Raw genomic sequence first — 72089 nt, forward strand, 5'->3', positions numbered from 1 at the left:
CTAGTCAACTAGAGAGTATGACAAGGAAGTGACTCCCGGGCCTCACTCGTCCAAAACATTACGCAGAAGCTGCCAAGCATGCCCGCTTCCACTGAATGAAGAAACCGCATAGACATGCCAGATAGACACCTACTTCTTGTCGCTGCACTTCCCTAAAATATTGCATAGTTTTTCCAGCCAGTCACCCTATCAGCCGACCTGCTGCTCCTCCTGAAAATTGTGTAGTTTTCATGAGCAGTCTCCTAGCTGCCCAGCCTCCCGCACAACTTTGAAATTGCACAGGGATGTCCAGCAGGCCAGCCTCCTAGCTTTGCGCAATTTTTTCCAACAGCCTCCTATAGCTCGTTGCTAGCTCCCTGGAGAAATTGCGTAATTTTTGTCAGCAGCCTCCTGCAGCCCGCTACGAGCTCCCCAAAGAAATTGCACGGTTTTCAATACCAGTCTCCCCCTACTGCCTGCACTGTCTCCCTTAAAAAATTGAGCAGATCTGCCCTCCAGCTGAGCTAGATCCCACGAACAATCACTACCAATGTGGATTTCCCATCTCAGCCTTCCAGTGACCTCTGCACAATTTTAATGGATAGTGCCCAAAGCCCGCATCCTGGCCTGAAATGTGCTCCGCATAGTTTCAGAGCCTTGTCCTCTCTCCCGGTCACCTGCATCCGAAAGCGAAAGACAATGCATCATGGTAGACTAGGATATTTCTGGATTTGATGTCATCTTGTCATGAGTGATTGCAAATACAAGTACATGGATGAGACATGGCGCAACAATGAATGTGATGAACAAGGGGTGCATGCAAGGAGACTTGTTCATGAATGGATGAACACATGGAGCATGCCAAAGTAGAAGAGAAGGAGAGACATGCACGTGCAACATCAAGAAAACACGAAGACCATCGAAGACTCTACACGCCTTGCCATGCGGAGGTGAAGCTATGATACACCAAGAACACATCCATCACTTGGCAGCACTACATCTTGACATGTACACCAGCAACAACATGAATATACTAGCTTTGCCGTGTCGAGTAATGTCATGATTCATCTCGGAAACATCAATACTATGGGCCATACTGTTGTAATCAATGTAATGTAACGTGGAAGTCTAAGAGACCCACATGTAAATCATAAGAGTCATGTAAAGTTGAAGAGTCATGTAAGTCAAACAGTCATGAGGGAAGTTGAACGGTCACAAGGGCAAGTTTTACCCTTGGCTATAAATACCCCTCATTTGTACATGCAAAGGACTTTTCACCTTGGCTCCTCCCACATAGCCTTGAGAGTCTGTAGTCTTTTTTTTAGGAGTGAGTAGTGGTTCCAATGCCCCACTATTGGGGTTAGTGATGTATGGTGTACCAATGTGTCTTGGAATTTTTGCTTAATTCAAAAGCCTGATAACAAGCCAAAATGTTTGCACACATGTATTGTATTTGTTTGTAAGACTATTCTTTGGACACTTGTAATGCATGTTGCTTTAACATGTGTTAAAACGGTTGAACAATTTCAGTTGTTATAATACATATGCTTACGAAAATGTGTTGTATAAGTTTTTAATGTTGTCTCGGCCATGTGGGCTATCCCACCGGACACTCAACATAACCGTTCCCATAAACTTGTTATAACTACCATCGCACTTGTGTGGACTACTCCATTGGGTATTGTACATGTTATCCATTCACTATGTTTTTGTGATTTCTGCATCCGTGTGGACTACTCCGCCAGAAGTTGTGCATGTCCTGTTGTGTTGTGTGTCTTTGACAAAGTTTGGACTATTCCCTTTCGACTTGAGACTCACTTCCACCATCTCCCTCTGTGGTGAAAGAACCTTGACACAAGTAACACTAAGCATTCACCAGGCACGCAAACCTCGTTGCTTGAAGACAAAGAAGACTACTCTCATGTGCTGACAAGCAAGAGCTAAGGCAACTCTTTAAGACAATGGAGACCGTGCCATCATACTGGATGGGACTCCTACACCAAGCAATGTGAGGTCTAGTTGGGACTTCATACTAGGGAGATCCCCTGAACGTTGGCGGGTCCAACACCATCAACATATACCAAGAACATTGAGGATCGTCTACCCCTCCCAAATATTCCTTCCAACTTTAGAGAGGGCTCTCTCTTTCCTCAGTCACAAAAGACATGTTTCAATGAAGAGCAGTGGCTAGATCTTGGGCAAAAGATGAGTTTTTGATTAAATTTTGTGCTGGTAGGGTTTCGAAAGTACTATTGGGAAATGGGGTCAAACTTTGAGTGCTTATGATCAAACCAGTGACTAGTAAATCTGTTTAGGAAGCAAAGGCAAGAATAATAGTGCTTATTAGTGAAAAAGATGATTTTTAAGGTATCTAGGAAGAATAAGGCCAACATTCCATTATACTAAAGGCATCTAGCAAAGGATAAATATTTGATATATATTTAGTAGAATAGATGAAATGAGGATTATTATGAATAGAGCATTTATCTTGGAAATAATTTTGAACATATAATCATAACAAAATGAAATAATACTTAAAATGCATGCGTTGGAGCACCTTACAATGGATGATTTCCAAATAATACAATTCAAACATTTAGAAGATTTCAGAGATAATATAGTAAACAAAGAAATAATACACATTCACATAAGAAAAGGAAATACATCAAAGCACCATGTACTCGAATCTCTGGTAAAAGAAGATTTGTACTTCTGCAACTGGATTTGTATTAATATTCTCAGAAAAGCTATAGAAAATGCCAATAGCCTTCTCCCAAAATATATTGCTATCAACCACCAAAAAAAAATTCATGTCTTTACCTCATTAAATACAATAAGGAATTTGAAATTACCACTCTAAGGTGGTCGAATTTACTGAAAAAAAGTATAATAGGCTAGATATAATGTATTTGTAGAAAAACAGGAAGTTATCATAACTTAGAAACATTGTTGATTTAAAGATTACAAAAATTTAGCAACATCATGTACGGAATTATCAACTAAACTAACTTATCCATGCTTATACGACCATACAAAACACTTCTAAAATGTCCCAAAATAGAATTTTGTAAAAATAGCCATAGTTGATAATCTTGCGCAACGCTTTCTTTCACCTAGGCTTCAAACACCTCCCTTCGACTGTCTCCAACTTTCTTGGGACCTCAGACTACTTCAGAGCTTGAATTCCTCTTGAGATGAATGAGAAATGAGGATGGTTCTTGAAGAATTTTTGAATTTTATGCCACCACAAGCCCTCTCATGTCATCATGGTGAATTTTGAGCTGAGGAAGTGAGGTGACATGAGGATATCTTCAAATGATGAGAAGTACACCACTAACAGTCCCATAACAAACTTTAACTAACTGAACCTAACTGACATCACTTCATACTTGACTTGTCATGAATGAAACCCCATGAAATGACCCGTTAAACCCTTATAATGACTCATTTTCCCTCCACAAGAACAGTTTTGAAAAACTGACCCGCTCATGAACTTTAGACACTCACAAATTCGATTTTGGGCTTAAAGACCACCTTCATATATTTATAAGCATTTGATTAGTTTGACCTATTTACATAAGGGACTCTTTAGACTATGACACATAGTGACTCATAGGCTAAACTTGACCAATAGACCCCTAAGATGAATATTAAGAGGCAAATACACTTTGATTCTTAGACTATAGGACCAAAATAATTAGCACATCTGAGCTGCCGGTAGAGTGTCTAGGAGCAGGATTTCTGTATCGGTCCTGAGATGTGGTATAGGTCCTTTAAGGAGGACATATATTTTATCACTAGCCTATCTAGGAGAGGGGAGGATTTTCCCTAGTTCCCTTATGTCCCTCATGGGGTTGTAGCAGAGAGTCATCTTGTCTACTCTTAGATATATGTTGGGGCTCATGTAGTCCATCCATCATATTTTTAGGTGTGTGGTGGACAACTATGGATTGCTTATTTTCTTGCACATGAGTTTAGGTGCCTCTCATTATTAGTGACCAACATTACACACTATAATAGTGATGGGTAGTGTATTACTTTCCCTCTTTTGTATTATGTCGTTTCTTTGACTCAGGCGCCACGATGTATTAAATGGTATGCCATTTTTTGGAGGTAGTTTTGTAGGAATTTAGATAGATGTCATGCTATGATACATGGGAGGACGATATTCCCTTTTGCTTCAGAGATTTTTTGTTTAGTTTTTGAGAGGTTTCCAGAGACGAGGACTACATTTGACCGTCACCCTCCTAGGATGATGACTGAGGTGTGGATGTGCTTGTGGGGCCATATGATTCCCAAAAAGGGCCTACTGGAGTATCAGACTAGGATTTGCGCCCAAGAACTGGCGCTACTGGTAAGTGAGGATGACCATGCATTTATGTTTTTGTCATTTTTGTACGCGGGTATTGATTGGAGACAATGTCCCAACATCCTCTTCACATTGGATGAGCCTGCAGATGATAGAGGTAATATTAATGTTTTCTTTAAATTAATCTAATTTCATTTTATTGTCTTAATGAATTATAATAAAATTTATTCTAGCACACTCTTTAACTTGTTTTATTAAATTGTTTAATGAATTTTTTTAATTATTATTGTGTACTATATATTTTGTAGACATCGACACATTCCTTAGGTACATGCCTCCTCCCCCACCGGAGGGATAATATGAAGAGATGATTGAGGCCTAGGAGGGTGAGGCACATCCTCAAGGAGGCATGGGAATCCAGATCCATGTGGATGGTTTGATATTTAGGATGGACTACTACAACAATTATCTAGAGTTTTGGTTGAGGAGAGAGTCTGACCTATGAGGACTCGAGACATCAACGTAGATCCTAGGTTCATGGATCTCCTGAGGGACTGTCTCTACGAGATGATGACTCTTATGTGTCATATTGTCGGAGCTAGCAGGCTATTGGCAGTGAGGAGGTATGTAGGGCATGCAACGTTAGATATGTCAGATTAACCTTCACACAATTCTACCCCGTCATATCATAATGATGAGGGTGGATATCATGTTTCTGGTAGTACCACCCCATCATATCATTGTTAGGAGGTCAGTGATCCTTCTGGTAGTACACATCCTCATCATTCTCCATATGATCACATTCCAGAGCTAGAGGATGTGCCTCATGTTTCTCCTGAGGGAGGAGACTAGCCACCTCCTCCTCCACCACAAAGTTTCACAGTTGAGGCAGTACTTGACCATCCATCGTCTTTTATTGCAAACCAGGCTGCCACTACTACATCTATTGTATCAAATATTTTATAGTAGTTATTTGAATTGATGTATTTATTTGACTTATTATGAGGGTGGTGATCATGTTTCTGGTAGTACTACCCCATCAAATCATGGTTAAGTTGTCATTGATCCAATGTTTCTTTTTAATTTTTGAAGAAATAAGATCTATCCTAATAGATAATGTGTCATTTTATTTCAATAATATGTGATTCCATAAAAAAGGTGAAACGTTTTTAAATATATGCATTGGATCTAGTAAGTGGGAAATATTAAGATGCTCCCAATATGGAAGCTCATAAAAGACATATTTCCTTTTCATCCCAATGGGAAATTTCTCAACATAAGTGTCGAATAATTTTGGATCATCGAACATAGGGTCCCCATTTGAATCAAACATTTCTAGAAACTCCTTCTCCTTCTCTTTCTCATATGCTCTAAACCATTTAACTGGTGTCATTATTGCAGGCCTTTGGGTTCTCTCTAGTTTACCATTGAAAGCATATGTTTTTCTTTTGTAAGGATGTTCTTCTAGGGGAATGACCTAGAGCAATCATACACTAGATTCCATAGGTGGTAGGACCACCTAGCCTTCAGGGAAGGTCCAAAACATTTACATCCATGATACCCTTTTGTTACAAGATCTACGAAATTATTGTATACAGGTCGACACGTTAGCGACCATGAAGATCAGAACAATTGCATCAAATTAAATTAATATGCAAAACGTTATTTTTACGTATATAAACAAATCAATAAAAATGTAATTTACCAGAGAAACTAGGCCTGGATAATAATGTATGGTATAATCACATATGCCATACAACGTAAAAATCCTCTCTATTGTGATGGGACTTGATACATCGTACACATGTATCCTTCCCATAATTCCTTCAATTCATCTACCAATGGTTCTAAGTGGACATCCATATTCTTCACTTGTCATCTACCATGGAGTATGAGAGCAAACATAAGATGTGCATTCTTCATGGACAACCAAGGGGGCTTATTGTTATTGATCACTACTATACGCGAAACATAATAGTTGGTGTTTTGGAGGGAATATGGGTTGACACCATGCATTTCTATGCTAAGTCGTAGAATTTGTACTTCATCCTTGAATTTTCCAGGCCATGTATCCTTTATATGCTTCATGGCTGTTGAATCTGTTGGGATTAACATAACTCTTGATTCACTTTTGTGTGAGGCATGACATCCTTACAACATAGCTAATTCTTTGCAATGAAAGAGACTTTGAGTCCTTGGGATTATAGGCATGTGCCTCAATATCTTATGAGGAGGACCATGTGATTTACCTGTTTTTTATTTACGTTACATGTCATGCCCACATTTCAGACATATCCCTTTGTCTACATATTCTCCTCTATATAGAATACAATCGTTCTGACATTCATGATATGATATGTACTCAACACACAACATTTTCAACAATTTCTTTGCCTCTTTGCAGATACCCAACAATAAATTATCTCTCAGAAGAACCTTATCTTTGAATAACCTGTAGTTGGTGGAGAATATAATTATACAAGGTCAATATTTAATGTTTGTAAAATCAACCATTTTTAATGTTGATTGTGTACAATATTTCTCAAAATATAAGGGACTTGAATTACCTCAATATTATTGGGAAACATGCATTTGACATGCCAAACTTTGCTTTCAAGTTGTACAACAACATCGTTGTCCCCAACTGAGTAGATTTTTACTTGTTGTCAGGTCCAAAGAGAGGGGTGGTGGAAGCATATTTTAGGCTTTCGAATAAGGTATCAATGATATGAGCATCATTCCCTAGCTCATCGTTCTAAAATGAATCTAACAACATTTCCTCCATGGAAGTTGTATCCCGTAAGTAATCATACATACCAACCTCTATTTGGTTGCCTCCATTGCCAACTTGTGATGAAGAACTACTATTGTTGTAGTCATTCCTAATTGGTGAATCTAGACAGTGGGAATTGAATAGGTGGCTGATTCAACTATTCTTTATATGCTTCCTCTCTGAGTCTTGCTCTTAATGCAACCTTCTCTTGAGTTGAAGTTGTCGTGGGATGCATTAGAAGATAGTAGGTGGGTCGCTCATCATCAATAGAATCCTAATTTCAAAAAAAATTGAACATCATTAGTACAATATCAATGATATTAGTAAGCACATCAATGCAATTGGTTTGTTGAAATTACATTATACCAAACAATTATTATCATCGTTTATTCATGATTGCAGTTGGAAGATGCCATATTCCAATTAGCAGGGTTAAGATATTGTCAATTTCCATCTACCAACTGCTTGTGATATGTTGTTCATAATAAGGGCTTCCGACGTTTTTGAAACGAAGGAATATTTTCTGCATATGAACTTGATTTTGAATCAGGATCCTGCAAATTTGGCTACATTTTTATTCAAATTGACATGGATTGAAATAATAACCGCACTGGGGCATTGAAATAATACCTACACTAGTTTCTGGCATTCAAATAATAAAATATGATATCATATCAGTGCTCTTGTAGAAAACCGCACCGGTGCGTTTAAGTAAAAACAACACTAGTACGCGCCTATTCCCAAGATTTTCAAAATAAAAATGAATTCTACCATGGCATTTCTCTTATAAAAATTACATTTAAATGCAAACTGAATCGTTTCAGGGTTTTGAAAAAAAATTAAATCTATCATGTTAATGCGTTGAAAAAATTTAGTGCCCTAGTGCGGTGCTCTTTACTATCAAATGCACCGATGTTCAAATTAAGTGAAAAAAACGCGATTTTTTTTCTTTTCTTTTTAAATTGGAAAATGTGCGGCAATTGATTATTCGATTTTTCAAAATCTAATTCCATAGTCTTTTAATAGTAAAACTTATTCACTATTTCATTATTTTTCACAAAATTTCAAGTGAGTGATTTGCAAGAGAGACATACCAAGAACATTGTGCAGTAACAAAATATTTTGGAGCAGTAGAATTATTCAAAATATCAGAAGCTAAAAGGTATGGTGATTCACTCAAAACCCTGCATAGTAAAAAATTTAAATTTTATTGTTAATTTTACTAATACAATTTTTTACAATTTCTATTAGGGTTTAATTAAAAGAGAGATCATTTACAAGAGAGACATATTGGGGCACTATGGGGCAGCAAAATATTTTGGAACCGTAAAGGGATCAAAATTTGAAAGGTATGGTGATTCACTCAAAATCCCTGCATACCAAAAAAATTACGTTGTACTATTGATTTTACTCTTAAATTTTTTACAATTTCTATTAGATTTTTTCAAAATTCAAAAAAATAAATAAATTAAAAACCCTGTATAATAGAACATTTACTATTGATTTTACTAGTAAACTTTTTTACATTATTTGTTCCTATTTAGATTTAAAATAAAAAAATAATAAAAAAAATCAAATCAATACTTACCTTAAACCCTTGCTTCTTCTTGCTTGTGTGACAACAAAATTTCACATTAGGGTTTAAATCCGTCTGCCACTTCACAATTAGGGTTTTTTTATTTTAGGCATTTTAGGTTTAATGGATTTGTGTACTTACTATATATAGGGTGGTTGAGATGTAAAGTAGGGGGATCAATTATTGGTTTAGATCCAAATCCCATCGGCCTTATCCATTTTGTTTTTTAAATGACATATGTTTCGCAATGCGCTAATTTAATATAATGCACCGGTGTATTATAACCATGTATGCTTTGTCAGGTCTGTTTATCGGTGCTCCCAGTGTAATATAACACATCAATGTGCCTCTACCAAATAACACCATTAAGTCATTGAGGTGTTGTTATCGTTACAAATTGCACCATTATAATTTCAAATTATTTAAAAAAAAATTCGCTGACGGTGTTGAAAAATTAAATGCCTGGTGTGTTAATTAATGGCTTAAACGCACTAGTGCATTGATTCAAATAAATGCACTGGTTACCAGAGCTCTTTTTGGCTGAAAATTATTTGATTTATGTATAAAATATATTTAATGCCTTATGTATTGAATGGTACATGTTGTATATTGATAAGAAATGTTTGAAAAGTTGTCAAGAAACAAAAATATTGATCGACACAAAAATATCACATCAAAAAAAGAAGAGAAGGCAAGTTCTTTGTAAATTCTTTACAAAATTAATATGTTTGAACTATATGTAAGTTTAACTAATATGTATTGTTTTGTGTGTGCCACATAGAGCCACAAAATGAAGAAGTTAGTTAAGATTATTTCTAATCTAAGTGCAAAAGAGCGTAAAATCCTGATAGAAAAATTGCAGAAGGATGAATTATGTGAATAAAAAATACTATTCAATATGAGTTTTTTGTGTTTGTTTGAATTTTCATTATTATACTATTCAATATGAGTTTTTTGTGTTTGTTTGAATTTTCATTATTAATATACTTAAGAATATTAGATATCATGTTTCAAACAATCTATTAATTCATATACGTTTAATGTTGTACATGTAGCAACAACAAATGAAAAGATCAATGTAGTTCTAAGAAAAGAAAAATTATAGAACATGTAAATGACGATGAATTGGTCATTCGCTTATCTAGAGTGATGTTGGAGGTTAATGAAAGGATAGTTTCTTTTACAAAACTATGAGAGATATAGTGGAACAAACGTATAAACGTACTTTCCACTTACAATACAAAAATCAATCCTATGATTCCAAGAACCAAATTATATCTAAAATATAGGAAGCGTTTCCACAACAATGGTCAATGAGACATGTTAGACTTGCAATAGCAAAAACATACAACAACAAAAAAGAATAATTCAAAAGGTAATATTCATAATTAAAATGATTTTATGGAATTATATGTATATATTACTATAAACCATTAATTTATTAACATCAATTTTGTTATATTTAGTTTTCATATATCAATATAAAAATAGCTTATTACTTTTTTTTAGGAAGATTATGAAAATCTCAAAGGATCAATGAGTTGATATGTGAAACATTTCAGTAGGAATGCCCAAAAAACTGTACAAGGAGATGGTCAAAGAAATGGACATAATTGCATCATAAGAGGAGCCATCTCAGCAACAACGTGCTTCAAATGTATGTAATCATGATTGACTTGGTACATATAAAAAAATAAGCTAGCATTAAATATTATTTTTCAAGTATTTTTTTGTAAAAACAAAAAAAAAAAAAACAAAATGGAACTCATTCAACACATAAACCAGGACAACAAGGAAGAAAACGATTGATATCAAAGTTTGTGAGTAATTGTTAATATTTCCTTATAACAACTCAAGGTTTCATTTTTGTATATTTTAAGTTGTTTTATATCAACCATCCTTGAATGGCTTCAAATAGGTGCTAACATACAAAGAAGAGCGATCAGAGGAATTGATTGACATTGGGTTAAATATGGGTTGTGAGTATATGTTGGCATAGAAAAAATTAATTGTGGAATTTGTAAGTATCTATGTTGTTTTACTTCTTTGAGTTTATAATTAATAGAACAAAAAAATCCTTTATATAAAAATCTATGATTTATAATCGGGTTTAAAACATGCAGGAAACAAAGTATGGGACTTCGCCAGCAGAAGACTTGTTACAACAAGGCATGAGACTTGGTTTTGAAACCATGTGTACAATTTATGAATCACTTCTTTCTATGGTACATTTAACTTTCGATTTACATTGATGTATATTATTTATTTCAATTTTCAGTATTCTCACCAATGTAGATACACTCATTACACTTTATTTTTATGTTTGCAGATGAAACAAGATCAAGAATACAAAAACAATCAATTCAATCAACAAAACATTCGTTCAAATAACTCAAGTGATCGAAGTAGCTCAAGCACTGACAACAATTCCAACGAAGAATGATGATCTATTTGGATATCAATGCAACTTGTTGTATTTTTTGAAATAATTGTCTATGGAAATCAAACGTTTTGTTTAATGTAATGGACATAGTGACCCAATTGAAATATAAGGGGTTAGGAATAACAATCCCAATTTTTATGACAAAGAGCCTCTTATTGATATATAATAAAATATATTTTAATTCATTCTATTGTGTTATCCAATGTCGTTGTGAAATGTTACACCACTGATTAAATATATGGATGATTAAATACTATAATGAAGAGATGTGAAATTTGATAATATAACAAATTAATTTAAACATCATATACAAATACACTAATGAAATTTTAATTTATATGAATATTGTTATAAGATATATGTCGATTTTTCGATGAATAATGGATTTAAAAATTTACAAAAAAATCTCATACAAAAAACTAGCGCGTCCATAACATAAACACACATTGGTGCGTTACGTTATATAAAAACACTATTATGGCGTATTTTTGCATGACTGGTCCCTTTTTGGAAAACGACAAAAACAGAGCATTTAGTTCTTCAAGCACTCGTATTGTTTGCAATTAATGTCCTGATGCATTGTAATTCTTAAAGCACTAGTGCTTTCATAGACCTAACGACTCGGTGCTACAAATTATTATTTCCAACCCCAGCGCATTATTAAAATTAACAGCAGTGGTTTTTTTATATCCTTAGGGCATCGATTCATTTATTCAAATCATACACATTGGCACTGCGAGTTTAAATAAAAGCACTGGGTCTGCAATATTTTGTTCCTACCCCGGTGTCGTTCCTTAAAAGAACACCCTGGGGCATTTTTTGATATACGCACTGAGGCAGTATACATTACATGCATCCATGTTCTTTGCATTCAATGCTTGGGTGTTTTTGGTTATATATGCAACCCCTGTGCTTTTATATATGTAGCGCACTAGTGCAATTTGTTCCATGAAGTGCACCGCTAGAAAAACATTCGCTAGTACCTTTCAACTACCCATATTTTTTTAGTTGTGATGAAGTTTCGTTATAATCTCCACTAAAACATCCACTATTGCAAATGGAATTTTCTTTGAATTTTTTTTCTAATTTTATAACACTAAAAACCTTTGTTATAACCTCCGCTATAAGGAATTTTCTTGTAATGCAATAAACATCCCACTACGACATAACTCTGAAGATGATGTCTAGTCGAAAAATCTCATTGGGATTTTAACCCATATATCCTTATATTTGCATCTCCTGATAGGAAGGTTTTCCTTAATTGGGCCTATCTCCAAGAAATATACCAATATCTTGAGGCATGTACCTCTTACTTCTGGCTTTGTGTTGTAAAAAATCCAAGCATTTCTTGTTCTCCATATACCACACATGACATAGGAAGTCAAAGCTTTATTTTCCTTGTAATCTTGAAACCATTGTCGAAGACATTACCCTACAAAAGACTCTATCCCACTCAGTTATTATATTGAGCATCTAGAAAATCCATATCCAAACTGAAACTGAAAATGGACATTGAATAAAGAGGTGAACTACATCTTATGAAGACCCACAATAAAGTGCACATCTACCTGGCCCATGAATGCCTCTTTTGTACAAATTTTCCCATGCTATTATCCTATTGTGTACCACAAGCTAAATAAAACATTTCAATTTTTGTGGAATGTTCCATTTCCATGACTTCTGAAACCACAAATAACTCAGATCATCACTACTGCCTTGGGATATGCGAGAGTATACCTCATTAAATGAAATCTGACCTTTGGAAAAGATTATGTTCCATGACATTGAATCCACCTTCGATAACAATGTAATACCAGCTAAACATAGTTGGAGGATGTATCCATCCCACTCAACCGCTTGTGGACCCAAAATACCAACTTCCTTAACCTTCCTCCATGAACACATACTAGAATTATGGTCTCTTTCCACATATATATTTTTTAGAACGAATATGCCTCTATAATGGATATGATTAAGTGAAGGAAATGATAATGCATGGTTACTTGTCAACCCTTTGATTGCGTCTAGACATATCCATACTTCCATCCCCATGCCCACCTCCCATCATAGGTTGCAATAAATCCAATGCTTGATTTTCATCATACTTTTCAAGCAGAGAGAAACCTCCTTCTTCTTCAGAGCCCCGTTTCTCATCCAATCAATCAATTATTTATTCTTGAGGTATTTATCTTTGATGATTCGTTGCCATATACCAATACCTTTCAAGGACCTCCAAATTTTTTTTATTAACGAATCTTTATTGAACCTCTTTAGGTCAATGATACCCCAGCCACCAAAATCCACCTGATGTGATAGTTTCCAAAAGCGAACTAAGTGTATATTCCAAGAACAACAAGAACCTACCTATAGGAAATTAGCTAAAATGGAGTTGATTTTATTGATTGTCCCTTGAGGAATCTGTATATATGCATCCACTAGATAGAAATGAGTTGTGGCACTGATTTGATCATGACCAATATGCCCCCTAATGATAACCATATGTGTGACCAAATTCACAATTTCTTTTCAAATTTATTTACGATATATTCCCAATCCTTAATCTCATAACGAGATGGTTTAATGTGGAACCCAAAATATTTAAACCTATAACGGACTCTCCTTTATGCATGATTAAGCCCAATGCTTCCCCAAAAGTTGTCAGGATCTAGTGAAAAGACTTCCATTCCACCGTAGAGGCTTTTCGCATTAAAAGAACATTATCTACAAACATCAGGTGTGAGAGAATAATTATTTTAGATAGTTTGCACCTACAAATGATTCCTCTAGACCTTGCCTCCAAGATCCTCTTGCTTAAACCATCAATCACAATTAGGAAAATGAAAGGAGATACGACACATCCTTGCTAGAGCCCTATCAATTCCTTGAAGAATTTTGCTGGAAGACCATTAATAATGATTGCAAAGTTCATTTTATTTATGCAGGCCATGATCTAATCCACCATCAATACTTTGAACCCGATCTTGTACTGGATTAGCCTAATAATTACCCAATCCACACGATCATATGCTTTAGATCTATCTTCATAAGGCACGCTCGATCTGACAAGATTTAATTGAATGTACACATTCCTAAGTAATTGCAACAACGTCATGGATCTGTCTCTATTCTAAGAAGCCAAATTATTGATCAATCATATTCTTAGATAACACATATTTAATCCTATTGGTTATCAACTTGGAAACCAATTTATAAATTGTGTTACAAAGAGAAATAGGATGATAATCTTCAAAAGAGGATGAATGTATGACCTTAGGGATCCGATTAATAAAGGTATCATTTATTGAACCTGATATCATACATAGTCGAAAGATCCTCTAACATAATATCCTGAAAATGTGTGAAGAGATCCACAAACCAGCCATCAGGTCTTGGTCTCTTGTCCCTAGCAAAGGCTTTTAAAACTCTTAAGACCTATTCTTTATCTACGGTCTCCCCAAAAGATCCAAATACTCATCACTAACCATATTAGGAAAGAGATTTACAAATTCCAACTATCTTGCAAATTCTACCCCTTCTCTTGCTCTATATAATTGGCTGAAGAAAAAGACCCCTTCCCTTTGAATATCCTTTTGTAAATACATGGATTGTCCCTCACTATTTTGAACAGTCCATATAACATTATTCTCCTTTTTATATGTCACTTGTCTATGGAAAAATTTGGAGTTCTTGTCTCCCTTCGCCACCCATGAGACCCTACTCTTTACATGCCATTCCTCTTCCCGAGATTTCAAAATTTGATTATTCTTTGTTCTAGAGCAAGAAGATTTTGTTTTATGGACTCTGAGAAATATTCTGACTCCTCTTGGTAAGCTAGAGTCTTAATATGCATATCGATATTGATCAATTACCTCACCAAAGCCTTCTTCTTATCCCTAGTCCAACATTTGATCACTCTCTTCAATTATTTTAGCTTGTGAGACTAACTTTATACTAAGTATATCGACCATTGCAACAATTACTAGTTTTTGAGTTTAACATATAATAGATATCTGTAACATAGAACCAAATCTGTTAGCCAACTTAATTGTAAAGGCTTTGAGTTTAACCTTAGAAGTTATAGGCACCCACTTTTGTTCATTCTGTTAATGGAGATAACTATAGATAATGAACTCTTATGCCTTTTTTTTATTCCTTTTATCATTTTCTTTCTAGATATGGCTTGTGAACAGTCGTTGTTGCCTCAATGCAGTGGAATTGTAGCTATCAAGCTCACATAATGTATGAGTGCTAATTCTTGGATTGTCGAGTGTTATCTTAGGGTACCCTCTGTTGCACCTCTCCTAAATGCTAATATGATTGTTTTGTGCCATGTTTCATGCATATATGGTTGCCAAGTGTGAATATAGGAAGTTTTATTAAGAACTTTGACTCTGAAGTGATAGGTTCTTGTTCAAAATTTTGCAAATATTGAAAGTTGGGATCTAATGTTGAACTAGTATGTATTGGTCACAAGGATATTTACAACTAAAAGTTGACCATTTACTTGGGATATTTCGATTTCAAAGAAAAAAATTGAAATATTTATTCGTGATTGATCATTAACCAAGTTTATTTTGATTATCCATCAAATGACTATATATAAAATGAATTCAATTTTTTGAGGTTGATCAATGTATTAGACCAAAGAATAATATAACTAGAGTATTGAAAACTTGAACGTTAAGAAGGATCAATGAGTGAAAGTGTTGTAATAAATCTGAGGATATGTAATCAATGTTGTTGGTTAGTTGTGTAACACATTGTGAGATCCTATGTTGTTGAAGGCACACTAGTACTCCATGTCACTTTACTATTGCAGTTTTTAGTCAACGTAATTAGCTTTTCTACCATCTATGAGTCCATCTATTTTGTTTTATCTTTCGTATGCATGAACTATTCATGATAATTTGTGATGGAATATGAAATTATCATTGGAAATAATTTTTAATTAAATGACAAATATTTGTTGATGTGAAAGTTGCAACTAGCTATATTAGGAAGTTATCCATTGTTAACCTTTGGGCATTGACCAAAACATGGAGTGCTCTTTGCAGTAATCAACATTTGGCAATGAGCTATAGTTGCACTTTACATGGGTGTATAAGTCCCAAATTTCTCAAGTGGTATTAAATATTATAAGTTGGGTGTGTCTTTATGAGTGCACGTCACACTGGTAAGTCTTTACCCTTGAAATTTTAGAGCACCAACATAGTAAGAATTAGAGTGTTAAAATTTCTGACATGGTATCAAAGTCGTGTTCAATTTTTGGAGCATTGACTAATTAGATAAAGCCAACTAAATTTGAATCTATTCGTTGGTGGTTGATACGATAGGAAGGATTGTTGAAGTGGGGGGGAGAGGGAATCAAATTAAATGTTAAGAACTATCCCATTTGGAAATTTTGCATGTAACTTTTTTAGTGAATCCAATTTTCTTAACTCTTTTAGAGGGAAAGTAAGATGTACCTATAGATGAAATCAAGTGAACATAGTAGCAATAAAGAGATGAAGATTCACAATATATCCTGAAATCAACTGTGTTGAATTGCATCATTACTCATATCTAGAAGTGTAGATAGGATTTGGACCACATTGTAGAATCTCTATGAGATGTCCAATAGAGCACATATATTGTGTATACACAACTAGCTATATGCTCTCAATATGAGTGATGGTGAGAATGCTATAAACTATATGATATGCATTTATGATGTATATGATAAATTTATTGTAGATGGTACTATAGATGATGAAGATTTAGTATTGTTGACCATTAAAGGCTCTATTGAAATCTTTCAATGATTTGTGACAAACTTGAATATTAGTGATGATTTGTGAAATATTTATTAACATTCATCATGAAGATATCAAAGAAAGGCTATAAATTCATACAAATTGGTGCTTTTAATAAAAGCATACAAAAGTTGAATAAGATCACCAAGGATGTAATATGTTATTACTGCATCAAGAATGGACATTAGGCATGCCACTATTACATGAAATCATGAATAACCACAAGGGAAGAAACAACCAAAATATGTTACAGAAAAGAGGAATTTTGAGAAGCCCAAAGAGACAGGTGTAGTCATATTCTCTTTTGCAACTATTGAATTGTTAAAGTTGGCGAATACATTGATTTAAACACAACTAGATACATGATTGGGAGGAGATATTGGTTCAAGAAGTTTGAACTTGCAAGACTTATAGATATTAAGTTTGGAAATCATAGGACTAGAGGTTGAAGACAAAGGTAAATGTACCTGTTCTATTGGGAATAGGGGATACTTGTGATATGAAGGTGATCCTCAATGTTCTTGTTATATGGAATAATTAAAATTTTGTGAATTAAATGAATAAAGTGAATCTGAAGTTTGAATTTGATGGTGGAAATTGCTTTATCAAAAGCAATTTAAGAAACTATGTAGTCACAATAGTGGGCTATGAGGGGCATGGTATGCTTAGTTTATGTGGAAATATTAATGGAGAATGTGTGATGGAAATATTGATTGAATATATTATATTATAACACTTGAGGTATGATCATCTTAATTTTCAAAGTTTGTAGTTGCTACATAAAATTAATATGGTTGATGGCTTAGCACAAACACTAAAGCCTTCTAAGTTTTGTGAAGCTTGCATCTTGAGAAAGAAACATGCAAATAGTTTCCAAAACGAATATTGTGGCATGTTAAGCTACTTGTAGTGTACCTTCTTACTTATGTAGATTGATGAGTTGGTTGTCAATGAGTGGTGAGTTGTATTTAATGAAATCTAAAAATAACTATAGTTGAAACTTATGGATCTATTTCCCAGCACAAAATTTTGAAGCCTTTGAATGTTTTCTTAGAATTCAAATCCCTTGCTGAGAAATAGAGTGAGAAGTCATAGAAGACACCCATATTTGATAGTAGGGAGAATACAAATCTAATGTGTTTGAGGGTTATTGTAGGAAATGTGGCATTTGCAAGCAACTCACTACTACTTTTACCTTCAAGAAATGGAGTTCTACACGGAATCAACCATGTCATTTAGGAGATGGCACATTGTATGATAACATATTAGAAAGTTGATCTGAATTTATGATAGAAGCTTATAATTATGTAATATATTGGATTCATTAAAGTTCCACGAATTTTTTCTAGAGCATAACTCTTGAAGAAGCTTGGAGAGGATGCAATCCAATAAGGTAACATTTGCACATGCTTGGGAGTGTGCATGTACCAAAGTGTGGAAATTTCTTAGAATTAAAAATTCAATGCAAAATTCAAGTTTTACCTTCAACCTAGAAGGTTTCTTGAATCTTAGACTTATACATTTTCAACCTTCGTGATATTGTAAATCAAGGTACAAAAAGGAGTATAAATAGTATAATTTTTCACTTCCAAATAGCCAAAACTTCCTGGAAATTCAAGGAGAAAAGATATCGAACCAAAAGTAAGTTTCAGCCATTTTAGGGAAACTTATTAACTAATAACGAGTTCTAAAAATACTCTTTTACAATAGTAATAATAATAGTATGGCAACAATAGATTCAACCCCTTATATTTTCAATTAAATGTCAAATCACATAATAATTGTCCTTTTACTTATGTCAAATTGACAAGACACATATGATAGTAAATAATAATGCATAAATAATATATTTAGCTAAAACTAAAATCTAGAAATTGCACAACTTTTGGATAGCTAGAAACTTCATTAAAGTGCAAAAGATGAAGTACATGTACTGCTGAGAAATGACAATAAGAAATTCCAGTTTAAATTTGTCCTTGAATTTAAACTGAGAATTAAAATAGACTTCTATTCTCATAGCAACTTGTAAATAGTTAATTAAGTTTATTTAACTTAATTAGCTTAGGAATTTTGAGTTGGAAGTCTTTTTGAAGTCATGTATATGTTTTCCCTAAATTTTAGGGGTCTAATATGAGTTTAGATTGAGTTGTAATTATATAACTCAGTTTACTGAGTTATAGACAGTTAAACTAGTTCTAACTGTTTGTTGAACTAGTAGAGGATTAGCAATCAGTTAGTGCATTGGTGCATCCACAGGTGCTACTCCAGATAACTGAAGATTCTCTCATTGGAAGATCATGCATGTCAGTTCTGAGAAAGACCTAGTTGAGACTAGAGTGCATGAACAATGTATTACCAGTTGTATGATTTACTGAGTTGTATAGATCATGCATGCAATCAGGAAGAGGACCTATATTGGATTACACAGTTTTGGAAGCACTGGATTCCCATTAATATGGGCTATTCAAACTAGGAATTGTGCAAGGAAATAGGGGCTCAATAGGAAGAAAAAATTGGCTAATTGTTGGTCAGTGCGGGCTTGTGAGGTAGAGAGTTGAGCATACTTGTGCGAAATTGTTCTAGTGAGAACAAGCTTTGTATCTTCACTCATATTTCTGATTAATGCAATACATATGGGTGGGGTTTTGATAAGTGGCCTTCCCCATAAAAATATATTGTGTTATGTGCCATTTATTTGTCTTCTTCTTGTTCATATTGTTTTCATCGATATATTGGCTTCCACTGGTTGAAAGTAGAAGTAGATTTTTGTCTCTTCTTTTAGTAGATTACATGAGCTTGTGAATATACAGGAAAATATACATGGTATCAGAGCTGAAGACAATATACTAGAGGAGATTTCGAAGTTTTGAGTTTTGGGTTACAGGTGAAATTCTAATTTTCAATGCCTACTTCAGGATCAACATATGGTATTCTACGATTTGCGGCTGAGTATGCCTTGGAAGGAAACTCAAATTATATAGCTTGGAAGGAAAAAATGGAGGATGTGTTAGAGGATAATGGCTTGAAGGAATTCGTTGATCAAGACATTCCTAAGCCAACAACATCGGATGCACATAATCTAGCTGAATGGAAGAAGTGTGTGGCGAAGGCAACGTGGATAATCCTTGGGACCACATTGCCTTGAGTTTCCATGGCAAGGAAACTTTGTATGCTATGTGGAAAGCATTGGCGGACTTGTATCAGAACAACAGTGACCAAAGGAAATTCGCACTGAAGGAAAAACTATGAAAAATTAAAATGGAGAAAGGCGAAACTATTCCAAAATACTTGACCAAGTTCACTCAATCTCATGAAGAACTTGGAAGTGTTGGAATCATAGTTGACGAGGATGATATGGTGAGTCTTTCTCTTTTGGGACTCCCAAAGAGGTGGCTTAGTTATCACGACTCTATCAATGGTCGGGAGAAGTTTCCAGATTGGGAATGAATTTGGTCAGATTTGATGCAGGAGGAGATCAGGAGGAACACCAGGGATGACTCTTCATCAAAGACTGATGATGAAGAGAACCGTGCCTTAGTGATTAAGGTGAAGAAAGGGAAAGGGAAAGCTTCCCATTCCAAATCGGATTATTTTCATGGAGGTAAGAATAAAGACATGACAAAAGTGAAATGCTTTCATTGTCATGAGTTGGGACACTTTGCTACAAATTCTCCACTCAAGAAGTCCAATAAGAAGTCATCAGGAGGAGCGGCAAGTGAGGCTTTGGCCTCTCAATTCGAATAAGAATTTTCCCTCATTGCATGCATGGTGTCATCAATGATGGGAAGTGTATGGTACTTAGACAGTGGAAATTATGGCGACAAGGAGTTATTCAGTGACCCCAAGGAGAAGGATCTCCATATGCATATTGAGATTGGTGATGATGGGAGGTATAGTGTTATTGGATTTATATAGGCATGGTTACTTTTCAAAGGGAGCATGGGGCTCCACTCACTTTGAAGAATGTTATGTATGTGTCCGAGATGAAGAAGAAATTGGTATATATTGCCATGCTTGAGGATAGAGGCTATGATGTGACCTTCTCGAAAGGAAATGCATTCCTTAGAGACATAGCCATGGGTCAAGTAAAGAAGATAGGGATTTGGGTGAAGAATCTCTATAAGCTGGAGGTAGAGTATTGTGCTACTTTGAGCATGAAAGTAGAGATAGTGCAGAGCCAAGACATTAGTGAGTTGTGGCACAGGTGATTGGGTCACTTTCATCATGGGGCTTTGAAGATCATGCAACAAATCTCCACTGGTTTTCCCAAAGGTACACTAGAGAAAGTTGATACATGCAAGGGGTGTACTTTGGGTAAATACACCAAGTCTTCCTTTCATGCTAGAGATAATCAAGCAGAGGATATTCTAGAGCAAGTCCATTCAGATGTGTGGACCATTCTCGATAGCATCCATGACCAAACACAGGTATTATGTTATATTTGTTGATGAATTTTCTTGAAAATGTTGGATATTTTTCATGTAGAAAAAGGATCAAACCTTCACAAAGTTTTGTTAGTTTAAAGCATTGGTGGAGAAAGAGTCGGGAAAGACGGTTAAATATCTATGGAGTGATAGCAATGGTGAGTATGTATCAAACGAGTTTAAGAACTCTTGTGCAGCGGAATGGATTAAACGGGAGTTTTACGACACCCCATAACCCTCAATAGAATGGGGTGGTTGAAAGGAAGAACATAAGCATAGTAGATGTAGAGAGGGCGATATTTCATGATCAGGGTTTCATAATACACTTGCGGGTTGAGGCATGCAACATAGTGGTTTATTTGCAAAACCATAGCCCACATTAGATTCTTGGGATGAAGACATGAGAGGAGGCTTATTTTGGTAAGAGGCCAGATGTTGGTCACTTCAGGGGTTTTGGGTCATCAGTATATTTCCATGTGACCAAAGATGCATGGAGGAAGCTTAAGTCGACAACATAGTTGGGGATATTTATGGGGTACAGTGATACACCTAACAACTATCGGGTGTACTTGCCAACCAGTAGGATGATAGTGGTTCACAGGGATGTCACATTCAATTATAAGAAGGTCATACGAGTTTCCCTTGAGAGGGAGCTTGAGATACATGCGGTAGAGGAGATTTTAGCTCCTAAGGAGGAGGAGCCTCAGATTGATGTGGAATAGCCACATGTAGGATCCGGGAGTGGTGACATCCACTCAGGTAGAGTTTTCTAGAGATGGGAGAAAGCGCACCAGAGAGGTGGATAGATTGTTGTTGGATGCTGGAGAGAATCTGGGAGCACCCACATCACAATGCAAATAGAGGAGGTCACCTAACAGGTACACTGGATACATGGCTCTTATGAGCGAATGTGTTGTGACAAATCCATATTCCTTTGAGGAAGCAGTACAACAACTGATTTGGGTTGATGCCATGGTGGAGGAGTATGAATTCATAGTTCATAACAGTGTTTGGGATGTGGTCCCAAGACCGGAGAATAAGTCTGTGGTGATCTCCCATTGGCTTTATAAGGTAAAGCAAGTTGCAGATGGTAGTGCAGAGAAACATAAGGCTAGATTTGTGGCCCGTGGCTTTTCATATGTAGAGGGGATTGACTATGATGAGACCTTTGCTCTTGTTTCAAGGTACTCGTAGATCAAATCTATATTGGCACTATCAGCGCAGATGGGTTGGAAGATACATCAAATGGATGTGAAGATAGCCTTCCTTAATGGCACGATTAAGGAAGAGGTGTACATAGAGCAGCTTGAAGGTTTTGAAACCTTTGACCGTAAGTCGCATGTGTGTCGGCTCAAGAGAGTGTTGTATGGGTTGAAGCAAGCACCTCGTGCTTGGTACACTAGGGTAGATATCTACTTCACCAGGATGGGCTTCACGAAGAGTGAAGTAGATGAAAAATTGTCCCACATAGTGGTGGAAGGTAAATTGTTGATCATTGTACTTTCTGTTGATGATCTCATATTGACAGGTGATGATCAACTGATCAAATATTGCAAGGAGGATCTTGCAAGAGAGTTTGAGATGAAGGAATTGGGGCTCATGCATTACTTTTTGGGCATGGAATTATGACAGGGCGATGGAGATTTGTTTGTGTCTCAAGGTAAGTATGCCAACAAGATACTCAGGAAGTTTTGCATGGAGAGTTGCAAGAATATGGAGACTCCTCTAACTAGTAACTGGAGGAAGGAGGATGCTACTTCGGGAGAGGTAGTGGAAGCTATTGTTTACATCATCTTGTGGGTTTACTCATGTACTTGGTGAACACACGACTGTATTTATGCTATGTAGTTAACCAACTTAGTCAAGCGATGGTTTTACCTACCAAGTTTTATTGGAAGGCGAAAAATCATGTGTTAATATACCTTAAGGGCACTACTTAGTATGGATTGTGATACATACATACAAAGGGAGTGAAGCTTCAAGGCTTCACAGATGCAGATTGAGTGGGAGTCCATCCAACCGGAAAAGCACATCAGGAGGGTTTTTCAGTATTGGGTCAACAACAATTGCTTGTTACAATAGGAAACAGAGATTGGTTGCACTTAGTTCGATAGAGGCAGAGTACATGGCTGCAAGTCAAGCAGCATGTGAGGCCATCTGGATGAGGAATATCCTGGTTGGCCTGTTTGGTCAGCAAATTGATCTGACAGTGATTTAATGTGATAATCAAAGTTGTATCGAACTCTCTGAAAATCCATTTTTTCATGATAGTTCCAAGCACATTGATATTTGATATCACCATCTATGGGATTGGGTATTGAGGTGGATCATGTTGTTAGAGTATGTTCCCATGGAGGAGCAAGAAGCTGACATTTTGACAAAGGCATTTTCAAGATGTAAATTCGAGTTTCATGGACACCAAATCGAGGTCGAAGATAATCCCTTTCTTTTTGGGAGGGAGTGTTGAGAAATGTAAACAAGAAATTCCAGTTTAAATTCGTCCTTGAATTTAAGCTGAGAATTAAAATAGAATTCTATTCTCATAACAACTTGTAAATATTTAATTAAGTTTAATTAACTTAATTATCTTAGGAATTTCGAGTTGAAATTCTTTTTGAAGTCATGTATATGTTCTCCCTAAATTTTAGGGGCCCAATATGAGTTTAATTTGAGTTGTAACTAGATAACTTAGTTTACTAAGTTATAGACAATTAAACTAGTTCTAACTGTTTGTTGAACTAGTAAAGGATTAGTAGTCAGTTAGTGCACTGGTGCATCCACAGGTTCTACTTCAGATAACTGAAGATTCTCTCTCCTAAAACTCATGCATGTCAGTTCTGAGAAAGACCTAGTTGAGACTAGAGTGCAGGCACAATGTACTATTAATTGTATGATTTACTGAGTTGTATAGATCATGCATGCAATTAGGAAGAGGAATTAGATTGGATTGCACAGTTTTGGAAGCAATGGATTCCCATTAATATGGATTATTCAGCCTAGGAATTGTGCAAGGAAATAGGGGCTCAAAGGGTAGCATAAATTGGCTAAGTGTTGGTCAGTGCGAGCTTCTGAGGAAGAGAGTTTAGCATACTTATGTAGAATTGTTTTAGTGAGAACAAGATTCGTATCTTCACTCATATTTATTATTAATGCAATACAGATAAGCGGGGTTTCGAGCAGTGGCTTTCCCCAGCAAAACTTATTGTGTTATGTGCCATTGATTTGTCTTCTTCTTGTTCATATTATTTTCATTGATCTATTGGATTTCGCTGGTTGAAAGTAGAAGTAGATTCTTGTCTCTTGTTGTCGTAGATTACATGAGCTTGTGAATCTATAGGAAAATCTACATGTACATACCACAACTTTCTCTCAAGGCTAGTGTAAATCCTCCTAGTGCTCAAAATCCAAGCTAGGGAAAATCAACAAAACCCTAACAACCAAAAATATCCAATATACAAAAAATATTCCAACACATCCTCCAAGGAAATATGTCCTCTCCTCCTTTTCTTCTTTACAGTTCCACCTTAGGGTTTTATCACAAAACCCTAACCTCCAATATCTAAGGGATAAACCCTAACCCCAGATCTCCAAGATGCCCCAAGATACTCCAAGAAGACCATGAAACCATAGCGACCAATGTGATAGAGAGAGATGAAGCTTTTTTACCTCAAACAAAAGCATTAACCTATTTTTGTGTGAAATAAAGAAAAACTATGTGTTATCTTTACAATGAGATTGGCAAAAACTATACAAGATCATTGAATTATTGAGAGATTTACATTCAAGTATTAATTATGTGTTTTTTTCTATAGGTATTTATTTCAATAATAAAGACGTTGCAAATAATATACTAAGTGGTCAACAGGCCAATGAATGTTCTTAAATAATAATAATGTATTAGATACAAATGTTATAACCATGTTATATTTTTCAACATGTTAGATGAATTTAAAGAGATGGACTATGTGAACATGAGAAAGAGAGATGACCTCACTTATTTTAGTTCAGTTCATGTTTATTGTGCTCTCTTAAAATTTTTCATAAACAACATATTTGTCGCGAATCATGCTAATAAGTTTTCAATGCGATTGGAATTTACACCCATAACCCATGACTAATTGTTTTGGTTTTTTGAAAGGGCCAAGAAGGGAGAAAATATAACAAAGGAAATGACAATATGGTGAGTATGGGATTTGAGCACATTAATTATAGATGTTAAATGTCATTCCAATTATCATATTGACAAGGATACAAAATGCACATATTAATAGAATAATTCAAGTGGGAATTAAAAAATATAAGGTTTCCAAGCTTCTTTAGGAAGCTTATATTAACTGACACTTAAAATGTTGGGTATGGAAATAATTTAGAGTGTCTCATCAAACTTGTGTTGGCCTAGAAGTGTTCATTGTAGGTTTATAAAAAGGGATAAGGTCCACATTGTATTGTTAGCCTACATTACCTCTCATAAATATAGGAACGAGAGAGACTTTCCATTCATATATATTTATTCACTCGATCGTATTCACTGTTGTGATCAAATGTGACATAAAGAAGAATGTGCAATTGCCCCTCTCTTGAGATAAAAAATAACTTGTAATGTTCTTGATAAATTTTATATATGACTCTATGCAAATAGACATTATCAACATCAGAAAACTTAAAATTTGAAATTATAACAATAACAATTGTAATTGTATTCATTCAATTTTCTAGATCATCACTTCCTTACTCTTCTTATCACCCCTATCCCCGATTTTATGTCCCTTTATCTATAATACTTCTTGTTTCTAGAAACATTAACATCAACATGATGATACTTTAAGTGTCAAATATTTAAAAGTACTCTTTAGTTCTCTTTCCCTCTCCTTATCACAAGGCCATGAACGATGAGATGTATCAGTTACAACCTTAATTCTTGGAGCAACAATTTTAATGTCCATGTAGGATTCTTAAGTGAGATATTGAGAAGGTAACATAATTCACATTATCCTTAGATATATGCAATAGGAATTATACTCTAACATCCCCTTTATCACACATTTTTCACATACTTGAGAAATAGAGTAAGCAATCAATGTCCTTAATAAGAACCACATACTTGGCGGTCTTTATGAGAAATTTCCTTTAACTTTGTGATTGTGTCAACCTTAGGAATTTTCAAATTATAGACATCTTAGCCTATATAATAAACAATTGGTGCAGTCATGCTAGATTTGCATGTTTCTAGAGCCCTATATAGAAAGTAGGAGCTTTTCATGGCTTTCATAGTGTTTAGATAGAGCTACCCTCTTTTAGCAAAGGCCCCAAGTGTAGGACAATTTCATATTTTCTAATGACATCTACAACAAACATGACTCCCATGGTCAATCAAAATTGTGATATACTCGAGATATGAGTCTAAGTTGTAATGCTCACTTGTTGTATAGATACATAAGAATAAATCCCCTGTTAAATGGGTGTCCACTAAAGGGCTTGATTTTAACATGATTATTTGCAAACCTTTATATTTTCATTTAAAACACTGTGAAACTCCTTCAAAGAAAAGATGTAGGTTTGGTGTTTAAGATTCTTATTATTTATTCATAATCTATATATAACCTATAAGAAGATTATACTTAAGATTATAAAGTATGATTATTATTGTCTTTTATTGAAATTACAAATTATTTATTTGGTAGTTTGTTAATTTTTAACGTTGTAAAAATTTGGAAAATTAATATTTTATTTAAAATCATTTTTATTTTGGAAAGTATACTTAGGTTACTATGGTCAACTAAAGTACAACTACTTTTGCCACTTTTCATCATGGAAGAGTTGGATGACAATATAGCCTTCAACTTACAAATATCCTTGAAATTCTATTTCATCTAAATTTGCATTGTTTTTAACTCTTTGATTGTAATATGTTCACCTTTCACCTAGCAAGCCAAACATGTCTTGTGCTTAAATGTTATGGAATAAAATGTGTGTCCATGGTAAGAGCCATGGTAGTTTAGACATTATTGTAGATGTTAAAAAATACATAAAGAATAATTAAACTTAATATCACTAAGTGAACATGTAATAAGCATTTTTTGTCAAAAGAATAACTAAAATAAGAAAAACATTATTTACTGAGAATTTGTAAAGGAAAATTAAATCAACAACCCTAAAAATTTAAAAAGATTTAAATGTTTTGAAGAACCAATTCATATGAACATTTATCAATTATATATTTTCCAATATATATAAGCTATGAATATTACAAAAATAATTAGAAATAAAATAAATAAATATTATTATATTTATATTATATACATTAACATATAAAATAAATAAATATTATTATATTTATATTATATTTTTTTATTTATATTGTACACATTAACATATAACATAAATAAATATTATTATATTTATATTATATTTTTTATTTATATTGTACACATTAACATATATAATATATGTTATAAAAAAATATGCAATAATTTTATTTTATCTTATTTCAGTTTATTAATTTATAATTTTTATCTAATTTAAACTTTTGCTATATAATTTTGTCCACTTATAAAATAATACAAAATAATATTATGATATATCATTAAAAAAATATCTATTATTTTATATTAATAAATATAATAATTATAACTCAAACCTAACTTGAAACATAACTTATAAAACCTTTGATTAAAACTAATAAGTAGATGTCCATTATTACATGTAACTTCAATTCCATTTCCTCACATTAAATTTATAAAAATGTTAATAACCATCGACGTACATTTCATTAACCGAAAGTAATATTCCCCTCGCAACATGGACTAATACAATGATTAGTTGTGTTGTATTTTCAGAATAGGCAATTTTTTTATTTTAAAAAATATATTTAATAAACAATTGTAAAACAATACTAAATATTTTTATAGAATTTATTATTAAATTTATTATTGGATATAAAATTATTTAAAATAAGTTAAGGTTATATTCTTGTGATATATATAGTTTAATAGAACAATTTTAAAAATAAAAAAAAAATCATACCGAGATCAAAGCTATATTTTTGCAACATATTATTTAATAAAATAATTTTAAGATTATGCCAAACAATATTTAACTATTATTTAGATAAATCAAGATAGATAAATGTGTGATAGATAAATATGTTATAAATACAACTTTAAATTTGGGTGGGGAGGAAGATGAGATTGTTTTCGTTACTCAAGTGAGTGTAGGTTGTGTGGTGGGGACGGTCAGTTGTCTTCCTCCCTATCTAGGTTTGAATCTCATGCTATAACATGTTTGCCTATGTAACATGATTATCTACCTTGATTCTTTAGAATAATAGTTAGATGTTGGTCCTGTGGTGGGGATGGTCTATTGTCTTCCTCCCCATCCGGGTTTGAATATAATGTTATGACATGTTTGGTCTATTGTCTTCCTCCCCATATGGGTTTGAATCTCATGTTATGACATGTTTTGGTCTATTGTCTTCCTCCCCATCCGGGTTGAATCTCATGTTATGACATGTTTGTCTATGTAACCTATTATCTACCTTGATTCTTCGAAATAGTAGGTAGATGTTGGTAGTGTGATGGGGATGGTCTGTCGTCTTCCTCCCCATCCAAGATGTTGTTTGTGTGGGGGGTTGGACAATCTATTTTCTATTATGACATGTTTGTCTATGTAAACAATTATCTACCTTGATTCTTCACAATAGTAGGTAGATGTTGGTAGTGTGGTGGGGATGGTCTATTGTCTTCCTCCTCATCCAAGATGTTGGTTGTGTGGGGGGACAATTTATTGTCTCCCCTTTTTTGTTATGGCATGTTTGTCTATATAATTGATTATCTACCTTGATTCTTCGCAATAGTAGGTAGATGTTGGTAGTGTGGTGGGGATGGTCTGTTATCTTCTTCCCCATTCAAGATGTTGGTTGTGTGGGGAGACACTCTATTGTCTTCTTCCCCATCCTAGTTATTGCATGTTGTCTATATAACATTGTTATCTACCTTCATTCTTCTAATAACATAGCTAATATCAATTTAGTATTGTAAACTAAAAAAACCAATTATAAAAATTAATAAAAAAATAAATGACTAAGAAAATTGATATTTTTATTTATAAATTTAATAAAATTTTAAATATCCATTACCTAAACAAATTATAATAAAAATATGTCAAGTATTAAATTTATTTTTATATTAATTACAACAAATTAAAATTACAATTTGAAATTAATACTTTTACATTAATTACAACCAATTAGAATTACAATTTGAAATTAATTCTAATTTCAAAGAAAATTTTATTCATAAATTTCAATAATAATAAATTCAAATAAAAACAAAATTTACCTTATTTTTAGCGTAACATAAAATTATTTTGGCTAAATAAATCCATTTTTGGTTCATATTTCAAATTACTATTACTGTTTTAGTTATATTTTATATCCTTTGGCTGACTGAATTCGAAAATGAAAATACCAATCTATTCCTAAAAATATACATACACATAAATTTAAAAATAAAATAAAACACTTGTAATTTGGTGAGCCACAGTGTTTAAATACTATATCACTTCATTTTTCATAGATATGAAAGAAATAAAGAAATAAATTATTTTTAACATCTACGAGGCTAAAGATAGCCTATGGGACATATTCTTCTTTATCTGCTTGATGTATTCGGCCTTTTTCTATAAAGCTTTAAAATAAATGCTCCTAGCTTCTCGACAAACCCCTTGCTAAATGGATTATCCAAAGAGCTAGCTGCCAGCATATCTACATAACGTTTCCTGTTGTATTTGAAGGCCTCACATTCTAAAATGAAATGTTTTTCTGTTTCCACTTATCCGGAAGAACAAAAAATGCATACTCTTTCCTCCCACGCTTCCTTTGGCCTTTTCCAGTGCCCTATTTCACAATGGAGTTGATGAGAATTAGTCCTTAACTGAACAATAAGAATTTTGGTTCTCCAAGAGATATTGGCCTCTATGTATGCTTTTGGTTGATGACTATGAGTGGGATTAAACACTTCAATATAGTAATTTTTCTTTCTTCCTAGCTCCTTATCCCAAGTATGCTTGTGGAACTTTTCCATAACAAAAGCTTTTATCTCTTTGTTGTTTATGGGACACACATTCAAGCCAATACCCCATTTACTAAACCATTTGTTATTTTGCTGCATCCAAGTTTTTTTGCTCTTGCACAATCTATCATTAAAGACAACCTTAGGCCATCTACCCTCTTCCATTTGCTCATTTTTTTTTAAATACCTTATGACTCGCACCATAGCAATTGCTTCAATAGGAGCAGTCCCTGTTTCACTTAACAAGATATCATAAGGAACTGCACTTTTAATCTTAAATTTGTTTGTAATCAAACACTTCTGAATTTTCTCAATTTGTCTCCATTGCATGTCGGATGTACTGCTGGTCCATAGTTCACAACCATAGAGAATCATCAGAATCACTAGAAGCCGAAAAAGAGTTTGAGTGGTTTTCGAGTCCCATAACTCTGCCTCTCCACACCTATTTTTAAAAGCATAAAATGCTTTCCAACCACTCAAAGTTCTTTTCTTTCTACAACCATTCCAGCTTACATTTTTGTTGAAGTCAATTCTGAGGTATTTGTAATCCGCAACTTCTTTCAAAATGTTGCCTTCAAAGTAGAACTTATGCTGGTTATGTTTTCTTTTCTTAGAGAAGACCACTACTTTCGTTTTTTCTGATATTGACTTGCATCCCCACACTTCTACAAAAATGCTCAAGGGATAGTAAGTGCTCTTGCAAACCAAGCGTTGATTTAGCAATCAAAATAAGGTCATCTGCATACAAAAGAAGCCTTATAACAAACTTGCCCACATAGATACCATCACTCCCTTGCAAATTTAACCACTCCTCAAGCTTGTCGATATATAAACAAAAAAAGGTAGGAGACAGTGGGAAACCTTGCTTGACCTCGATATCGCTTCTAAAACTTTCAGAAATGCCCGTTGAAGTTCTAATTTTGACTTTCACCTCTTCATACAGCCTATGCAGCACTGCTCTCAAATGTTTAGGAACCCCAAGTTCCTCCATTCTATGCCAAAACGTATCCCTAGGAACCAAGTCAAAAACTTTTCTGAAATCAACAAAGCAACAAAATACTTCTTCTTTTTTCTTCCAAACTTTTTCAATGATGTGCCTTAAAATTATACAATAATCAGTGATCTAATCAAAATACGTAGTCATCTTATGAACAAGCTCACCAACGGGTGGTTTAGACATGGAAATGGTTATTCCCATTTATTTCGTTACAATGATTTCAATTTATTACATTGATGGATTCTTAAGAAGGTTTGGGTTTAACTGGCAATAGTTATATTGGGGAAGAAACTACTGAAATCGTGTGTCCTGATGATTTTGGGGCACCCAGAATGCACAACATTAATTTTCGAATGCAGCTAGAGCACGAGAACAAATGGAAGATCTCAATGGTCATCGAACCACTTGACTGTACTAGGCTAATTTTTGGGTGGTACTGTGGAACAATTTCACGCACTTAGAAGAGTTGAAGCAGTTGGATGGTGATAAATGTATAGCTCTAACTACAATTAAATTAACTTCATACACTTTTGGCATTCAACTTGGGAGGTTGGCATTGACTTTGCAGTCCATTTGGTTACAGTTCTACTCCAACTCTATTGAGGTGAGCCCGGACACTGTCCAAAACATCTTCTCAAAAGGAGCCAACAGAGCACTGAAGAGGAGAGGTTGCACTATGAAGCAGTTGGATGGTGATAAATGTATAGCTCTAACTACAACTCATTCCTTGCACAGACTTCATACCATAAATTTATACATTTATCTATTCAATTTTGAGCTGAAATTAAATTAACTTCAGACACTTTAGGCATTCAACTTGGGAGGTTGGCATTGACTTTGGAGTCCATTTGGTTACAGTTTTGCTCCAACTCTGTTTAGGTGAGCCCGGACATTGTCCAAAGCATCTTCTCAAAAGGAGCCAACATAGCACTAAAGAGGAGAGGTTGCACTGTGAAGCAGTTGGATGGTGATAAATGTATAGCTCTAACTGCAACTCATTCCTTGCACAGACTTCATACCATAAATTTATACATTGATCTATTCAATTTTGATCTGAAATTAAATTAACTTTAGACACTTTAGGCATTCAACTTGGGAGGTTGGCATTAACTTTGCAGTCCATTTGGTTACAGTTTTGCTCCAACTTTGTTTAGGTGAGCCCGGACACTGCCCAAATCATCTTCTCAAAAGGAGCCAACAGAGCACTGAAGAGGTGAAGTTGAACAAAGCTGTGAAGAGGAGAGGTTGCATTGTGAAGACCGAGGAGAGGTTGAATGGTGAAGGCCAATTGATTTGCTATTTTTGCTGTTAAGTTAAACTGGGTGCTAGGTGTCCTTAAAAAAGGCAGGGGTTAGCATTAAATCTCATTAGTCCATCTCTACTTTTCAATTCAGCCCATATCCAGACTCCATCTCTGCTTTTCTCAAAGAAAATGCAGATTGAATTGAAAGGAAAGAAGGGGTTAGACAGATTGAACTGAAAGGAAAAGAAGGCGGGTGGTGAGAAGAAGTCCATCCCCGCTTTTCTTAAACAGAAAGTAGACCCAACTGAAAAGAAGGGATGGTGGTTGGTTGAATGATAAAACCCCATTAGTATAACATTGAATGAAGGGAGGAAAGGTGGGTGGTTGGATGATAAAATCCCATTAGGATAACTTTGTTTTCATTTAAATGAAGGCAAGATAGACCTTGTTGAAAGAGATGGTTAAAAGGTAAAAGCTCATTATTCCATTCCATGAAGAGAAAGCATTTCAGACTTTACTGATAGAGTCATTGACTACTACAAGCTCATTAGTTTGCTTTTATGTACTATGAAGAGAAGGAAGTTTTTATCTTACCTACATTGTTAACATTACCACATGGTCATGTGTCCTTAAGAGAAGTCAAGCCATCCTAGATGGGGTTGGTTGAATGGAATGATAAAAGCACATTAATCTGCGTCTATGTGCCTTGAAGAGAATGCAAACCCTACCAAAAGGAGAGAATAGTTGAATTGTAACAATCCAGTAGTTGGTGTTGTGCCCTGAAGAGAAAATAAACTTTAACTCAAAATTTGTGTAACTTGTTGGTGAAACAATAAAATACCTATATTCCACCTTTTTGCGTCTTGAAGAGAAAGTAAATCCTCCTATGTGCGCCTTGAAGTAAAGACAAACTCTATTCATATGCACTTCATATAGGAGCTACCCTTGATAAATTGTGATTCTATTACTGTTCATGGTCTAAACATCTGTGGTCAATGAATAAGCTCAGAATGTTGTTGTTGACTGTAATACAGGTCTTTATGTCTTCTAAGCGACCAATTTATGTTGTAAAATTGACAAGCTACAATTTTATCAGAGTATCTAGTTTGAAGCAAATCGGGACGCTAATCATGATATTTGTTCCCTCTATGATAGACTAGTACTTTGTCCCGCATTCCCCTCCATTGCTTAATGATAGATCTCAAATTTTTCTTTGCATTCAACAAACTAACTTCATATTCTTTTACTCTTTTGGGGAAACAACTAAACCTTTGATTCAAGTGGAAGGTCAAGCTAATCCTGCTTTTGCATTCAATACACAATTTGCTTGCCAAAAATGTAACAACACTGGCTAACCATAAGATATCCTTTACTTGACCCTGTTAAACTAGCCTGCTACTCCCACCTTTTATCATTGGAATTTCTCTATTTTAATCTTTATGCATTCTATGCTTTATTAAAAGATATGCAGAGATTCCTCTATCCACTCTACTTTGCAATTAATACAATATGCTTGGGTTGTGTTTTACAAACACCTGATTAAAACTCGATTATGCTTTATGAAAACCAGATGGATCCCAAGCATCACTGTGTTTATATAATGTCTTTGCCAATTACTTTGTAGTTTATATGCCGGTTCCTCGTAAGCTTTTAATTGCAAAGAACCTTATTGGATTGTTTGCTTCATATAGTTCCATGTTACTTTTATGCTTGCTTGCTTTCATTTTTGAAAGTAAATAAATATTTATGATATTCATGGCAACTCTGTCTCGAATGACTACCTAAATTTTCCAACTAGATAACTTTGTGTGCTACATAAAATGCAAAAATAATTGCAAACATTTTGAAATTATTACACCATGTCACACAATTCAGAGCAGTGATCCAGCTGGTTAGGAAAGCTTAGCTTTGTCCATCGATAACATAATCTTGTAATATTTACATATATTAGCAAAAATTGTGGCCAAATTATTTTAATTTCCTTAATTTCTGGTAAGGTGTGTGCATTGTATCGATGAAGTCCTTCTCCATCGGTGAATGGTCTATTTTTGTTTAAATTGTTATGAGGGCTTGGTGGAGCTGAAATTTTTGTCCTCAAGGATCAGAATGGTTGTTATCATGTTCTATTTCCGCTGCCACAATCTTCATATTTAACTCTGTTGCTGAGAAAGTGAAAGCTAAGGTAATCTAAATTTTGCAGAATTGACCAGTATTTCTGTCATTGGTCTAATCAAGATTTATGAGCATCTTATCAGAGAGAGCGGAGACTCAAACACAAAACACACAGATAGAACTTAGAACTCACAACTTGCCTTCATTCGGTGATTAAACACATATTTATACATGACAACTAAAGTTCTGGAGATTGATTGGGGCGGTGGCTTCTTCAGGAAGCTTGTTCATTTGTCAAAGATCTCTAGAACCTGCATTTAAAGCTTTTGTTGAATTCTGAATGTGGGTAGTTGGAATTAGCTCCTTCCAACACTCCCCCTTAATTCCAACTATATAACAAAGACACTGTTAAACATACTCTTAATTGATATGCCTGCTGGTCTAAGTCTCAGCTATGCTTACAACATAATTTGGATTTTCTACAACACACAACTTACTTCTACACATTTCAAATTTAGCCTTTCCAAGAGGCTTGGTGAATATGTCAGCCACATTTTCATTTGTATTACAATATGATAAGTCAATTTCTTTTGATTGCAATTTTTCTCTTACAAAATGATGTTGTGTGTCAATGTGTTTTGTCCTTGCATGATATATGGGATTGTTTGCCAATTTGATAGTGTTTTGATTGTCACATCTGATTACTGTAGGTGCTTGTTGTGTTTCTCCAACATCTTCAAGTATCCTTCTAAGCCATATTGCTTCACAGGTAGCACTGCATAATGCTTTATACTCAGCTTCAGTGGATGACAAGGAAACAATTGGTTGTTTCTTACTGCTCCATGATATTGGTCCTGAACCAATATTGAACACGTATCCAGTAGTATATTTCCTATCATCTAGATTTCCTCCCCGGTCAGAATCAGAATAACCTGCCAACTCAACATCAAATTCATTAGTATACATAATACCAAAATTAAGTGTTCCTTTCAGATATCGAAGGACTTTCTTTACTGCTTTCCAATGGCTTTCACAAGGCTTAGCCATGAACTGACTAAGTATGTTGACAGAATATGCTATATCTGGCTTGGTAGTGGTGAGATAGTTTAGACTTCCCACCAGTTGATGGTACATAGTTCCATTCACCTCTTTGGTTCCATCATCACTACATAATTTGACATTCTATTCTAAAGGAGTAGATGTTGCCTTGCATTCAATCATATTGAATCTTTTAAGGATTTCCCTTGTATATTTGCTTTGTGTGATTAGTGTCTTACCAGATTCCCTCCAAACTTCAAGACCTAAACAATAATGCAATTCACCAAGATCCTTCATCTCAAATACATGTGACAACTGATTTTTAATTTCTTCAATCAACTTGCATGCATTTCCTGTTATGATAAGATCATCAACATATACAGATATTAAAGCAACATTCTTGCCTTCATCTTCCTTGATGTATAAGTTAGGATCATTTTTGCTTCTCATAAAACCTTTCTCATAAAAGAAAGAATCAATTTTCACATACCATGATCTTGGTGCTTGTTTCAAGCCATATAAAGCTTTCTTTAACCTGCAAACCAGATGCTCCTGTCCCTGTTTTACAAACCCTTCAGGCTGAACTAAATAAACTTCTTCTTTTAACTCACCATTCAAAAATGCAGATTTGACATCTAACTGATGCATTTTCCAATTATATTTTGTAGCTAATGCAATCATGATTCTAATTGTGTTCAACTTAGCTACAGGTGCAAAAGTATCTTCATAATCAATTCCCTCCTTTTGTGAATATCCTTTTGCAACCAATCTAGCTTTATGTTTATCAATACTTCCATCAGCATTAAATTTAGATTTATAAAGCCATTTGCATCCTATGGGAACTTTGTTTTTAGGCAATTCTGTTAATTCCCATGTTTCATTCTTCATTATAGAGTTATATTCTTCATTCATTGCATCTCTCCATTCTTCATATTCTCTAGCTTCCTCATAGCTTGAAGGTTCTACAACATTCATAACATAATACATTAATGCATAATCTTTATACTTTACAGGTACCTAACTTTGACGTGATGACCTTCTTGGAGTTTTACTACTTCCATCTTTCTTTTGGATTTGCAGAGTCTCCTCTCTCTCTTTGGAGTGTCATGAATGCTTGATGCTACTTTCTCTTGAACTTGTACCTGTTCCTGTGCTTGTTCCTGTTCTTGTTCAACACTTGTATCTAATTTGACATAATCATCAATATCATGCCATACACTAGTATTATTTATTTTATCACCTTCATTTGCATTCTCATGAAACACCACATCCCTACTTGCAAGAAGTCTATGAGTACTGGGATCAAACAACTTGTATGCTTTCTGATCATCACAATAACCAATAAATATGCACTTAATTGACTTTGCATCAAGTTTTCTTCTTTCATCTTTTGGAATATGAGCAAATGCCTTGCAACCAAAAACTCTTAAATGACTCACTTTTGGTTTGTACCCATAAAATGCTTCAAAAGGTGTTTTAAGCTCTAAACTTTTGGTTGGACTTCTATTTTTCAAATAAACAATAGTATTAATGGCTTCAACCCAAAAAACATTGGAGATATTTTTACCTTGAAGCATACTACGTGCACATTCAACTAGTGTTCTGTTTTTCCTCTCAGCAACTCCATTTTGCTGAGGTGTATGCGGCACTGTAAATTGTTGCAAAATTCCATTGCTTTTACAATATTGATTAAATTTTCTTGATTTGAATTCTCCCCCCTGATCAGATCTCAAAATTTTGATGTAATTACCAGTTTATTTTTCCACCAAACTCTTAAATTCTTTAAAGTACTCAAAAACATCACTCTTCTTTCTTATGAAATAAACCCATGTATACCTAGATCTATCATCCACAAAAATAAGAAAATGCCATGCTCCACCAATAGATCTAGTTTGCATAGGTCCACATACATCAGTATGAATTAATTCAAGTATTTCCCTTTGCCTTTTTCCTTTATGTATAGGAAATTCCTCCCTATGTTGATTTCCAAGTACACATGCTTCACATTCAACATGATCATTCTTCAAGACAAGAAGACCTTCAACCATTGTGTTCTTTTGAAGTAGCATTAAATCTTTGTGATTTAGATGTCCATACCTTTGATGCCATAAATCTACTGTTGATATTGTTGTAGATGCCAATGCTTGATGAATTTTGCTGGTCACATCCAACTTATACAAGCCTCCAACTCTGGTTCCTGTGGCAATAACCTTGTGCTGATCTTGAATGTCTTTCACTACACACTGTGATTTAACAAATTCCACCCTCAAATCTTGGTCAGTAATAGTAGAAATAGAAATTAAATTCTTTTTTATATCAGGAACATACATCACATTATGGATCTATTTCTCTTGTCCATTAGGCAAATTCACACCTATTACTCCATAACCTTGAACTTTAAGTGATCTGTTATCTCCTAGACAAACATATGTAGCCATCAATGTTTTCATAATATTCATCAAACCACTCCTTAGTACAAGACATATGGTGTGATGCACCAGAATCAATGAACCAAGCATTCACACCATCATTTTCCACAGACAATGCAGCATGAGAAACAAACAATTTAATATTTTTAAATCCATCACTGATTGAGGTATCTTTGTCCACAAAATTTCCATTATGCCTTCTGTTTCTTTGCCTAAACTCATTATATTTCCTTTTATAAAAATCTTTAGAATGATGCTCAGGTTTGCCACAATAATAAAAATCATCATTTCTCTTATGGATTGGAAATTTAGACTGTGTCATACCTTTTTGTTTTGCTTGAAACTTGCCTCCTTTGTTCTTGTCCCATGGCTTGCCTCTGTATGGATATTTGCCCTTAGCCACCAATGCCAAATCTGAACTAATAGAGCCTAAATTAAAGCTCTTCATCCTCTCCTCCTCTTGTAGAAGAATTCCTGTCAATTCATCAAATGTAGGGGGTTTCTCTCTAGCTGAAAGACTTGAAACAAAAATTTGATAATCTTGAACTAAGCCATTTAATGTGATGGTGACTAAGTCAGTACTAGACACTTTTTCACCAATATCTCCTAACTTATCACTTAAATCTTTGACATGAGATATGAAATTGCTTATATTTTCATTTGCTTCCATTTTTAGAGATAAAATCTTAGTCTTCAAAAACAAGATCTGGTTTGTATTTGTTGTTTCATACAAACCCTTCAACATATCCCATGTTTCTTTTGATGTCTTGCAATCTCTGATGTGAGGAATAATGTTGTCCTTTACGGACATACGTAGCAACACCTTTGCTTTCATCTCCCTTCTAGAACCTGCAACAGTGGGTTTGGGCTCATCCCCACTCACAATGGACCACAGATTATTTCCTTCTAAAATAGTCATTAACTTGAATTTCCAATTCACATAATTTCCTCCATCAAGTTTGGTGGATTTATTCAAATAAGTATCAGGCAACAAATTTTCCATGATGAAAAACTTTCTCCAATCACCAAAATGCCACCAAATCTAAATCCAAATGCACCAAATTTCACTAAATCTCAGAAAACTTTTCACCACACATGCACCATAAAAATATTTACTAGATCCTTTTCACTATTAAAAATTTCCAATTTTTTTTTTTTTAAATATTCCACATCACATTAGCTTACATCTCAAGTAGCGTGAACAAACTTTCTTTATTAGAGGAGACTTCTCAGTAGTTAGCCTATGAGAAATATAGTTGTGTCCTGTGCACCTATATCCTCGTCAAAATCAACCAGAATAGAAACAAACATCAATTCATTGAAATGTTTCTATTAACTTTTGCAAGCACACATGGTGAGAAACCAAAGTTTCTGCCCAGCAACTCAAGATCTACCTTCAGATTTCTTTTCCCACCACTCAAAGACACTTTCGTCAAAACTGCTAATAACCATAACAGAGACACTACATTCCGCTATGTTTTCACTTTTGCTACGCTGCAAGAAACAAACAAACGATTTCTGAAACTACTAATCTTCTATTTCTACATTAAGTTACAGGCTGCCCAGTGTGAATGCTATCATTAATTCGTTCACCAGAAGTAGCAGGGAAACAGAGAATCTAGAAAAACCTGCAACAGCAGCAGACTTGGATAGATCAACGACCTTCAACCCCACAGCACGAGTATGAATAGCAGCAGTGCTCACAATGCTCTTCAAACTTCTTCGGCACGCTCACCACCAGCACGCCTTTCTCCAAGATCACAGCACACAGCTCCTTTGCTCGACTCCTCTGCAACACACAACGATATTTCACTCACTCTGATCGCTCACCTCAAACACACGGAGCGTGGGAATATTACACACACCACCGAGCCTCACACAGGGCTCTGATACCATATCAGAGAGAGCGGAGACTCAAACACAGAACACACAAACAGAACTTAGAACTCACAACTTGCCTTCATTCGCTGATTAAACACATATTTATACAAGACAGAGAAATATCTGGAGATTGATTGGGGCGGTGGCTTCTTCAGAAAGCTTGTTCATTTGTCAAAGATCTCTAGAACTTGCATTTAAAGCTTCTGTTTAATTCTGAATGTGGGTAGTTGGAATTAGCTCCTTCTAACACATCTACTCCCCCATCTCAAAATCTGGGCTTCGATAATTGCTGAATTAACAACCGCGATTCGTTTATTTTGAAGCATTGATTAGAAATTTGATTTTCAGTTTAGCTTTCAGTTTTATGATTAAATTGCTTTCGAACCTGTAGTTTACCTATCTTGGAAGGCTGTGCACCGTGAATATTCAGCCCATAAGATGACAAGCCACAGTAAATTTTCAATTATTAGAAGAGCGTTATCTGTAACAGGTTTGAACTTAGCTTCTTAATTGGTTTGATAAGTGTTTGAATTGAAGTTTTGCTTTTCATCTTGAAAATAATGTAAATGAGAAATCACAATCCCATGAGCCCTCCAAACAGTTTTTTTTAACATAACTGGAATGCATGTAACTTTGTTTCTTGTGAGATAATGAAGAATTGTCAATCTATGTTGTGTACCTGAGCTGCTTCTTGCTTGGTTCATTACTGAAATTCACCGAGGACCTCTTGATTTGCATTTGGTCATCTTCCATTAAGGAGTGATAAAATTTTCCAAATATAAAAAAGAAATCTAAAAACAAAAACACAGGGCCTTTCAGGCTGCTCCTGAACTTCCATTTTAGGGATAATGCTTAAAAGTCAAGAGTTTTGGTGTAAACAATAAACTCAAATATTGCCATCAAGGCATGTTTGGTTTATTGCACTAATGTCTCTTCCAGCTGCAATTCATTTTAAAGTTGTCCAGCGGTAACTGGTTATGTTCATCCAGTCAATGACGTAATACACTCAAAACGTTTTTGGTTCCTTCTCGTATTGAAAAGATTAGGTGTTCATCCCGTCAAGTGTTGAGAGTCACTGCGTGATGGCATGGTCTAGCACACTGCATACAATCTTTAGTTACATATAATCTCAGTTCCCGGCATTACATCTATGTGACATTCTAGGTATCATACATCACATGTGCATTATATTCTTGGCATCGCATGGTTCCTCTTCATATGCAGTCTCGTCTCCATTGTCGACACTTTTGTTTTAGGAACTGGTGTACTCTGTTATATTGGCACCCCCTGTTGTATATATGCAACCTTTGTTATCCGACCTCACTACATGGTATAATTGGAAAGCATCATATATATATATATATATATATATATATATATATATATATATATATATATATATAGATATATATAGATATAGATATATATATATGTATCTATATATATATATATATATATATATATATATATATATAGATATATATATATATATAGATATATATATGGTTCTGCATGTATGATGATCTCGTTGTAACATAATATAACATCATTCAACTATACAAGGTATTATATTGATATGATATTACCATGGTGTGATTTACACATTGCAGTTCAGTATTGGCATGACACTGCACACGTGTGAAATGTAGTAATATGGTACGATGTTTGATTTAGTATAACATTGTTCAACTATAAAATCTAGTATATTTATATGATGTTAGAATGGCATGATTTACACATTGCATTTCAACATTGGCATGACCCTGCACATGTGTGCAACATGGTAGTATGACACCATATTTGATTTATTCATTACGGTTCAATATGCAACACATTAGTATGGAACCATGTAGAAAAGATATCCATGTTATCATTTCTGAAACCTCAAACCATAGTGACGATATTGGCATCACAGAGTTGATCATATTATATTAATGACAATTCATATGTGCCACTGGTTTCAGTGTTTCTATGGCCAATGTAAAGTTGTAACAAGTATCTCTATATGTGAATGATTTTCTTTTTATGTTCCTTTTATTTCCATTTCATTGTTATTTTTCTCTCTATATAATTTCACATAATGTTATAATCATTCGGTGTCAGTCCATTATCATTATTAACATGATGTGTTTATCATCAAGACATTGGGAATAAAGAAAATTAAAATGCAAATAAGAACACCAGAAATAGGCTCCATGTTAGGGAAAAACCCATGCATAGGGGAAAACTCATAAACTTATCTTCTTTTAGAATTCAATGAATAATTCCAAGAGCATTGATCAAGACAACTCACCAAGTGTTAGGCCATCCACCCAAACAACAATTCTTCTTTATTTCACTCAGTTTTCTTCGCTTATTTGGCTCGAAATTTGAAGAGAGATAGCTTCCTTCTTACATATGTTAGATTTCCAAACAAATAACTAATGCCGAAGTAAAACAAACAAAAAAAATCTTCCTTTCCTCGTTATCCTTCTCTTCCTTCTTGCTTTGATTTTTTCTCAGACTTATTGAAGGGTGTGAATTTCTTATCTATCTCTAGTGAGGTCAAATACCACTCCTTTATATAGTCTTTTGGTGAGTTCCAAGGGCCACTTATGGGGTCGAATTGATGGGTTGGCCAACCCATCACTTAGTAGCTTCTAGATATTATTTATACATTTAAAATATGTATTTTACATCAATTCAAGAGCCCTTCATGGGACTTTACATCATGACCTTGACTTTGACCTTGTCACAACCCTTGAGTACATAAATGGGTGTTAAACCTAAGACAAAATGGGTTCATTGCCTATTCCAAAACCAAGCCACAATAGTCATTGCTATAGGAAAAGGCTTGTCAAATCCCATGGGAATAATATTTATCTTGTGGTAGGAAACGACATTTCTCTTTATCAAGTTGAGGAATTTCTCAGCAAAACATTAGTTAGTAATATTACGAATTGATGTGTTTTCTAGCTACCTTTTCCAAGACATGTTACTTTCAACATCTTCAATCCATTCTTGGTTGTAGGTGACATCTACAACTCTCTTTCGGTATCCCTGTATCAACCTAACCAGATGTTATTCAAAACTTAAACTAAACATGAAATCAAAGTTACCTTTTATGATGGCCTTTCATCATGATATTTTCTTCTTTCACTATCAACATCCTGCACGTTCACATCTCCAAGAATTTCAATGTGAAGGGTCTTCTTCTTTTATCAAGGTATTCATACCTTTCCCCATGGAGATATCCTATCTAATTCTTTTAAATCACCAGATGTTGACTACTTATATTCTCATATTGTGACTATAGTTGAATTCTTTTTCTTCACACATTGTTCCCAATAACTTCCAGTCATAGTTCCTTCATTTTTTCAATCATCTCATATTCCATATGAGGACATATTATGTTGATTTCATCTAGCCAATATGTGACCCATGCTTTCATGCATCTTTCCAAGGAGGATATCCTTTTTATTTTGGCCATGCTCATCATATAGACAATTTGCGCATGCAACCATATGTCTTACAATACTTCTAGTGTTTTCATTAATAAAAGAGTTGATGCCTTCCTTTCCTTGAATAATAACTTTCTTCTCTTCTCCCTAAAATACTCCCTTAGTTGTGATGCCTCAATCAACCTTCCAAATGAATAGTTAAGGGTTTAATCCTATAATTTTCAGTCATTAAACTATTCATCTTCATGTGCCCCTTTCAATTATGTAATGGTTTCAACTCATGTGATAATTAACTCAACTACCCATTTGAAAAGATCACAATCAACGAAAGACGTGTCTCATTGAAATATACCATTGACTCACTTAGTACTACTAACTAGGGCTCGTAATATAGAACTAATCCAAGTTAATTCAATTAACAAAAATATTATAGCCCATTGTCCATTCACCTCATGATGGTACTCAACGAAATGATTCCCAATCCAATTGAGCTAACTCATTAAATTGGAATGTTTTATTGATCTAAATTTTTTCATCAAATTCAAATATTTGAATGTTTATAGTTGAGGATGGTGAAATAAAATTACAAATTACACTTATTTGATAAACATGGTGATAAGGGGAAGGTAGCATCCTCAAAGAAACCCATAGATGCTACTGAGGATGTGATTAGTTAAGTTCTTAATGATCCTGATTGGTTTTATGATGATGAGTTGTACATGTCTCTTTGACCCAATAGTAACAGTGAATAAGCTTATGGTTAGAAATAACAAAGAACTTGCTTGATTGATTGTAATTAGAAATTAAGTTCCTAACTTTAAAGATATGGTCAACATGTTAAACCAACATCTTTAGAGATATCAGTTAATAACCATATTTTAAAGTGATTTTATTTTTTATGTCACAAGTTCAAGTATGAATGTTTGTTTTTCAACTTTTACATTATTTAATTGAAAAAATATTTTCTTTCTTATATACCATTTTTTGCAGAGTTCACACCACAACCTATAGACACCACTGCATGGAAGCCAAAAGAGGAGCACAAGGAAGACATTCCAACAGTGTTGATTAGTGCACAACATAAAGAAAACTCCAACGTTATTTTTATTAATGAATAATAACAAAAATATTAATCTAACATTTATTTCTTGTTACATTTGATGATCCACCCCTCTTGTGGCAGCCTCGACAATGTCATGAGTACACGACCAAGGCATGAAAAATAAAGAAAATAAAAAAATAAATTGTTGTACTAATTATGTCATTACAAACATCACATACCATATTATGAAAACATATTTTTGACGATAATTTTTTTGAGATGAACTCTTTTGTGTCTATGATCAATGAATGAATGAATGTTATATGTTAATTGATAACTACTATATTTCTCTTTATGTACAAGGCATTGTTACCAGGTGCGTGATTTATTTTTGTGTTGAATTTGATTTCAAGCAGTTTTTTATTTCTACATTGCAAATCTTCCAAGACCATAGATGTTCAGAAAAACATGACAAACAAAATTAGGGTTTCTTTTATAATGTTTTCTCTTCTTATATTGACAATTATGATGATATAATTTTATTTCATCATAATCATTATTATTTTGTGTTTATCATCAAGACAATGCCATTAAAGAAGATCATAGTGCAAACAAGAACACGAGAACTAGGCTCTAGGCCAGGGCAAAACCCCTCCACAGGAGAAAAAAACCCAAAAACTTCTCTTATAGAAATTCAATGAAGACTTCCAAGACCTTCTATCAAGACAACTCACCAAGTGATAGGCCATCCACCTAAACAACAATGCTTCTCTCTATAACTCGGTTTCTTGGCCTTCTCTAGCTTGAAATCTGAATAGAGATAACTTCCCATACGAGTTAGCTTGCCAAAAAGAGAATTGATGCACAAGAAAAAAAAATTATACCTTCTTACTTTCCTCGCTATCCTTCACCTCTTTCTCACTCTCAATTTTCCTTAGACTTCTTAAAGAGACCAAATTACTTGTGTGACTCAAATGAGATTCAATACCTCTCATTTGTTGAGAAATATAAGGCATTATGTGAGTCAGATTCTTCAATTTGATTTCTCTTATGTTGAAATTTACTTGTGAAATTATATGTTGATTATGTTAGTGTTATGTTCCACAAGATGTAAGCACAAAGCTAGGGAAAAATCACTATGAAGGAGAAAACCCAGTCAACTCTTTCTCTAGTAGATTAAATCGGGTTGAGACACACTTGACCCTTTGAATAAATAAACAGACTTACTCCAACCACCAGACCAGTTCATCCCACAATTGTCTTTGCAATCATGGCTCTTGGCTCCTTCTGTTTCAACTTCAAAATTTGACCCTCCTTCTGCAATAGTATCAACCATCCTACTTCATAAATCTCAGCCCTTCTGCTACAGAAATCTCGGCCTTTCTTCTTCAAAAATATCGGCCTTCCTGGTTCAGAAATCTCAACCTTCCTTCTACAATATTCACAACCCTTTCTGTAATAATATCTGCAACAAGGAAATTCAGCTTCCCTATAATTGTTTCTACAATTGACATTTTCGGCTTCCTCTTGATAATAGTCTTCTAAGATTCTTTGCTTCCTCTCCATTTCTCTGTCCTATAATATTTTCTCCTTCTTCTTGAATGAATACTTCACTTCTCTCCTTAAAATGGTGAATTGGTAGGCTATTTACACTTATTGGCCATTGTGCATTTTAGAGAACATGAACAATTTGACTTGAACCCGACTTGTAGGCTTGTAATGAAGGTTGACTTGATTATCTTATGTTTGGATGCCAACTTTGAAACATGAATGTTAATCATTTTGGGAGAAGGAACTGATTTGGTGGAGGACATATTTAGACACAAAAAATTATTCTTTTTTTGACCTTAAGGAGCCCTAGAAGGGTCTCTTACAAATATGACTTTGACTTTGACTAAAAAAAAATTGCCTTCACAATACCCAAAAGATTCATTTGAAGGAAAATATTTAACTAATTAGATTTCAAAGGCCTTCCCCTTTATCACTGTGTGTTTTCGTTTCTATAATATATATGCAGTCAAAGGAACATTTTTTGTTAACAAAATTTTTCCATGTAAAACAATCAATTTTCGAGAATCAATGATAAAAGTTGAAAGATATGAAAATTATGTTCAATACCCAAGTATCAACTCCTTGGAAATCTGTGGAACGAGCTATAATTCCAACACAACATCCCTTTCAAGACATTTTTTCACTTTGTTTACTTGTGGAGAGGTTCCAAATAATTTCTTTATTAAGCTTGTAATCAATGCTATAGAAAATATTTAGAATGAACTTAAAGATTAAACAAAATATTGGAAAGTTGTAAAGAAATACGAATATTTAGATGAATACCACATATGTCTTAGAATGTTATCATGTGGAATTCCTTTGCGTGATTGAATTCTTATTGGATTCATCAGAATCTAGAAGTTCATAGATTTGAATGATTGACTATAGTAAATACATTAGCGTGCCATGTAAGCCAAAGTCGTACCTAGTTCCACGTCATTATGACATGCCATAATGCCACACAATAACTAGCTAATGCAATCATGCCACATAGTCACCAATTGCATGTGCTTATTCGAGATACATATTTTGATATCGTTGCTTCACATTTCATTCATGGCACCCCAAGGATGGTTCTGGTTTATCCAATAAGCATTCATTCATGTGAAGTAATTCCACATGATAACCTTATAGAACATATGTGGTCATCATCTAAGTATCTATATTTCTTTAAAATTTTCCAAGCTTTTGTTTCATCTTTAAGTTCATTATCATTTTTTTCTATAGCATTGATTACAAGCTTAATAAAGAAATCTTTAGGAGCCTATCCATAAGTAAGAAATTCGATCAAACTTCTTGAAAGGTATGTTGTGATTGACATATATCTCATTCCACATATTTCCAAGGTGTTGATACTTGGTTAATGAACATAATTTTCATCTCTTTCAACTTTTATCATCGACTCCTGAAAATGAATTGTTTTACATGGAAATCTTTTGTTAAAAAAAATGTTCCTTTGACTGTATAAATATTTTAGAAAAGATAACACTGAATGAGTAAGGGGTAGGGCTCTAAAATCTATTTGATTAAATGTTTTCCTTCAAATACATTTTTTGGGCATTGTGAAGCCAATTTTTTGTTGAGTCAAATTCAAAGTCATTTTTATAAGAGACCCTTCTTGGGTTCCTTAAGGTCAAGAAAGGAATAATGTTTTTGTGTCTAAATATCTCCTCCACCAAATAAGTTCCTTCTCCCAAAAGGACTACCATTCATCCTTTAAACTTTGCCTCCAAACGGAAGATAACCATTCGACCTTCATTACAAGCCTACAAGTTGGGTTCAAGTCAAATTATTCACGTCGGCTCAAATTCACAGTAACCAATAACTATACATATCATACTATTTCACCATTTGAAGGTGAGAAGTGAAGAATTTGTTCAAGAAGTAAGAGAAACTATTACAAGAACTAGAAATGCAGAGGAAGCAGAGAATCTTAGAAGACTATTATAGAGAGGATGTCAAAAATGTGAATTCTAGAAACAATCACAGGGAGACCGAAGTGTCGACTAGTGCACGAGGTAAATAAAACTATAATGATATTTGTATTAATGAATAATAACAAAAAATATCAATTTAACATTTGTTTTTTGGTAGAGATTATGATCCACCCCTCTTGCGGCAGCGTCGAAAACATCACAAGTACGCCATCAAAAATAAAGAAAAAGAAAAAGAAACGATTTTAATAGGTATATCATTAGAAACATCACATACCATATTATGAAAACATATCTTTGATCATAATTTTTTTTTGAGATGAAGTATTCTGTGTCCATGATTAATGAAAGAATGAATCAAATTTATATGCTATTGAACCATTTCTATATGTATCTTTATGTACATGACATTGTTTCATACTATGTAAACATCTTTTTATGATAAAATTTATTCAGATGAAATATTTTGTAGTTTTTACGAATGAACGAATGAATGTTTTCTATTTGATTTTTTTTAATGTATTTTAATATCTTTCTTTCAACTATTTCCTATATAGTAGATATATTGGGTACTGGAGAATTTAGAGTGATGTGTTGGGAGGGGGGGAAGGTGGAGGGGAAATGAGAGCTTCCACCTTCACGTGGTTGGCCCTATTCAGTAGAGAATAAATTAGGATTTGGATAATCTTAGAGAAATACACCCTCAATTGTTGGGAAAAATACTGGGGGGGGGGGGGGGGTGAATCACTATTTCAAAACAATAAACTTTACATTTCATTTTCTGATTTTTGTATGTGACATTGGAGAAGGGAACCCACATGTGTACGTGACTCTTCTTAAGACAACTGACGTATATCTAGCAAACATATGTTTTAGTTAATTCATCACCTATTTATCTTCATCTAGTGCATCAATACTTTATTAAACATTAGATAGGTAGTAACCATGTGTAGTAAGAACAAAATAAACCATCACAAATAAGCAACACACATGAACACCTAGATTTAAGGTGGAAACCTAATGCGGCAAAAAACCAACTGTTATTATCGTCTCTGTTTTCTTTTAATATAAAGAAAATATTTTACAATCTCATACTGGTGCAGAATCATACCAATACACAGACCCTACCTACAAAAGGCTACAACCTTCGCTCGTTCTCCATTTCCTACTGGAAGGGAGCTCCAACCCCCTCGCTCTTGTACTGGCGTAAACTTATACCAATATGCAGGGACTAACCTCCAAAAGGCTACAACCTTCGCTTATTCTCTAGTTGCTACTCGAATGGAACTCCAACCCCCTAATATGATTTACCAACTACCACTAAAGGAAGCTCCAACTCCCTCAACTCTAGGGACCACGTTTCATAAATTTTCATACTAGATCCACCTGCTACAACACATCATAAATTGTAGGCCATGTTTCATCAAATTTTCAGACTGGACCCACTACCAACATTTAAGCTCAATATTAATCATCAAACTGTAAGTCATCGCTATAACTCAATTATCAATCTTTGTCCCAACTGAATCAATGAATCATTGAAACCCAGTCAATTGAAAATCAACCAAAAATGTAACCAACCAACTGGAACAATTAGATCAACTTAACGATAATACCAAACAACTTATAGTACATCACAGAAACCAGATTCTGTTATTGTAAAACCCGATCAACAATCTGCCACTATGTATACGCTACTTTATAGTAGAAAACCCATGTGTGTATGCACCTTTCATGAATCATACCCACATACAGATCTTAAACCTCTGAATACTGAACAATTGCCATTCTGAACTAAACATTGAATCATACACAGATCTACTACAACAATCTGAACTAATTACAGAACTTTCTCTGATCTTCAATCTCAATCAGCAAGTAACTTCAACATTCTTCAATTAATCAATTCACAATTAGACCATCACCGTTTAAGCACATCTAATCAAGAATACTTCATTGACAGAAAATCGAAACACACCAAAACTGATTAATTGATCATGCATATTTTTTCATCAAACCCCTACTTTATGTATGTGCTTTCTTCAAATCATATCCGCGTGTGTCAGTGCTCTTCAAGAAACAAACTTGCGTATATATGAGGAAATACATGCAACTTACCAGTATCACACTCGCATGTGTATGTGACTTGCAGGCTATAAAACCCACGAAAAAAGCTTTAAATTTAGAGTCAAATCTCCCTTGTAACATATAACTTCAAACATACTCAGATCTTGACATACACAGACAAATCATGCATTAAGACCCCATCAACACAAACCAAATAATCCCATGATCATGATTTCATCTCAAAGCTATTGGATCTGATCCATCATCAAACTCTCAGGTGCATACTTAGTTTAGATCAAGCAAAGCATCAATAGCCCATAACATGCATATTTACTTCAAATCTAACTATTCATAATATTTGCATCACTTGCACACATTACACCCCTTACACACACTGATCTTCATCACCTTATATAGTTTAGCCCTTTTCATTAGCACAGGTCAAAACCATACTCTAGCCGATGGTTTTCTTAGACGAGATAAAAACATCCATTACTTGGCTCAATACCACATGGCAATGCCATGGTAAGGACTCTTGGTATTAGAATACCATGGTGTGGAAACTTTACGCGCCTTTTCTTCTTCATATTCGCGTGTGTACGTGGCTTTTCTTAACATAACCAACGTATACTTCTTGAACTTTCAACTTTATCATACCTCTTCCCTTAAACTTTTATACCTTTGTCAAAACACTCAGTGTCGTCTATAAAACACTCTATCACATCCTGTTTATATCTTCAACAAGTAGGTTTCCATAAAGAGACAAATCATCAAGTAGGTTTCCATTCATCAGGTAGGTTTTCATCAAGGACAATTCATTAGGTAGGTTGCCATCAAGGACAACACATAATTCATAATGCCAACAATCTCCCCCTTTGGACTTGTGGAAACCACTTTGGTGTTTGGTCACCAGAACCTGGAAATACCTGTAAAACACATCAATCGAAGGACCAAACCAAGCTATTCTCGAAAAATCAAGTTACTCTCCCCCTTTGACATCAAGGGAAAAGGGTTGACTAATGCTAGATGAAAACTTTTGTATCTGAACTACTCAGTATGAACACTGATCATGCTCCCCTTGAGAACATGTTGAAGTTTCTAACGGATGCACAATGAAGTACATGAATCTATGAATCATATCACTTATCCTAATACCAAGGACTTCAACTTACATCAATTACCCAATCATAGTGGGTTTACATATTTGACATCATTATTACATCAACTTCCCAAACACCATGGGGTTACAAATTACATCATATGTCTAAAAGGACTTATCCACAATAGCCCATACATGACCAAATTTTACAATGATTACATCATAGGTCTTTACATGACCTTTACATCAAATGATAGATAAGACATTTATAATCAAGACAAAAATACCTCCAAAATATCATGATAGTCATCAACAACTATCATACACCATATATGATCTGCACCATAAACACATGTCTGTAGAAACTCATCATCAATATGTAAGATAGAATAATGTAGCTTCATTCTTCAATATGCCATGTTTCCAAGTATCATTCAATAGATGTAGCAGTAGCATATGACCATGTCTTCACAACATCATTCTCTTAGCCCAAATTCTTCATAAGAATAATTATCACACCAACACCACTTCATCAAGAAATATGCAACTCAAGTAGACATAATCAACAAGTTCACCATTCAAGAACTTCATCAAGATAAGAATCACCACCAAAGAATCATTATGTATGAAGAAAACATAATGCCAACAATGCATTATTAGAAGCATAACAAGTGATCCCCCTGAACGTGTGGAAAATATTCACTATCTGATCTGATCATATCATTTCATATATTAGTTAGGATATCAAATAATCTTCATTAACGGGTCATCCATCAAGTCATAAAAAAATTATACAAACCAAAAAGCACTTTCAAATAGCATCAACAAACTCTAACCTTCAACCATCAGAACAAAAAATTTAATTAATAATTGATTGAAGCATATCAGGCCCTTTTTCCGAGTCTGTCCTACTGTTTCTTCATCAAACCAAGATATACACGCCTTTCCAGCTTAGAACTCACGTATACACATTCTTTTCTTCATAAGATCTGCATAGAGAAAGTAAAATACTGGAATTTCACACATTTAGCTTCCCTGAGTCTGTTTTATCTGTACCTATTTACTGTTACTTCACCGTAGACACTCTCAGTGGTATAAGAAGCAATAAAATAAAAAACAACCATGGGAATCAATATGTATCACTCCCCCTGAGATTACACATCACTGATCGTGAGGACTTGATAAACATCTTCTATTTCCAAGAGGCCAAGTACCTCTCACCACTTCTAGAGTAAATGTTGGAAATATTCATTTAAGAATAAGAAACTGCAATAGGCACCATATTCTTTTACTTTAAGTTTGAACCTTTCTCATATCTATGAGAATTTCGATCTTCAAACACATATAATTTTTCTTGATTTCTATATCCTCTTATTATGAATTTTCTAGCTACTTCATTCATAAGCTTACACTTGGTTGATGTAAACACAATTATATTTCCCTTTTCTTCGATTTGTCCTACACCTAGGATATTCTTCTTTAGCCCTTGAACTAACAAAGGCCACTCTAGTTTTATTAATTTTGGCTTTAACTTGTCCTAAAATTTTTGCTGAAACATTTGTTCTAAGAATAACATTACCATGATGGTTCTTTCTCAGAGATTAAATTTTACTCTTATCTCTAGTCATATGATGAGAACATCCACTATCTATGTACCATTCATATTCATCTTAAAATGAGTAGAGAGAAAGAAAACACCTTATATGCTCTTATTTTTCTTTCTTATTGGTGGATCCATTAATGTTCTTATCTGGTTTCTTACAATGTTCTCTGTGATGATCCATAGACTTGTTCAGACATTCTTTTGCTACATGCCCAAACTTGTTACAAGAATAACCTCCTATATGTTTCATATTCCTTCTATTGCAATCAGTGTCTTTGTGACCAAACATATTCCAAGAAAAATAATATCCCTTAAAATAATTGGAAGCTGATGATCTTTCTATGAGACAATTATTAGCTCAAAACATTCCACTTCTGCAACTGGCTGCAACATGTCCAAAATTATGAAATATAGAACATTCAACATTATTGATCAGAGGAGAAAATTGATTAACGCTTCTATAGTCAGGAATAAATGATTCCCTTTAAATACTTTCTTTCCTTGGTTGTTGATGAGGTTGACTTCTTATCTCCTTGCTGAACATTTCAAATTTTGCATTAGAATTCCTTGCCTCATCTTGTGAGCTAGATTCACCTTTAACAATTTCATGAAAACCCAGACCGGATTTAATGGAAGGAGATCTTTGACTACTCAGAATATTATCCAAAATCTTAGTAATATCTTGGAATCGCAAATGTTTATCCTTTTCTTCTAATTTACCTTTTAGGATATTTACCTCAACTTGGTATTATTTTTCCTGCTTCTTCAATATTTATTCAATCTTTATTCCTTCATCCACTTTCTGTTTCAATTTGAGAATCTCTTCTTTCAACCCATTCTCTTTTTCTTCAAAAAATTGAAGTAGATCTTCATTCCGCTTATTTGATTTCTCAAGATCTGCTCTTAGAGAGATGACCTTAGCTTGAAGACCTTCACAATATTGGTTAGGTCCCATACCAACATGATTCTTGTTATCATAAGCCTGCAACTTATCATTCTTTTTCAAAGTAAGATCAAGTTTTGTTCTAAGATCAACAATTTCTTCTAACATGTCTTCTTTTGAACCAACAGCTCCATTTGTCATTTTGGACACATTATTAGACATAAGTTTACCTGTGGGATCTTCCTTTGGGAATTTTTCATGTATTTCTTGTAACTTATCCCATACTTGCTTTGCAGTAGTATAATGCATACCTTATTCAATACTGAATCATATATGCTACAAAATATATTACTCAAAGCCTTACTGTTCTTTTTCACTTCCTTGTTTGATGGTGGAAACTTGATGTAATCATTGCACACTAGATGCCAAACATCGAGATTCATTAGATTCTATTTCATCTTTCCTTTCCATTGTTGATAATTATCTTTCCTTAGCATAGGAACATCTACATTGTCTGTTGATTCTAACTTTCCTGGATCTGCTGCTTCAAGAGACTTGATTTCACTTTTACCCATAAGTTAGTAGTTTCCCTATCACCATCACTATCATTGTTGCATAAACAAGAAAATGGATCACACCTTGAATAAGAATCCATACCTGACGATGCTTCGCCTTCTTCATTCTTGATCACTAGAACGATGTTTTCTCTTAGATTTGAATATTTGCTGACATCTATAACTGTTACTGCATTTGATCTATTCATGTCAAAGTTTTCAATAAAGGTATCCTTTTCTTCTAGGGCATCAATGAAATTATCATCAGACTCATCTTCAAATTCCATAAGTAAATGAAAATCTTGATCAAACTCACCTTCTTCACCATTTGAAAGACCATCATTGTCTTCATGTGTATAAAAACTTCTCTTGTTTTCAAACCTCTTCCTGTTTATTTTGGCAGCTTCTTTTCCTTTCTCTTGATTTTCTTTATAAGGACACTTAGCAACATAATGACCAACTCTACCACAAGAAAAACATTTGAAAGGAAGCTTACCTCTGAATCTTCCTGTACCCACTTGGAGTTTCTTTATGAAGTTTTCTTCTTCTTCTTCTGATACATAACCTGATTCTTCCTTCTCTTTTCCTTTTGCAGTAGCTTTGAAGGTTGCTTCTCTCATATATGAAGGACCACCTTTCTTCATCTCAAATGTTGTCAATATTCCATGGAGCTAATCAAGTGTAAGACTTTTCAGATCTTGCATTTATTCAATAGGAGATACTTTGGATGCCCTTAATTCATTTCCCGTTTCTTATCTGGGAGGAAGTTGATCATGAAGGGAGCACGCATGCCGCCCATCACGCTAGGTGTCAACAATGATAGTGATAAAATTTTTAAGACAGATTCTTGTTCAGTGTAAGTGATAATTTTTTTAAGACAGATTTCTGTTCAATGTAAGTGAGGCTGTGATAGTGATGGTTTTTGAATTTTTTTTGTCAGGATTTCGGCCATTTTTTTGTGAAGGAAGTTGTAGTAGTTAGGGTTTCATTAGTGGATGAGTGAGTAGTTAGTGTAAAAGAGAAAGTAAAGGCACGCAAGATTGAGAAGTTAATGTTTGTTGTTGTAATCTTTGTTCTGTTGTTAGTTACATTGATATGGCATATTTTTTAGTTCTAGTTTGCAAGGATGATTTTATCTATTGATATTTGATATTTATGTTCATGAGTTTTCTATTCAACATATTTGTGAATGCAGATCTAAAGTTTGATTAGTGTTTTCAAAGTTTAAGTTTTTGATAGTAGAAAATTCTTTGAGTGTATATTTGTGTATTATGTGGATGTAAAATTATCACAAGGTATTAGAGTTCTACACTTGAAGTCCACTAGAATCTATGTATGGAGATGGTTGTTGTGTGTGAGAGGGAGTTGTTGAAGGATTTTAGTGGTCATGATGCCTAGAAGACAACAACAATTGGAGAGATCCATGCTAAAGATTAGCATTGAGACCTATGAAAATTCTAATGTTTGATGCCATAGTTGCTATAAAGATTGGGGTGTTTCTAAACTTTTGAGAGGTTGTTGATTTGAGCTCTTTTATTGCTGATTTTTGTTGTTGAAGTTGTGATTCAAGGGATTGCAAGATTGGCATCCACATCGGGGCTCAAAATCACTGATAGGTTGGAAGGTGCTTCCGACTTCACTTTTTGGAGGTGTGGATTGTAGATGCTCATGGAGGGGATTGATATTTGGGAAATAGTAGAAAGGAAAGGCATGGTTACTACAAAGGAAACATTGATGGCTTAGTGCAATCAAGAGAGCATTGCCAAGGCAAAGAGAATCATCGTAGATACAGTGAAAAACCATTTGATCCTTGATTGTAGGGAAGACAACATATGAGATGTATGTAGCATTGACATATTTGTCTCATAGGGTCTGCATGTTGGGAAGTTTCTACTGAAGAGCCAATGGACTCATCCTCATATGAGTAATATAGACATAGTTTCTAGTGAGCTTATGGAGATCATTAGGCTAAGAGATCAACACATGTCTATTGGTACGAAGGTTGAAATGTTGAGACAATACCTATTGCATTGAATTGGTTCTCAAAGCTTTGGGATGCTTTTGTCGAGGTAGAAACGAGGCCACAAACATTAATATTTAGAGAAGAAGAAGCTCAACATCAATCCCACGTTGGAAGGGTTTGGAAAAGAAGAAAGAAGGACTCGAGAAGGGTCACAAGGAACATTCTCCTATTCATCTCTTCATGAGAAGAAATACTTGAGTGATGTAAGTATTTCAAGCTTCACAAGATGGGCCATTATGCATCTCGGTGTCCTAAGAAGAAGAAGGCAAAGAACAAACAACATTAGAAGAAATATGCATGTATATAAGCTTTAGCTAGAGAAAATTAGTTAACATCCTTAAGCTTGAGACCATCTTCTCCATCATATTGTGCCTATCTGCTAACACCATTTCTAGTGTAGGATAGTGTGTGGAAAATGGAGCATCCATACACATGACTTTTTACAAGAAGGATTTTAGAAGACTTTAAGAACAAAAGGTCGATTAATAAGCCAATAATGCCACATATATAGGTATAGGAATGAACTATATTATTAGGACATGTAGACTCTTGGTTATGATCAACTTGGTCTAATGTGTCTATAGGCAAAGTGTGTTTATTTAGTTTGCTTTTGTGACTAACTGATTCAATTATTGCAATTATGTTCTAGACATGAAGTGATCTGATAATTAATCTTCTTGTTGATACTAATGACACATGAATCGTGGCTTAACACCTAACTAGTCCATGATCTCTATTTAAAGAGAATTGATGGTCGTTTGCTAATGATCAATTGTTGAGAGATGTTTGCATTTTTTTTGGGAATAATATATCACCTCAAGTGATTCATAAACTAGTGTGGATGTGCCACTGGATAGTTTGTCGCAACAGATCTAATAAATTTATACTGAAAATTCCAAATTTGTACTATCGAGGTTATTTTCCTTATACTACGAGATATTGTGGAATGGTATCATTCTTCTACATCCTAATGTTTCGAAGTTTGTCTTTCAGGGCCAATTTCCTATGGTCAATGCTATTTTTGAATAACTCAGCCAGTGTATTCCACATAGCAAATGGTGTCTCTTTTTCATGGAGATTTGAGACCACATGATCTCTCACACCTTCCAAAAGGATTCTCCTAGCCTTTGTAACTTCCTTCTTCCGTTGGGATAGTTGTTGTGCATCAGACTGTTGGGGTTTTGCAATGTCAGTTTTAACATATTCTAACACACCATTATCATCAAGCATTGCTTCCATTCGATCCTTCCAAACTATGAAATTCGAGCTACCCTTCAGGGCATACTCCAATCTCAGTTCGTTGAAAGACATTCTCTCGAATCTGAAGAAAAATTATTGCACTTAAGCTGCAAACTTGAAATTCCTGAGGCACAAGTTTGAAACACTAGTTCTAATGTGATTTCAGGGCTATGATACCATGTAGAAATTTGATAGAAATTGAAACTACTCAAGATTTCAAACTGAAAAAAAGAGACACAATTCTACTCTACTAATCTGCGGAATGGAAATCATAATTTAGAACAACATGCATAGGAATACAACAAGCAAAACCACAAGTACATAGTGATTTCTAGGGGAACCCAACTGGGAAAACCCCCTCAATCCTCTTTGCATTAATTAGTTGAATACATAAACTATTACAATTGGTTGCTCTAGCTCTAAGCACAACCTGCAAAAGAATAATTGCTCTCTGTTGAATGAGAGTCTCTAGCCAACACTTAGCCAATTATCTTCTCCTCCAACCTGTTATTTCCTTGCACAAATCTGAGCAAATTCGAGCTCCCAAACAATAGGGAAGTCCCTATTTCTTTACACAATTCCCAAGGAATTAGTTTCCTGACTACATTTAACAATTGTACACTCGACTATTATATAACTCATATTACACTAGCCTTGTCTCCTCCACCTTAGCTTAGCAATTCGAATTCCATGCATACATGAGCTATTTTGGGTTGATTGATCAGTTAACTGATAGATTTTTGAGTTAGATTGTTGTCCCACTGCACAACTGACCTCATTAGGGGAGTTTTGAGGTCTAAAATGGGCCTCCTAAGGAAATTATAAAATAATAGTGGAAATAATAAAATAAGATTAGATTACATCATCAAATTTTAGATGGAAAAATGAAAAACTATTTTTTCAACTCATATTTTCAACTTATCTCCTTATGGGTTTACTCAAATTTCGAGCGGAAACACTCGTTGGATGCAAAATTTTATTCTTCATCCAAGGAGTACCCACGTTACATACTTTCGATGGACCCTGCTACATGAAAAATAAGAAATACATGAAAAAGCGTGATCGAAATCACGTTTTTTCATGTATTTTTCATTTTTTGTGTAACAGGGTCGATCGAAAGTATGCAACATGGGTACTCCTTGGATGACGAATTAAATTTTTCATCCAACGAGTTCTCCCGCTCAAAATTTGAGTAAAACCTTAGGGAGATAAGTTGAAAAATTAGTTTTATTATTTTATTATTTTTTTTACTTTTTTACTCCAAAAAAGGTGAATCATCCCCTATGGTTGACATCATCATCTTGAATACTATTGGTTCTTATAAATTTTATTTTGTTTGTACATCTTTTTAGGAGGCCCATTTTAGACCTCAAAATCCCCCTAATGTCAATTGACTTTATCAATAGTTAGAGGTCAGTTAATTGAACACAACTGAAAATAAATGAACTAGATTGCTAAAATTTAGCAATCAACACATGCATAACTGAACTCCAAGCCCCTAACTCGAATTTACTGAGCTAACTGAGTGATAAGGGCCATGTCACACTAGTTAACTGCCTCAACGTTGTCCTTCTGATGTGGAAATTCGATTTACTCACTTTGACTAAGGCTAAAGTCAAATTGAGCTTTTCTTGCTACATTTTTAACAAGAAGTGTAGATAGGATTTGGACCACATTGTAGAATCTCTATGAGATGTCTAATAAGGCACATATATTTTATATATACAACTGGATATATGCTCTATATATGAGTGATGGTAAGAATGTTATAAACTATATGATATGCATTTAGGATGTATATGATAAATGTATTGTAGATGATACTATAGATGATGAAGATTTAACATTGTTGACCATTAAAGGCTCTATTGAAATCTTTCAATGATTTTTGACAAGCTTGAATATCAATGATGATTCGTGAAAACTTTATTAAGATTCATCGTGAAGACATCAAAGAAAGGCTATAAATTCATACAAATTGGTGATTTTGATAAAATCACAGTTTTTTTTGTAAGTTTGACAATAATGAGAATACATCACGGTCATGTCCAAGAATAACACCAGAATAGGGTGGGGAATTTTACTAGTGAATTAACATTTAGGAGTGTCTTAACAACACACTTGATCATCGTTTGTCTAAGACCCGTCGACATAAAAACAAACAAAAATTAAATAAGATCACCAAGGATGTAATATGTTATTACTGCATCAAGAAAGGACATTATGCATACTACCATTACAAGGGAAATGACAAACAACTACAAGGGAAGAAGCACCCAAAATATGTTGCAGAAACGAAGAGTTTTGAGAATCCCAAAGAGATAGGTGTACTCATATTCTCGTTTGCAACTATTGAATTGTCAAAGATGGTCAATACATTGGTTTAGACACAACTAGATACATGATTGGGAAGAGAGATTGGTTCAAGAAGTTTGAACTTGCAAGACTTGGAGATATTAAGTTTGGCAATCATAAGGCTAGAGATTAAAGACAAAGGTGAATGTACCTATTCTATTGAGAGAATAGGGGATACTTGTGATATGAAGGTGATCCTCAATGTTCTTGGTATATGAAATAAATATTTTTTTGTGAATTAGATGAATAAAGTGAACATGAAGGTTGAATTTGATGGTGGAAACAGCTTTATCAAATCCAATTTAAGCAACTATGTAATCGTAGTAGTGGCCTACGAGGCACATGGTATGCTTAGATTATGTGGAAATATTTATGGAGAATGTGTGATGGAAATATTGATTGATTATAGTAGATTATAACACTTGAGGTATGATCATATTAATTTTCAAAGCTTGTAGTCGCTACATAAAGCTAATATGGTTGATGGCTTAGCGCAAACACTAAAGCGTTCTAAGTTTTGTGAAGTTTGCATCTTGAGCAAGAAACATGCAAATAGTTCCCCAAATGAATATTGTGGCATGTTAAGCTATGTGTATATTTCTTGCTTACTTATGTATATTGATGCGTTGGTCGTCAATGAGTGGTGAGTTGTATTTAATGAAATCTATAAATGGCTATAATTGAAACTTAAGGATCTATTTCCTAGCTGAAGCCTTTGAATGTTTTCTTAGAAATCAAATCCCTTGTTGAGAAATAGAATGAGAAGTCATAGAAGACACCCATATTTGATAATGGGGAGAATACAAATCCAATTTGTTTGAGAGTTATTGTAGGAAATGTGTCATTTTCAAGCAACTCACTACTACTTATACCTTTAAGAAAATGGAGTTCTAGAGGGAATCAACCATGTCATTTAGGACATGGCACATAAAAAGTTGATGTGAATTTTGGATAGAAGCTTGTAATTATGTAATATATTGGACTAATTAAAGTCCCATGAAATTTTTCTAGAGCATAACTCTTGAAGAAGCTTGGAGAGGATGCAATCTAATAAGGTAACATTTGCACATACTTGGGAGTGTTCATGTACCAAAGTGTTGAAATTTCTTAGAATTGAAAATTCAATCCAAAATTGAAATTTTACCTTCAACCTAGAATGTTTCTCGAATCTTAGACTTATAAATTTTTAGCCTTAGGGCTATTGCAAAACAAGGTACAAAACAACAACATAAGTAGTATAATGTTTCACTTCCAAATAGCAAAAACTTCCTAGCAATTCAAGGAGAAAATATATCAAATGAAAAGGATAAGTTTCAACCATTTTAGGGAAACTTATTAACTAATAACCAGTTCTAAAAATACCCTTTTATAATAGTAATAACAATAGTGTGGCAATAGTAAAATCAACCCCTTATATTTTTAATTATATGTCAAATCACTTAATAATTGTCCTTTTACTTATGTAAAATCAACAAGACACATATGACAGTAAATAATAATGCATAAATAATATATTTAGGTAAAAATAAAATCTAGAAATTGCACAACTTTTGGACAACTAGAAGCTTTGTTAATGTGAAAAATATGAAGTACATGTACATACAACAACTTTCTCTCAAAGCTAGTGCAAATCCTCTTAGTGCTCAAAATCCTAGTTAGGGAAAAACAACAAAATCCTACCAACCAAAAAGATCCAATATACAAAAAATATTCCAATGCATCCTCCAAGGCAAGATGTCATCTCCTCCTTTTCTTCTTCACAGTTCCACGTTAGGTTTTTATCACAAAATCCTAACCTCTACTATCTAAGGGATAAACCCTAACCCTAGACCTCCAAGATGCCCCAAGATACTCCAAGAAAACCAAGAAACCATAGCGAGCAATGTGAGAGAGAGGGGCAATTGCACACTCTTCTTTATGTCACCTCTGATAATAGCAATGGATATGATTGAGTGAATAAATATATATGAATGGAAAGTCTCTCTCATTCCTACATTTATGAGAGGCAATGTAGGCTAAAAATACAATATGGACCTTATGCCTTTTTATCAACCTAAAATGAGCACTTGTAGGCCAACACATGTGAGTGGCTACACTCTAAAGTATTGTCATACCCAACATTTTAAGTGTTAGTTAATATAATCTTCCTAAAAAATCTTGGATACCTTATATTTTTGAATCCCCACTTGAATTCTTCTCTCATGTGCATTTGTTATCCTTGTCAATATCATAATTGGAATGACCTTTAACATCTATAATGAATGTGCTCAAATCCCATACTCACCATAATGTCATTTCTTTTGTTATCTTCGCCTCCTTTCTTGGCCTTTCAAAAAACCAAAACAACTAGTCATGGGTTATGGGTGTAAATTCTAATGGCACTGAAAACTTATTAGCATGGTTCACTACAAATGTGTTGTTCATGATCATTTTGAAGAGAACACAATAAACATCAAGTGAACTGAAGGAAATGAGGTCATCTCTCTTTCTCATGTTCACATAGTCCATCTCTTTAAATGCATCTAACATGTTGAAAAATCTAGCGAGGTTATAGCATTGATATGTAATATTTTATTATTGTTTGAGAACATTCATTAGTCTCTTGACCACTTAGAATATTATTTGCAACATCTCTATTATTGAAATAAATACTTATAGAAAAAAACACATAATTAATACTTGAATGTCAATATCTCAATAATTCAACGATCTTGTATAGTTTTTTCCAATCTCATTGTAAAGATAACACATAGTTTTTCTTTGTTTCACACAAAAATATATTAATGATTTTGTTTGAGGTAAAAAAGCTTCATTGGGATCAACAATAACTTGTAATGTTCTAGATAAAGTTTATGTATGACTCTATGCAAATATAGATTATCAACATCACAAAACTTAAAATTTAAAATTATAACAATAATAATTGTAATTTTATTCATTCAATTTTCTAGATCATCATCTCCTTACTCTTCTTATCACTCCCCTTTCCCAAATTTTATGTTCCTTTTTCTATAATACTTCTTGTTTCTAGAAACATTAAAATCAACATGATGATACTTTAAGTGTCAAATATTTAAATTACTTCTTAGTTCTCTTTTCCTCTCCTTATTACAAGCCCATGAACAATGAGATGTATCATTTACAACCTTAATTCTTGGAGCAACAATTTTGATTCCTAGGTGGGATTCTTAAGTGAGGTATGGAGAAAATAACACAATTCACATTATATTTATATCTATGCAATAGGAATTATACCCTAACATCCCCTTTATCACACTTTTTTTGTACATTTGAGAAATAGAGTGAGCAACCAATGTCCTTAGTAAGAAGCATATACTTGGTGGTCTTGATGAGAAATTTCATTTAACTTTGTGTTTGTATCAACCTTAGGAATATTCAAATTATAGACATCTTAGCCTATATAATAAACAATGGTTGCAATCATGCTTGTTATTTTACATTGATATTTTTTATTAATTAATAAAGCTTATAGAGGTATTTTTATAAATTCCTTCAAAGAAAAGAAGTAGGTTTGGTGTTTAAGTTTTTTATTATTTATTTATAATTCTCCCTTTCTCTTTTCTTCTCTCCAGGTTTTTCCCTTGATGATGGGTCATGGTATTTGACTCGAAACTTCAAAAACTCAAAATGAAAACTGTGGAAGTTCCGAATTCTCATAATCAAAATATGTATATAATCCATAAGAAGATTATACTTAAGATTATAAAGTATGATTATTATTGTCTTCTATTGAAATTACAAATTCTTTATTTGGTGGTTTGTTAACTTTTAACATTGTAAACAATTGGAAGAGTAATATTTTATTTAAAATAATTTTTATTTTGGAATGCATGCTTAAGTTACTCTCATCAACTAAAGTACAACTACTTTTGCCACTTTTCATCATGGAAGAGTTGGATGAAAATATAGTCTTCAACTTACAAATATCCTTGAAATCTTATTTCATATAAATTTGCATTGTTTTTAACTCTTTAATGGTAATATGTGTCACCTTTCACCTAGCAAGCCAAACATGTCTATTTCTCTCAACCTTATAAGTTGTGCTTGAATTTTATGGAATAAAATGTGTCCATGGTAAGGGCCATGGTAGTTTAGACATTGTTCTAAGTGTTTTTTTTTGTGTAAAGGTTTTCCTTCTATTACTTCAGAAAAATATTACATGAGCATTGATTATTGGTCTTCCTGAGGGAACACCAAACCAATAACACAAGCATAAAACTTTGAGATTACACTGTTTGCTTCATATTTGAGCTAAAGACACAGTTACAAAAATACTCGTGCAAAAATAAGTTTGCCAATAGGCATTCAGGCCTGGCCTTGAACAAAAATTGGAAGGGTTGGTATTACAAAAAAACATCCCATTGTGTCACTCAGACCTGGAATTAGGAGGGGAATTCGGCTCAAGTCGGTTGAGAAGGGCCACATGCCGAGAATCCTGGAGGAACAGATTGTCTGGTGCTTATGACGTGGAGCCCAGTCCCGAACCTTGTCGACAAGATGAGAGGAACAGAGTACCTGGTGCCTATGACGTGGAGCCCAATCACGAAATTTCCCGATGAGTAGTGTGGCAGCTGCTCAAACGCACACCTAGGTTCCTTTGTTATCGCTACTCCATGTGCTCTGTGAACGTGCGGTGACTCTGGAATTTCTTGGGCAACCCAAAACCTTATGAGCAGAGCACCCAATCTATTGAGCCCCCCATGAGATGCTTCCCACCCCATTGCAACCTTTGTATGAAGTGCAACCTTCCCTAGTGCAGGCTCGAGTGGAAGTGAGGCCAATTAAGGTAAGTTGTGGATCGTTGATGCTTCCGAGAGGCCAATTGTTGCTGCCACCCTGAGCCCCCACAAGTTTTGAAGCCACAGGTGTGTTGAAAAGGAGCTTCGAGGACCAGACACTCACCCTTGCTAGCCACACTTGCTTCGAATCCCTAACTCGAAGGAAATTTTGTGGGTGAGTATTGGGAATTCGAACCACCCGAGTATTCCTATGAACGTCGAGGTTCTTCTATACAGTGTGAAGTTTTGAAAGGCTACAACTCAGGTATTTGAAACGAGGAGGATATGCTTGGCCGTCAGGGAGATCTAGGCTCTCAAGAGAGCCTACACATTGTAATCAGGCATGCTCAGCTGGAGGTTAGACGGAACCAGAGGATTTCATATGATGGTTGGGCCGATCCCCATATGAACCAGGAGAATTCCTCTGGAATTAGGGAACTTTGCCCCAATGAAGGGCAATGACCATTTGTCGATGCCTCGGGAGCCAACATACTCCCACAGCGAGGCTAACCAGGGAATGCGTGAACACCGAAAAGAAGAATGACATGGACCATAGCTAAACGCAAACCAAAGGAGGCAGAGGGACTAAGCATGGTGATAATCAGGTTATAAGGCCGATTAATAATGGGATTAAGTGTGTGACAATGGGGGAATGCGAAGGTATAATTGTCGGCCATTATGTTTTGCAGAGGGGCATATGTAGCCACCCAGGATGAGATAGTTCGTTGCAGGTGAGTATTTAACTACCTGTACCTGATGTTGTACGAGGCCGCATGCCTATCCAGGTGGCTTAACGAGAAGGGGCGTTGCATGATTGTCATGTGAAGGAGTAGTTGTCTCCCACTGTGGGGGATTGTTGTAGATGTTAGAAACTACATAATAAATAATTAAATTTAAGAGGACTAATACACATATAATAAGTACTCTTTGTTAAAAAAATAACTAAAATAAGAAAAAAGTTATTTACTTATAATGGGTAAAAATAAAAATAAATTTATCTAAAAAAATAAGAAAATTAAAATTTTTTAAAATAATTTTATATAAACATTTATTAATTATATACTGTTCCATATATATCAGCTATTCATATTGCACAAATAATTAGAAATAAAATATATAAATATTATTATTATACTTATATTATATTTTGATGATGATGATAATGGTGGTGGTTAAAGTCCACTGAGACCAAACTTTGGTCTATCGGACCTAAAGAAAACAAATTATTTAATTTGATTTAAGATTTTATCCCTGTGCTCAAAAAGCTTGGAGAGAAGCCTCCCGAGCTTACTATAATTTTGACATCGTAAAAGGCTAGGAAGGTCAGTGTTGCAACAAAGATTATGAAACTCAGATCTAATGTGGTTGTATGCGGGTCACTCTAAGAGGAAGTGGTTTTCATCCTCGATGTTCCTATTCTCACAGAGATGGCAGATCCTTTCCATCCATGGTGTTTTAGGAACTGTCCAACGACCTGTTTCACCATGGAGCTCATGAGAGTTCGTTCTAATCTTCAATATATTAATTTTCTTCTTTGAGCTAGTTAGAACAAAGAGAAACTTTTGATCATCTAGGGTGGGGTTGATGACCTTCTTATAATAACTTAATTTTCTTTTAGTTGCTAAATCTTTCTCACACCACATTTTTACTTTGAACTTAGAAGTAACAATATTTTTAATGTTATTAATGTTTTGCAATGCATCATTCTCGTTGATCTTCCAATGGTTTAACTAGGCCCTCATGTCTTTATACCACCCCTGCTTGAGTCTTAGGTGGTTTTGGCTAGAATTTAAAGCTAGCTTAGGAAGTCTATGATCTCCTATGTTATTGAGTTTGTGCTTGTACAACAGAAGTGTAGTCATAGCTAGGCTCTCGATAGGGGAAAGACCTACTTCTATAAGGAGAATAGGATAGGGTGTATTGCTTTTAATTTTCAGGTTATATGTTATAAAATTCTTCTGGATTTTCTCAATCTTTCTCCAGAATTATCTAGAGATGCTGCAACCCCAAATCTCACATCCATAATAACAAGAGTGACTAAAGTTTCAAAGATGAACTTCTTTTTATCCCACATTACGAGGTTTGCTGTTTTACAATTATTTTCAAGACCAAAATAAGCTTTCCACCCCCCATTAATCATTTTCTCAATGCTATAGTTCTAGTTGAGCTTGTGATGCAGGGAAAATTTTAAAAACACCCCCTAAATTTATATATATAATAAATGGGCGAATCTCCATGGTATATAGGAAAAATGGAAGGCGATTTTATCAATAATATAATATGTATATATAATTTTTTGGCGAATATCTCACTAGGCATGGCGAATATTTTACTCAATTATAAAATCTTGTGTTTATTGAATACACAAATGAAATCATTGAATTTCTTTAAAATATCTTTTGAAATCAAAATTACCGAAATTACATATCGATAAGCTAGTGGGTGTAGGATAAAATTCACCCGTGTCATTCACAGAAAGCATGAGAAAAAAACCTAATACTATATATAAAACCATGAAAAATTCGAATTCATCACTTCTAGGGACCTCGTAACCACCCTGCCAATACACAAGTATGTTCCTATTTGCAGTTAGAAAAATTACCCAAATTACAATCTGTTTACTCCAGCATATGTTGGAAAGTTATAGAAGGATGACTAGTGCAATCAATCCATTCCTTTTAACCCTGGATTTGTTTCAGTTTAAAACAGAAGTATACAAATATACTTGTCCAATGTCTATGCCTTAACCATTCACCTTAAGATGTTCTTACAATATAATTTCCTAAGTCTATTTAATATCTTCATTATCATAAAAACCAACCTATATCCATCTTAACTCCACATCTACCACTCTTAGGGGGATGAAATCTATTTATCCCTTTGAGCACTTGGTAGACCCAGAATTAAGATGGATCTAAGATGATAGAATTTCCCCTTTAAATAGTGTATGCTCACATGAATACCATGGTATTACCATGGGTCAATACCATGGGTTATCATAAACCTGGAGCTTAAAAATTACTATTAGTAATTTATAAAAATTAATAAAATTAATAGTTGATTTTTATTTTATTTTTTATTTTAACCAAGCCCCGAGAGGGATCAAATATTTTTTCACTCTATGCTAGTTTGCATATCACGATATTTGATACCTCTCGGGGGTTAGTAGATCCAAAGTAAAGATGGATCTATGCTGGTTTAATTCCCCCATTTAAATAGGCTGCATTCTAGGTGCATACCATGGGTCAATACCATGTGCCATTTTGGTGAATACCATGGGTCAATACAATGTGCCGTTTTTATTTTTATTAATAATAATGTTTTTTTGCATGGTATTAATAACAATCTAGTCGATGGTATTTGTCCCATAGTATTTTTCCCGTAGGTTTCACCTAAATATAACGCATTTTTTGAATGTTCGTAAATATAAGGTGATTTATGGAGTAAATATAAAAAAATGTTTTATTTGTTTACCATACCTCTCGTTTATTTATATTTTTATTAATTTACCATACCTCTTTTACAAATATGGTATTTGTCCCATAGGATTCACTTAAATAAAATCTCTTTCTTGAGCCTTCATAATTAGAACGAGGGTTATGGACTAAATATAAAAAAAAGGTTTTATTTATTTACCATACGTCTAGTTTATTTATATTTTTATTTTTATTTATTTACCATACCTTTTGAGTAAGTATAAAAAGACGTTTTATTTATTTACCCTACCTCCACTTTACTTATATTTTTATTTGTTTACACCCTTGCAGGTATATAAGGTGACTTATGGAGTAAATATAAAAAATGTTTTATTTATTTACCATACCTCTCATTTATTTATATTTTTATTAATTTACCATACCTCTTTTATAAATATTGTATTTGGGACTTTGGCCCATAGGATTCACTTAAATAAAACCTATTCTTGAAAATGGGCGAATGGATTCACTTAAATAAAACCTATTCTTGAAAATGGGCGAATGGAAGGTTGTAACTCCTAATTTCAAGGGCTAAATTTACCTTTTTTAGCCTCTCCCTTAAAATAGGGTGGGCTATTTGAGGTGATTTGTAAAAATGTACTATGATACAAAATATTCGCCCACTAAAAATTTAAAACCCCTTAATTTCACCAAAGGGCGAACATTCGCCCCTAAAATTATCCTTGTTGTGATGAATATCAATTCCTAGGTACTTGTAAGAATACACTTCCTCCAAGTTATTATTGTCATACATAAAATTAGTGTAAGTGTCCTTCTTGGATTTGATAATCATAACTTTTGTTTTGTCAGTGTTAACAGTCATACCCATGGTAGAGCAGAAATCCTTAAGAAGCCTAAGTTTCTTATCAAGATCAGATGGGCACCTTGCGAGAAGAACAATATCGTCAGCATAGAGAAGAAGGATGATGACTATCCCAGCTAAGATCGTGCCAGCACATCCTGCTTCCTCTAAATAACCTTCAAGCTTGTCGATGTAAATGCCAAATAGGGTAGGGGAGAGGGGGCAACCTTGTTTAACTCCAATATTACATTTAATATCTTTCGACCACCCCTCATTTCTTTTTAGCTTGGCAATTACATTCTCATATAACCTTATAGCGACAACTCTCAACTCGAAAGGAACCTTTAGCTCTTCTAATCTATTCCAAAGGTTGTTTCTAGGAACCGTATCGAAAGCCTTTCTAAAGTCCACAAAGCAACAAAAGAGATTGGATTTATCATTACGACATTCCTCCACAATGATCCTAAGCGTAACAAGGTGGTTTGTTGTTGAGTGATGCCTTCTGAAACCCGCTTGGCCTTTAGCCCGCTTACCTTCACTTTCAAGCCATATGCTCAACTTCTTTTCCAAAAATAAATCATATAACTTGGCTAAGAGAGGGTTGATCATAATTGTCCAATAATTAGAGGGGTTATTTGTATCCCCACTTTTAAAAATAGGGATAATGAGGTTCTCAATCCATGGTTTAGGGAACCCTTGCTTGATTGCTTGATTGAAAAACTTGTGGATGTGGGGGATGAGGACAGGACCTCCAATTTTTAAGATTTCTGCCTGGTAACCTTCAATGTCCTTAGCTTTCCCATTTTCCAGGCGTTTAACCCCAAAATCAATGTCTTCTAATGAGAAAACTTCTTTCATTGTGAGCAGGGTTTCAAAGTTATCCATGACATTTGGAGATTCATAAATCTTTTTAAGATAGGAATTCCAATCGTGTAAAGCAATTTTATTATTATCTTTAGTTTTCCTAGTCAGAATCTGCCTCCAAAATTTCTTAGGAGCTACCTTAGAGAGGTGTAAGAGATTCTCTTGTCTTTTACGAATGTACTGCCTCTTTTTCCTTTTAGTTAGGGCTTTGTATATTTTTATCTTGCCCATTTTAAGAGATTCATCAACAACTTCCTTAATTGCTCTCCTCACACTTTTACAATCTTTGTCATACCATGGGTTGGTTTTGCTATTTCTTTTATTATTTGAAACTTCAATTGAGAACATGTTAATAGAATATGAGAGGGTTGTAGTAAAATTATGATAGAGGTCTTCTATGTTGTCTATACTAGATAAAGGAAGCAAATTAGTTTTTAATTCATTTAGAAAGAGATTGTTTTTATTTCTATCAAATATTAAGTTCTTTTGGCTATAAGGATTATTTTCTATGGGATCTCTATGCATGACAAAATTGAGAGTTATAAGTAAAGGCCTATGATCAGAGTGAGGCTCGTGGTCGTTTAAGATGTCAAAATTTATTATTTCGTTGTATAAAGGGAGATTGGAAATAACATAGTCTACCACGCTGCTACCAAGCCCATGGATGCAGGTCATCTGGCTAGAATCAGGCCACTTCTCTAGACCGTTGCAAATTATGAGATTCTGAGCACTACAGAGCTTGACTAGCTTCGACCCAAATAAATTCTCCCCAAGGTCTCCAGAGCTCCTTTTGTACCTACTAGCCAGAGTAGGGTTTTCGTCTAACCAAAGAGGATTAGGGTTGGAATGATTGCTTAGAATAATAGCTTGGTTGCTTGAAGTTCGAGCATTAAAGTCACCTATTAAAAGGATATTACCTTCATTCCTTAGGCTAAAAATATCATTCTCCAAACCATTGTAAGGACTATTTTTATCTAGATTCTTCTTCTTATAGAATTTATATAATAGACATTAATATATAATGCTATCAAAAATATTCAACATAGATTAATAAAAAAAATATTTGAAAAAACTTTTCTATTAATTAGATTTTTTCCCCTCATTTTTTTTCTTATTTCAATTTTATTAATTTATAGTTTTGATCTTTCTTATTTTGAGACTTTTTACTATATAATTCAAATGATACAAAAATAATATTATAATATATCATTAAAAAAATATATTTGTCTATTACTTTATATTAATAAATTAGAATATTTATCTATTATTTTATATTAATAAATTAAATAATTATAACTAAAACATAACTCATAAAACCTTTCATTAAAACTAATAAATAGAAATCCATTATTACATATAACTTCAAATTCATTAAATAATATATTTATTTTTCATTTTTATTTTCAAAATTATTATTTAATCCGCAATTTAGAAAAATACCTCTATAAAATTTATTAATTAATCTAAAATAACAAGCAGCCTTGCACGGTGGAGACAAATAATTTTTTTATAAAAATGTTAAGAACCAACAACGTACATTTGTTTAAACGAAAGTATTATCCCCTCGCAACATGGATGATTAGTTGTGCTGTATTTTTAGTATTAGGCGATTAATACACCATGGTAAAATAACATTAAATATTTTATACAATTTATTAATGGATAAAAATTTATTTAAAATAATAACAACTTTAAAGTTATATCTTTGTAACATATGATTAATAAAACAATTGTAAAAATGTAAAAAAAAATATCAAGTTCACAGTTATATTTTTTTTATATAATGATTAATAAAATAATTATAAGATTATGTTAAATAATATTTACTTGTTATTCTGAGGAATCAAGGTAGATAATCGTGTTACACATAAACATGTTATGGTTAAAGCTTTGACCCTGGGTAGGGAGGAAGACCATTGGAACCTCGATGGGGAGGAAGACCACAAACTGTCCTCATCACTCAAGCGAGTGTAGGTCGTGTGGTGGAGACAATGAGTTGTCTTCCTCTTCATCTGGGTTTGAATCTCATGACATGTTTGTCTACGTAAGAAGATTATCCCCATCACTCAAGCGAGTGTAGGTCGTGTGGTGGGGACAGTGAGTTGTCTTCCTCTCCATTTGGGTTTGAATCTCATGCTATGACATGTTTGTTTATGTAGCACGATTATCTACCTTGATTCTTCGGAATATTAGGTAGATGTTGGTTGTGTGGTAGGGACATTTTATTGTCTTCCTCCCCATCCAGGTTTGAATCTCATGCTATGATATGTTTGTCTATGTAACCAATTATCTAC

The sequence above is a fragment of the Pinus tabuliformis genome, chromosome 6 (assembly GCF_031772625.1).
Source record: "Pinus tabuliformis cultivar Carrire ecotype Pingquan chromosome 6, CPIR1, whole genome shotgun sequence".
NCBI classification, from domain to species: Eukaryota; Viridiplantae; Streptophyta; class Pinopsida; order Pinales; family Pinaceae; genus Pinus; species Pinus tabuliformis.